Source organism: Amblyomma mixtum, chromosome 10 (genome assembly GCF_055824585.1).
Source record: "Amblyomma mixtum isolate Tamu chromosome 10, ASM5582458v1, whole genome shotgun sequence".
Taxonomy (NCBI): domain Eukaryota; kingdom Metazoa; phylum Arthropoda; class Arachnida; order Ixodida; family Ixodidae; genus Amblyomma; species Amblyomma mixtum.
The window spans coordinates 143,630,314-143,702,402 of NC_143021.1; the positions used below are offsets into that span (position 1 = coordinate 143,630,314).

General features: G+C 46.4%; 1 protein-coding gene and 1 pseudogene across 1 annotated transcript; both read left to right on the forward strand.

The window, feature by feature from the left end:
• Nucleotides 1–1,666: 1,666 nt before the first annotated feature.
• LOC149327173 (venom metalloproteinase antarease-like TpachMP_A) lies at nucleotides 1,667–54,129 on the forward strand. The gene is made up of 10 exons (XM_089563441.1): nucleotides 1,667–1,712; nucleotides 9,227–9,399; nucleotides 11,090–11,182; nucleotides 11,895–12,033; nucleotides 20,679–20,839; nucleotides 34,502–34,573; nucleotides 34,680–34,816; nucleotides 34,896–34,942; nucleotides 41,232–41,340; nucleotides 53,964–54,129. The coding sequence occupies exons 1-10, from the start codon at nucleotides 1,667–1,669 to the stop codon at nucleotides 54,127–54,129; spliced, it is 1,143 nt and encodes a 380-aa protein (XP_089419567.1).
• A 971-nt stretch (nucleotides 54,130–55,100) lies between these two features.
• Nucleotides 55,101–58,558, forward strand: LOC149327174 (uncharacterized; annotated as a pseudogene).
• The last annotated feature ends 13,531 nt before the right edge of the window (nucleotides 58,559–72,089 follow it).

Consider the following 72,089-nt stretch of genomic DNA (forward strand, 5'->3'; position numbering starts at 1 on the left):
CTTAACTAGTTAATTAACTAAGATGAATTATGCAAATTTTCAAATATTCATTTTATTGCCAAGAGCGTTACATTAGGTTGTAGAGCAGGTTTAGAAACAACCGATCTTGTTTATTCTATCGTCGTATCTCCTACGGGGTCCTTTTTCCGGCGTCTAAAGAAAGCCCGCGAAATATGAAAAAATACGACGTGACTGCGGTCGTGCGCTACCATATCGCAGCGCTCCCAACGGCGTTTCGATCAAACGGAGCGTGCTCGCTGGCCGTGGCGAAGTGAACGGCCGCCGCTCTTGTCAGCGGCCTGACAGCCCTGTCAGGCCCTGTCAGCAGCCACAAGTCATCACGGCACCCTCGTTATAATGCTGCTCATCAGTCACGTTGGCATTGGTGAAACTGCATTCAGGTTAATCCTAACCATTTTTCAGGTTGTCCTAACCAACAACGATTTGTCATACATTTGGAGATTTTCTTAGCCTTATAAAGGCACATTACAGAGAAGAAAACTTAAAGAGGACCAGCCGCCGTAAAGGTGCCCACGACCACCTGATCAAAACAGCACGGTGATCACGCTCATTTAGCCTACAACTAGAAAGCGAATGCATTTTACGTTTCGTATGGAAAACAAATTCTTCCACTTTCAATTCAACAGCTTCTCAAACCCCACCGAAGCTGATAAGCGCGCCGTGTTCATAATAGTGCTGATCTAGGCGGCGAAAGGCTTCCAGTTTCTGTTGTATATGAATGAAAAGTGCAATGCATTAATGCCCTGATGCAAATTTCCTCCTGTCAAAAAATTTGAATGTGTGTTGTCGGTGATCCAAATGTATGAGGCAGTGTTTTTTTTTTTCACTACCATTTTAGTTTACATGGCTGAAAGAATGATATCATTAACCCGCGCTTGTTCTGTCCCCCAGACAGAACAAACGCGGGTTAATGATATCATTGTCGGACTCAAAAGGAAGACATCGGCTTGTGCAGGGCATGTAATGCGAAGGGAAAATGAACGCCTCTTTTTAAGGGAAGTGTAGTGGATTCCAAGAGAATGGTATTCTAAAGATGGGTATGATTATAAAAGTGCTTTAGCTGCGAACGTTAGTATCCAGGTCATTTCAGCGTGCCTAACGAAAATTTACATGTTTAAAAATATTTCTTCCTCTGAAAAACATTGCGACTTGCGGTAACAATGTTGTAGCGGCTTACGGGTATAATTTCTGTGGCGAAGGTCATTTTACCAAGGTTGGAAGCGCGAATGTTTACTTTAGGGGCTGCCATGATCAATGCTGTATTAAACTCTCGGTTGGCGTACTAGACGCACTACCGGCACATATGCTCACAAACAAATTTTTTCAACCAGGCGTCTGATCACAAGTAGGGCAGGACCACATTTGCTCTTAAATTTAGTGGATATGATTTATTTTCATACTGTGTTCGTACTGATATCCATATCTTTTCATTTGCGGTGATCAAGAAGACTGCCACTATCGTATTTCTTTATAAAATGGTAGGTCCAGCTGGAGAGTCACAGACAATCGTCGACCTTCTTCAGTCCAGCGCAGATGGTATTAAGTCAAGAGCGACATTCACGCGTACTACAGTCTACCGCTCCAGCTCACCCTCATAATTATATAGGTCGCAAACGCTCTCCAGAGGTACGCGAATCTACCGACCATGAAATTCGTCTCCTTGCTTCTCTTCTTCATGACGTATGTGAAAGGTAAGTTTTCCGTCATTCTTAGCTATTTTTAACCTGGTACTTTAACGGGCTGCTTCACGTTTACAAAACATCGCCGAATTAAAGACTTCGACAGGCTAGCCAATGTAGGCACATTTTATCTCCTCCGGGGCATCATCCTGCCATCGCATGGCGGCTTGGTAGCTTAGCATGATATCGCGAAGAGTAAATATTCAGTAAAAGAGTTTGCAGTACGTAATCACCTTGCCTACTTACCTTTAAGAACTGCATTTATAACTCCATCGAAACGAGAACACGCCGTTGTGGTAGATGCGACATAGTGTTTGTCTCGAGCACGCAGGTGCAGACAGACTGCGCGCGAGTTTCAAGTGACCTAAATCGAAGACAATTACCTTCCCAGCCATGAGGATTGGGACTTGAAAGTGATGAATTCGCAGCAGTTGGTCGAAGCGACATGGACGCCTTTCCTGGTGGCGTTCGTGGTGGTGGCATTCCGTTGAATCGCTGGCAGCGCTACAACACGCTGTCGCGTTCCACTCCTAAAGGCGAAGCTTAAGCGCCATTAACGAGTAGTTAATTAGTATGTAGTAATTAACAAGTAATCAGCCATCAATTAGTAATTTGTCAGTTTTAGTAATTAGTCATTATTATGTGTGATGTCATCCAGTTGCGACGTCACAAGTGCCACAGAGGCAGTCACCGTGGTGCGGAAAACACTTTCGCCTCTACGCACTTTAGACAGTGAAAGTGCCCCCTGAGTTTTGTTGACAAATGTACAAGCCTGGTATTTGAATTTTATTATTACACTTGGTATAAATGGATCAGTTCACATGTATTTGTGCGCGAAATTTGAAAACGTGAAGTAGAAGTTGTGGTTTCTTGCGATGATCTTTTGCTGAAGTTCCGACCAGCGTCTGTTTCTCTCAGCCGCCTTTACAGATTTATACCTTTTTTCACGTGGGCTTTGAATATAACCTAGCTGCTGCCGTGCAGTTAAAAAGATTCTAAAGGGGCGCTATCGTATTCGCCAACCACAGCCTACTGTCGTGGATGCGTTGTTTATAGAAACGTGCCCGAGACATTTACCGATAAGTGCCCAGACTTAGTCAAATATCAAAATCCCATCCCAAGATCGGGCTGATCCCAGCCCAAAGAATCTTATCAGGGCAGATTTCTCGGGCTAGTCTTCACTCGAGCACAGTTCCGTCGCTTGTGCTGCATATTCGGGGAAGGCTTCCAAGCTTGCCGATTTTTACCAATGTACACTTAGGAGCTAGTAGGTGAGACAATTGGGAGTTTTACTGTAGGAGGCCTCAAATCTTTCAGCCGCAAGGAATGAGCATAACTTAAGGCACGCCTTGCGTTATTGGTTAATCACAGCAGCAAGTGCCATTTCGACCAAATACCGTGCACCCTAACACCCATTCACGTTCAGGCAATATGGCGGCGCCCGCCGAAGCGGGGCCTCTTGCTTTACCACCGATTCGTTGCTGTCGCTACATAGCGTCTTAGACTGACGGTAAATGAAAGAGGCATGAGCTTTGGCTTTGTCTAAGTATGCCTGCCCCATAACATTTTATCCACAAAACACAAAAAATTCGAAATTGCTCCTGTGTTTACGGAGCTGCTAGCCTAGCATCTGCCAGGCTAGGCTAGGGTGGCTCACGGCAGAATTTCACACGACACTGACAGCTGACGGTAAAATTGCTCTTTTATTTTGTTCGCGTAGGTAACTGACTAATCTTGTCTAAAACGTGTCATCTCTCAGCACACCGCCCAAGGATATAAACTGCGCACCAAGAGCTGGTACCAACATTCGCCGTCCCTCAGTAGTTGTGTCGTTGAAACTAAATTGTGCTTTTTGTAGAGATGCTGTGAAAACTCTGCCCGGTCAGTCGTCTCCGCTGGCTTTACGTAACTTTTATTCATGTGTCGTACTGAAAGATTTCTCAAAAGATTGGTATGGAACAGAACTCAGTAATAAATAACAGTTTCGCGTAATATTTTAGACCGAAAAGAGAGAGTTTGAACTTGGATAATAATTTTTATAGGGTCTCTCAGCGAGTATAAAATCATGTGCATTTGTGGAACTTTCATTATAAAATGCCTATAATGCGAGAATTGCTGATAACTCACAGAGCGCTTTAAAAGTTCTTTTAGCAAAGAAGTACCGCAAGTGTGAATCAAGACCGAAGCCCTTAAAAACTTCTGTTGCCCTTTTATAACCTTTCATTCCGCGACAGCACGATGGGGCTTAAGACGTTGCAGTTTTCCACAGCGACACTAGGCCTGCTAGATTCTTCTGTGCTGGCCAGTATCGGTAGTAAAGACCGATGACGACGAGTCTTTTGGGACTATCACATTGCGGTGAGTCCTGAACGCAGGGTTCTAAGTGTCATGGTTTTTGTTACTACTGCTGAGCAGATGCTTTGCCGCTGGTGAGCGTGTCTGCCATGCCCTATTGCTAAAACAAGCAGAACGATGACTCCAAATGGGAAGCCCATTATAGCACAGATTTTTAAGATATTATGGTTTTTCAGGCGGAACAGTTGTACAGCAGAGACAGCGTCGTGCCAACGCAGGACAACTGCCCGTGGTCTTTAGATGTGTGGGCTGACATTCTCAGACTTTTTCAACCGGCATTTGAAGCAAAATGGGCCCCGTGGACCTTTTGGCTTCAGCATTAGAAAGGTTGAATGTGAATCACTCGTTCGCACATTAAACAAGTGTCATGAATCTGCGAGTTTACATCATATCACTGTCTCTCTTTAGGCACAATGCATTTGTCAGCAAATAAAAATACATTTGTAAATATGTTAGGCTTTCAGTTTCATACACTAGCTTTTACCGTAACTATTGCCTTAATGTGAACCTTCCTGAACTGCCAGGCACGACTGTAAAAGGCACACGGCTCGCAGCGCAGAATCAAGTAACACTGAAATACAATAACAAAAGAAAATATATGTCTCCTTCGAAAAACGTAGCGCGAAACACAAGACACAGGTAAGGTGAAGACAGGACACGAGCGCTTCTCACGACTAAATTTTTATTAGGAAGGATAACAGAATATATACCACAGATATGGAGGCGAAGAGAAAGAAGGAAACAACAAAATAACAACTCAAAAAAACAAGAACAAGACGAGAAGATAAGAGGTCGGCGATGGACGCAGGTACATAGCATTGCAATATAAAACACGTGCACAGTTACTTGACAACCGATTGGAGGTACACAATCTCACTTTTTGTTAAGGCGATCGATGCGTCACTAATACACTCCCCCCCCCCTTTCGCGATATAGAACGCTTCAATAATCTCCCTTGTACGTTGGTGATATGCCCTGTCAAGAACAGCAGTCTTATCGAAAAGGGGGTGACATTTACAATCCCTGCAATGCTTCGGTAAATTTTCAAGAGCTGTTGGCGTCAAAGAATTTCTGTGTTCAAACAGCCGGACATTTAGACACCGCCCGGTCTGCCCTACATAGAATTTTCCACACGAAAGAGGAATCTTATAAATCACCTCTTTTTTACATGGCACGAACCTTGATTTGTGATTAACATGGCAACGATGATCACTTTTCAATCCCTCTGCTTTCGCTCTGACCACCGCACACAATCCAGATAACTTCACGGGAGCTGAGATTACTGTGCCCACCTCGTAACGATTGGCAACATTTCGTAACCCATGTGAAAAACGATGTACATAGGGCAAAACGACAGGTTTCTTTTTCGCGTCGAATAACATAGCCTTCTTGGCATCCTTGCCCTTGAGCCACAACAGGAGTTTTTCGCAACTAGTGCTAATCAACGAAAGCGGATAACCGGACTTAGTCAATCTATTAACTTGTTCATGAAAACTTGTGGCTATTTTATCATGGCAAGACTTAAGTAAAGCAGAGCGTAAGCATGAGGAGACAATTGCATTTTTTACTACTTTAGAATGCCCGGAGTGAAAATGGAGTAAAGGTTTAGAAGACCTAGGGTGGTAGCCCCAGCAAAGATGCTTATTGCCAGAATGAAGAGATAAGTCAAGAAATTGAAGAGAGTTTTCATTAGGCAATTCGAAAGTGAAACTCAAACCTTGACCACATGTCTTAAATACCTTTAAAACGTCAACGACCGAGTGATTGAAACGATCAGAGGGAAGAAGAACCAAATAGTCATCAACATACCGAAAAATGTTCAATGATAGGCCGTCCAGATTCCTCTCAATTGTTTTGTCGATTTGGCTAAGGAAAATGTTTGACAGAACCGGAGCTACCCGTGAGCCGATACAGATCCCCGATTTTTGCAGGAAAAACGACCCTTTCCAACCCACAAATGTGGACTTCAGGTAGAATGATACCAATTCCAAAAAGGAATCCACGGGCATGCCACTATGATTGATGAACCGCGCCTCATCATTGCAGTCGCAGATGCACGTCCGAACACTTTGCAAAAGAGCATCGTGGGGTATATCATAGTAAAGATTCTCCACATCAATGCTGAAAGCCCGGAGCCCCCTCGTGTCGGACGTCTGTAGGTGCTGGACGATCTTCTCCGAATTAGGTACTAGGAACGGGTCATCAATTTCTAAGGCCGAAAGGCTCCTAAGCAAGAAGCCTGAGATGGCATGTTGCCATGAGCCCGCTTCAGACACGATCGCCCTGAATGGAAAGTCAGGCTTATGTGTTTTGACTGAGAAAAAAATGTCCAAATGCGACACTTTTGCGCCCTTGACAGCTTTCGCTAGGCGATCCATCGACATCTCTTCAAGCAGAGATATCGCCCTCTGCTTGACCTGGGCTGCTTTTTTGGTGACCTGGTGAAAATTCTTTTCCATTGCACCGTTGGCTTTTTCCAGATACATATCATTGGGCATGACGACAAAGAAGCCCTCCTTATCCGAAACCAGCACCCTTAATTTTGAAGAGACCAAGAAATCAGCCAAACTTTTGATTGGGGACTTACATTGCTCGACGTCACATGTCCTAGTCACAGCATCTACACACTCTTCCACACAGCGAGCCCGCACATCGTCCCGTGTCCGAGCAGAAATGGACCTCACCAATGCCAGTTTGTCGAAGGGGTTCAAAGCTGGTTGGAAGGCGTATTTCGGCCCAAGTTGTAGTGTCCTCAGGTGTTTCTCAGGGAGGCGCTGATTTCCTAGTACGATCACCTTTTCTTCCGGGGGTCGTTTTTTCTTCTTGCCAGGAAGACGGATCCGCACCGACGCCCACAGAAATTCCGTGGCCTGCTCCGCAGTCCGGCACCAGTCACGGTAGGTAGGAAGGTAGTTCGGACCGTTGAGTTCGCACACCAGACGAAGGCAGTCCTTGTAGTGTCTGACTTGTCGCCACCACTCAGACCGGGCAGACCGGGCGGTGTCTAAATGTCCGGCTGTTTGAACACAGAAATTCTTTGACGCCAACAGCTCTTGAAAATTTACCGAAGCATTGCAGGGATTGTAAATGTCACCCCTTTTCGATAAGACTGCTGTTCTTGACAGGGCATATCACCAACGTACAAGGGAGATTATTGAAGCGTTCTATATCGCGAAAGGGGGGGGGGAGTGTATTAGTGACGCATCGATCGCCTTAACAAAAAGTGAGATTGTGTACCTCCAATCGGTTGTCAAGTAACTGTGCACGTGTTTTATATTGCAATGCTATGTACCTGCGTCCATCGCCGACCTCTTATCTTCTCGTCTTGTTCTTGTTTTTTTGAGTTGTTATTTTGTTGTTTCCTTCTTTCTCTTCGCCTCCATATCTGTGGTATATATTCTGTTATCCTTCCTAATAAAAATTTAGTCGTGAGAAGCGCTCGTGTCCTGTCTTCACCTTACCTGTGTCTTGTGTTTCGCGCTACGTTTTTCGAAGATGCAATTGCTCCGACTAGCCCAGTTCAGCTTACTTGTGCATATGTCTCCTTTGCAGCTGCCCTTCGTAAAAGTTCTTCGTTATACAAGGAGCTCAGTTTTATTTGAGCGTATTTTTTGTATTTTTATATACGAAATGTAGCAAAGGTTTCAACGTCCGCACAAATATGAACCAAACGTTTACTGCGACTGGTGTTCTGAGAGAAGTAAAAAAGGTGCGTATGTATTTCAGGGAACAAGAAGTGACAGGTGGCACAGCTCTGAAATCAGACACCTAAGGACGGGTCTTCATAGGAACCAAGATTGGTTCAGTGCCCTCAATCTTTTTTACCTTTTTCCATTTCATAGTCCGAATGTACTCCAATGCTGCCAAGGATTCAATTCTTCAGTTACACAATAGTCCTACCACAATTTTATGTTTACAAGCCGGTGAGAAAATGCTGTAAATTCTTTTTCCGTTGCCAAAGCTATAACGCTGTGACACTGTGGTCGCATCTTTTGTGTTCGGTTATTTCTATTGTATCATGTACTCCACACGCTCCTCCTGCAATAATAATTCTTTCGGGTAATGTGCCAATCCTGACGAAATGCAGAGGTAAGGAAACTTCATAATAAGTAATAGAAAAGGGACCAACCCTTACTTTCACGGCATAGAACACCCTATTTCAGCAAAATGCTCCGTAAATGCCTGAATTTCACATCACGTCAATTGCCTGTTCGCCTGCACCGTCTAAGTCGACGTCCAAAAATGTTTCAACAGGTCTGCGCTCAGCGGTGATGTTGTAGCAATAGCAAAACGTCTTGTCGCTCAGGACGACCAACCAGTGTTTAAGATCACGCAAGCCACACCGGGGATGCAGGCTGTCCCTGCGGTCATTCGGGACTTTTCATCTGCGTTAAGCGAGTGGTCCGTCTCGATATTGCCGCCAACATGCTCTCACGTCGGAGTCAACGATCATCGAATATCCACGCAAATGAATAAAACGGCCTCCCGGAGAACATGCAGCATTCTATCCGTCCATTCAATATGAGAAATAGGGAGGTTTTGGTTCCGTGACTTTAAACCTGCCATGGCACTTTGCGTTCCAGGCATCGTCTTATATGACGAATGGCGCGATAAAAACGAGCACGACTGGCCTAACCTTAGGTACTGGCTATAGTTCTTCGGCTTTTTACGATTCAGTGTAGACATCACGCCAGAAAACACACTTCATGACCTTTTTCCCGGCCGAGCCGCCTATAGAGCTTTAATGTTGCTTTTCTGTACCAAGATGACGTACTAGCTAGGCCACACGCCAAGGGACTTATGTAGCCCTCAAGCGATGTACCCAATTGCAACTGCCGCCTGCTGCCACTACCTCTTCTCGTCTGAGACGCCAGCTGTGCACAGCGAACAGTGCAGCTTTGGCATGCATATTTTCTCTTGTAACAGAGTTTCGCTGTAATAAACTCTTACAGGTACCGCGCTGACTTCCACATCTCCTGCACAAAAGCCATAAGTCTGAATTTACAATGCTTCTGCGTATTAAATAACCGCGAGCCCAACCATCAGGTCCCCCAAAACGAAGATCGGACACTATGCAGCGCTGCGTTTCAGCTGCCAACCGTCTTACACTGCAACGCTCTCCTAACTCCTCAGTTTTGTGATTTGTTACCGAGGCAAACTGCGGCTTGCAGGGTCGCCGAAACCACGGATTGTTTACCCCAGGCTTCTCAATGAGAGAGCCTCTGACGGGAGGACTGTCATTCACGTCCACGATAATCTGACGCTCTCCCTCAGAAAAGCGTCGGTTGCATCACCCACGATGCGAGTGCTGACGGAAGAAGACGGGCAGCCATTCACGCTATTCGTAAGTAAAAAGTAAAGTAATTCCATTTGTATCCGTAGGTTATCAATGAAACCCGGTAATATATTCTAGCTTTAGGTATTTTCAGCATTAACTCAAGAACAGTAGACACAGATTGCTTCTAAGAGGTATGTACGGGCAGTTTCCACATAATCATTTCTGAGTGCAGCTGACGCACGCAATCAGCAATACCAGGTGTTTTTTTAATGTTTACACAATTTCATTTTAAGACTTTCGGAGACATATCACTGCGGCTTTTGCAGGGGAGGTTTAATGCAAGGCGGATATTAAGCACGTAGAGAATATTGATGATTAGACAAAAAAATAACTTAATAGAAGAATAAACTTTTCGCAGTTCATCTTTGGGGCACGAATACATTGCAAAACTGACCGTCGTCAACATCGAATCTGAAACCAGTCTACATTTTCTTATTCGCAAAGCAGTTATAAATATCGAACGTCAAAAATCGCATTTCAAACTTACTTGAGTTGGTTTTCCCGCACTGCATATATCTGACGGAGCCGCTGCTCGTGGTATTGTCGTAGAAATTAAGTAAACTTCTGCGACATCATCAACTGCAGAAACGTCATCTGTGTATAATGAACACGAAAAACGAAAGCCAACTAAAAGAGTTTCAGTGGGTATTTTGATGGTCGATGTTTAGACAGGCCTTACCTAAGAGAAAATGTAAGACCACTGATGTCAGCATTCAAATTCTAGTGTAATAAAAAAGGTAAATACATTATTTTACGTAATTAATCGCCTTATTATTCAGCTCTGTCACGCACCTAAAGTTCGCCTTCCTGTATAATCCACCGACGCAGACCTGACCAGTGGATATCTCAGAGTTTTTAAAATAACAACCGGAAAGCGTTAAAACAACCTCCCCACATACTGAATAATAACCACTTGGATTTTCAAACGCGTGCATGTTGCTTTGTAGCACCACCAAGTACCTGCTGCGGTCACTTCCTCAAACTGCTTAATGAATTCAGATGTATTTAGGGCGCCAAGACAGGTTGTAGGCAGAAAAACACCAGGTGAGGCGCCTCTTCCTGTGTTTTTCTACCTTCGTCCTTTCATTGCGCCTTAAATAATTGATAATGAACCAAAACCAACTCGCCCCGCAAAATGTACTATTAATGCTTATTGCATGCGGAGGGAAATCGCAATAGCATGCAGTAGCACGTGGGACTCGGCGATTCGCATTTTGCGTGACCTCCTTTGTTCCCCCAGCGCGGTTCATTGCTTCATAATTCTCGGAACACAAAAAGTCACCTGTCTTGTGGGGCGTAACCTTACATATGAAGGTCGTAATGGCTCGGCGGTTTTCTCTTGAAGCATAGGAAGCACTAGATGTCTGTATGCAGCACCGAGGAAAAAAAACCTTCTTTTTTGACCTATATAAAATGACATGGCTATCACTTGCCGGCAGCTACGAACCTCTAATTATTACCAGCGGGCTGTTAGTCGCAAAGTTCACTATTAGAAGTTAGCCAGGAAGTTCAACAGTGCTCACCTGTCACTGCCTCCTCGCGTCCTTCACTAACAGCATTGCAATGTAAAAAAAAAAAGATACCTGGACTTCTGAAAAAGCCTCTTTTCATGTACTGCTGCGGGGCTTTGTTTTAATGCCTTGCATTAAACTGTTGCAACTAAACCATGTGTTGAAATCACTCGGATCTTTCGCAGTACAGCGGTGAAGATATTGACAGAGATCTGTACGAAGACGAAGATAAGTTGGCCTCACTTGCGGTAACGAGCAAAGAAAACGGCGTGCATATGGTACGTAGTACGGAACAATAGAATGAATGGTAACAATAGATTCTAAGCATCGTTCTGTGAAGGGCCCTAATGCTATTTATGCATTTCGCCTTCATGCACTCGATTGCTGTAAGCCTGGGAACACACTCCTTAAAGCTGCAGACAACCGTGTGGTACCTTCGCTATGGTAGGTACGACACTGTTGCACCGAAACTGCCAAACGCTTCAATAATGCCACTTCAACCAAAGCGTTAAACCACTGCTAGCTCATAGCTAGGTTGGTATTCTGGGATAGATTCAGTAGAAGTTATTTTCAATGATTTGCAGGATTTTTACAGTTAGGTAACGCAGATAACCACAGAAATAAGTGGACACAATAACCATGGCTCGCTTAATGAAGAAAACAGCTTGTGAAGAGTTAGCAAAATATGTTTTGAGAATTGACCAAACGTCACTTTTAATAAAACCGATCAGGTCTCAGTCGTTAAGTGGTTTGCGTTCTTGGAGTGTTGAATTTGCTTGTGTCCTGTGTTCAAAGGTAGCTTAATTCGAATAGACGGATGCATCATAATATCGGACGTGAACCGCAATTTCTTACACAAAACAGGAATGTGCCTGCCTCACTCGAACATTCCTGGCTGAACATTATCAGTGAGTAAAATGAAACAAATGCACAGTAGCAGCCGTGCCTTCTTTTCTGCGTAGTGTGTGTTATCCCTTTAATGATTTCCAGAAAGGGCTAGTCGGTCCTCAGCACAGAATTGAGCCGATCCCTGTATCTGGGCGAGTACAGAATGGCGTCATTCCTCACGCCTTGTACGAGATCGAGCAAGACGAGAGGCTGAATGAAGTTATCTTCAACAGAGACAAATGTAAGTAGAATTTTTGCTCTCTTTAGGACAGTGCGAAAAAAATGAGAATACCCTGCATACTGATTGGACATTCACGGGCAACGTATTTTAAGGCGAAAGCCTTTAATGGGTCATACTGTCGTGACCAAGACGGGTTAGCAAATGTGTCCGCGTTTCAGATTGGTCAAAATGGCCATGACGTTACTAAGCTCGAATTTTGACGGGTGTCCACCGAAATATGTGAGAAAGTTACTGCGCAATTTCCTTTCCTCAAATGCAATTTTCGACTGGTGTCCACCGAGATATGTGAGACAGTTACTGAGCAATTTCCTTTCCTCGAATACAATTTTCATTTTCTTCATTACGGCCCCTCTTTCTCTTTCTTCTTTCGCTCCACTTCCTCCCTTTCTATACGGTGCGGTTCAGGTGTCCACCGAGATGACAGGAAATTACAGCGCCATTTCCTTTCGTGAAAAAGCGTTGCGTTCAAAAAGCAACGCATCGCGCCGAACGGATGGTGCCGTTCCGTGTACCCCAGGGCAGCGCTACAAGTCCACGCCTAAAGGCAAAGATTAAGTGTCATTAATTGGCAGTTAATGCAATAACAGAACGCGAAATGAACAATCGCGTAGCAGAATGCCGCACATAGGCTTTCGCCTTTCACCACTTTAGCCGCTAAAGTTCCTCGTAACTTTTTTTTTCCTACTGCTGAGCAGCGTTTAAACTTGATTTAAACTCGACAGCTTTGGTGTCATCCCAGATGCCATCAGTACGGTCCCCAAGTCCCTAAGCCGTGTTGCTTCAATACGGCAATTACAGCGGCTTTCTTAAGGCCGCATATTTTAAAGTAGCCTTCATTCCTATGTTTCCCCTAAAACTGTTTTTTTTCTACATGTTTGGCAGCATTGTAGAATTTCTATCCTGTGGAAATTGGTTTTAAATTTTTTCATCCGTCAGTATGATTTCAAATGGTAAGTGAAAAATAATGAGAAAGCAATCGTTTCCTCCATATTGATACCCACACGTCGCTTGCTGACAGGAATTTTAAGGCATTTTAAGGATAGCTATGGCCTTGAATTTTACGATCTTAGTTATTGCTTGAATATGCTAGTATGGGCATTTGAACTACACAGCGGTATTCGTTTCACTAATCTGTGGCCAGTCAGCGCTGGGTCAATGTAGAAATAATCCTGTCCATGCAAGAGATTTCGATTTTGGCGTGCTAACAGTAATTTAATAACGAGAGGCGCAAAGAAATCGGCGAGTTGGTGACGCTAGTTAGGCGAAGAATACCGCAGTAGATAGACAAGCTTGTGTGTATGCGTGATACCTCTCGTCCTAGTCATTTTTTTTTTGCCGCGCCATTCTTGGCTTAACATTGATAAAGGACTTACAGTAATAAAAACAATTAGTTATACACAACAAAGGGGACATCAGCAATTTAACTGCAATAAAGAACTCGAAATGCTCAGGACACCCAACAGAAGCACTTTCAGGAGCAAAAGAACTCACTTTTTGTCGGAAAAGTTGAAGGGACAGCTAACATAGAAAACTCTGGTGTACAAATCGTAGAAACATCACAATATACGATACTCCTTCGGCCAGACGGTGCGTGCTTCAAAGCACGTGTGAAGCAGAGCACGCTGATGTATCCGTCGTACTTTTTATCCGATCTGGTCTTCGCAACAGAAATTCATTCTTGATCAGTTAGCAAACAAAATTTTTCTGTTTGTTTTCTAATATATGGCCGAATGGGTGATAATTCGTACTTCTGTGGCAGCTATGACCTGAACAGTTATTGGCTGCGTGGCATAAACGTTGGGGCACTCACCAAGTCAGAAACGTTAGTTGACTTTCCGGAACATGTACGGGTTGCTTCTTCACAACCAACCGAGAAACCTGCACCTTGAGCATCTAAGACTGCTCGCCGTAATGTTTTTGCAGAAGCCAGGTGAAGATTCTTTTTTCTTCTCTTGATAGTGTTCGGATTCGTCTGTATTATCAGACATTCTAGGTTCAGTCACGCTGACAAATTTCTAGCGGTAACAGCAATTTCTACGTCATCCCAAGAGATATCATGGAGTTCTTTTTTCGCATGTTCTGATACAGCGCTTGAGGCCGTCCGATTCTTGACGACATCGTTGCGGTGCTCTATTAGCCGCAGAGGCAGATTTCCATTGGAGTGCATAGTGCAACCGCGCGAAACGACGAGGGACGAAGAGAGGAAAGCACAGAACAAGACGCGGAACTTCAACTAAGGTTTACTACAAGGAAAACCACATTTATACAGGATTCGTAATCACACCTGATAAACAGCATTAACATCACATTATCCGGGCACGTGGCGCGCATGCCCGTATAATGTGATGGTGTGTGCTGTTTATCAGGTGTGTTTACAAATCCTGTATAAAAGTGGTTTTCCTTGTAGCAAACCTTAGCTGAAGTTCCGCGTCTTGTCCTGTGCTTTCCTCTCTTCGTCCCTCGTCGTTTTGCGCGGTTGCACTATGCAGTCCAATGTCAACCATGCACCAACTAGCCCGCCTTCACTTGTTGCAGATTCCCATTCCCGCCGATGTAAGCGGAGTCACAGTCATGATATGGTATCTTATGTACGATAGCCATGAACTTTAAGCGGGACAGAGCATCTTTGACACTCAAGAGATTCCCGCCCAATTTGGTAGTTGACATATATGCATAATGCACATTGTGCTTCTTGAAGGCTCGTGTCAGGGCTTCGCTTACGCCTGGGAAGTAAGGAACCTCCAGCCGTTTTCGTCGAGATGACGATATTTCATTTTGTGTGAGCTGCGGCTGCGAATGCTTGTCGATCTGGCGTTTGGACGCACTTTTAATAACCTTTTGTGGGTATCGGCTCTTTGCCAAGTCCTTTTTTATTGTTTCGAATTTCAAGTCCTTTGTTATTGCTCCAGGTGCTCCTTGGAATACGTGCCAGCCGCACGGTTCACAAGTGACGCCCACTGTGTGCACAGGTTGTCAGCTTTAAAGCTTTTCATGGCGCCGTATTCTTTAACGCTTTACGGTTATCATCTGCATAGTTGCGTTCCTAATTTGTTGCATCGAAATACAGCAGTTCAATGTAAATTTGCGACTGCCCATTTTTACTCTCTTCATATTCTCTTTTCCGTCTTTCGGACACCTGCGGTAACGAATACGCCGATACGCCGTACGTTGTGAGTCCGGCGCACAGTTAATGCGATATATTTTAACGTCATGGTCCCTGGAAATCGAACAATAGACTGAAAATAGCTGTGGAGGAAGAAAAAAACAGGCTATACCTGCTTTAGTCTCAGTAGACATCTCGCTTTCGCCTCGAGGGAAAGGTAGAAGGAGGCACTGCAAGAAAGAAGGGAGAAAAGGACGTGATGCTTGAGGGCTCCAGAGTAATTCCCACAATTATGGTTTTGGAAAGCTCACAGATTTTGGACACAACGTGCATATTCTTTTCGTTTCACCTACATTGATAGGCTGGCACCACGGCCGGAATTTTAACCCACGTGCAAGGAGAGCTTAACGAAGCCCCTCGCACCTCAATCTACCGTTGTCTTCTTCGCGTGCGGCGCAAGGCCACACTCCTTGTCAAGAATACACTGTACGTGTGGAATTTGCCTCTTGTCTAATGCTACCTGCGTTGTGGTCAACTGACCACGCGTCCGAAAAGGACGTCGTCATGCTTGTTGAAACACCTTCTGGACATTTATTAAATTCTCCATTGTGGGCTTCGATCGCACATTCGTTAATCGTCCTCCCGTGCAATTTCGCCATCGACATTATGACTTGCAACAATACGCCGTCGAACTGGCAGATTTGTATTTTGCTCTGGAAGCTAATCCAATCGAATCAGCAATACCATAAAAGACCTGTCTAAATATTAACGTCACGCAGCAGCGGACCATAAAAACTTTTGCTCGCAAAGGTCCAATTTATTTTTAACACAAAACAGCCGTAATGAATACAGAAGAAACAGCGCTTATGAGAAACGTGATTAATGTACTTTTAACTACGGAAGATAAACACGAATCCACAAAAGAAAGTAATCTTTCAAAGAATGAGTGTTAGTGTCAGAAGAAAGTTTATCGATATCCTCATCGCCAATTATAACGCCTGATATTAGGCCCGCAGACGTACAAGCACATAGTTTGTGTTCCACGCATTCAACTTGTAAATGGCTGCTCAGAGTTGAGCCTTTCGGGACGCATTTTGGATCTGAGAGATTCATGCAAGTGAACTGAAGTTAACTGCCGGTCTTACGCAACGAATGTACGATAACGCCTCCGTTCCTGTCTGGCGTAGCTGTGCTAAAACACCGCGCACGATATTCTTTTATAAAGAAGGCGACTGTAACGCTATATCGCGAACGGAGTGTGTTTCTGCCTGAGTTCCAGTCACATAGCTTACCCATTTAAGCTAATACATTATGGGGCATATTCAAAACTGTTACCGCGGACGGAGAGCTACATGCCATCACGACTAATTTCTGCCAAACGTCATAATGGCAAACCCTAGATAAAAACATACTAATTTATAATAAATGAATATTACCGTTTGTTTTGTAGTTACTGTCAGTCCCACGATCGTGACGTATGCATGAAAATGAAAAAAAAGTTAGCAAAGCCAGAAAGAAAGAGAGTCGTTAAGCTCAAAATGCATATTTGCTTAATCTAGGAAGAAAATTAAGGATAGCCTGAAGGAAGTCTGGAAGCATCTAAAATGAAACACAAAAATACAGACGCCACTCCTGATAATTCGTATGCCATCAACTACGCGGCTGATAATGAAACCAAAGCAGCAATTTTTAATATTTACTTTCAGTCCACATTTTTGCAACTGGTTCCTGCCATTTGCAACTGGTTTCAAGAGCGACAATAGGCTTACTCAAATGACAGGTGTCTAATTTATAGAGCATGGGATCAGTTTGCTTTTAAAGAATGTTAAAGTCCACTGAGCCTCTGGTCGAGATGATATCTCAAACTTGATCCGTAAGAAATGCGCTATTTTTATCGTCTCTTTCTTATCTACAATATTTACAACGTCCTTTAACAAGGCGCGTTGCCTTCTGATTGGAAGTGCACAAATGCTATACCCATCTACAAGAGTGGTAAAAACAACCTCTAACTACAGACCCATTTATATTACTAGCGTGCGTTGTAATATGTTAGAGCATATCATTTACCAACCTGATGAGCAATTTTAAAAGCTACAACGTTTTCTCCCCAAGGTATCATTGACAGCACCGGTTTTTCATATGGCACACAGCTAATAGGATTTACGCATGAAATTGCTTCTTCAGTTAACTGTAATAAGCGAGCAGTGCTAAAACGGGGGCTAGTTGGTTTTGCATGATTGCTAAGTGCGATACTTTAGAACACAATCACGAGAAGTGTAAGGTCTCATAAGCAAGCAGATTGTATATTTTTATATGTCCGCAGGGCGTTTGATTCTTCCTCACATACATTGCTGTTACAAAAGCTCTCCATTCTTAACCGACCTGCCAAACGTATGATCTAGATTGAAGCTTATCCAGTTGAGAGAAGACACCAAGTAGTTGTCGATGGCGTATCGTGATCTTAGGTGAATGACTTATTTGGCGTACCGCAGGGTTCTGTTTTGGCCCTGCTTCTTATACTGCTGTTTATTAATGAGCTTACCGAAACTGATTCCAGCCGCGTCAAACTATACGCTGATAATTGCTGCATCTATAATAATGTTGGCTGTTAAAATGACCACAACTGAAGAAGTAAGAACCAGCGCAGCGACGACGGACAAGTAAGAAGAAAGGAGAAGGACAAGCGCTGACTAACAACTGAGGTTATTAGAAAAAACACATGTATTAATACCCACAAAAAAAAAAGGACGCATGCTACTCCGCGCCCCGCCGCGGTGGCTCAGTGGTTACGGCGCTCGGCTGCTAGCCCGAAAAACGCGGGTTCGATCCCGGCCACGGCGGCTGAATTTCTATGGAGGCGAAATTCTAGAGGTCCGTGTACTCTGCGATGTCAGTGCACGTTAAAGAACCGCAGGTGGTAGAAATTTCCGTAGCCCTTCCCTACGGCCTCGCTCATAGCCTGAGTCGCTTTGGGACGTTAAACCCCTATTCAATCAATTAAAGCATGCCACTCCGCAAACACTTCTAATCATAGGAATCAAGATACTTAATCTCAGAGTCATGAAGAAGCGCCGAGGCAGTGCTTACACACGTGTCACCATTCACGTGGATGTGATGTGCCTCACACAGCTCCCTTGTTAATTTATCCCTATGCGTAGAAACAACATTTGTCTCATAGAAAAGAGGAGTGCCCATTTTCTTATCAGGGGAACCCGTGTTATTATTCATGGGGCAATCTCTGTTATGTAACGCAAGGTTGGACGATGGGATACCTATTAAAGAGGTATTGCTGACATAAACAGAGGATGGCACGAAGTGGCACGAACTTATTTTGGCGTTTTATCTTGCAGGCTCTACTATCGGTTGTTTTTTTTTTTTGTATTTTAGCCTTTGCTTTCCTATCTACTATGGCGCATATTTTTTCAAGTTTTTTTTTTTTCGGGGCTGGGAACAGCACTTAAATGCCATATCTGGCGCCTACACACTTTAATCTATGTGACAAAAGATGTACATATGGTATAACCGCATCCCTTTTTATACCGGTCGGAACAGACGGATGGCAATTCTTAAAAGACTTTAGTTTCCTCGGAATTTTGTTCCTTGCAAGCTAGATTGTCTCTTCCGGGAAGGCTGCCGATTGTAATCTCCTAACCTGCTGACAAAAACTATTTGCCATTCTATGCACACAAGATTTTGAAAGTGTTGATCCTAAACGTGCAACGGCTGTTCCACATTTAACTAACTTAGAATGGGCTGGGCGATAACTTAGCAATGGCCTCACTGAGCGCTGCTGGAACGACCAGCAGACGTGATCACGGCACAGGACCAATCTTAAGTTCAAAAACTGGAGCTCGTTGTTTTCCGGGAGTTCGAACGTAAATTTTAAACTTTGTCCGCAACTATCAAATACCGTGAGAATTTGTTCTCCATGGCGCTTGAGCCTACGCATTTTGATGGCAAAGTGGGCTCGACCCATGTATGTTACAGATTTTGGCCCTTTTACCCTGATGTTGTAGTTAATTAAAATACTAGCGCATAAAACTAAGACAAAGACAGAGAAGGAGACAGGACGAGCGCTAAACATCAACTGAAGGTTTACTACACCAAACATGTACTTAAAAACACTTCAGGGGCACATGCGCACACTGAGTTACAAAAAACTAATCAAGAAGTGTCAAACTGTTTCGAAGATACATGGTTTCTTTCCTGGTCAGGGCAAGTGACGTCGTGCTTACACACTTGTCACCTTTCCTGATAATGTGATAAGCCTCACAAATCTCACGACCTAACCTTGTGCCTCCCCTACCAAGCACACACGTGGCATCAAACGCCGGCACGCACCCGCACCGCTTACAATGCGTAGCCAAATGGCTGCCCCCCGCCAATGAATCCACCAGCGTGCGATGCTCTCGTAGCCGTTCATTTAGGAAGCGTCCAGACTGTCCCACGTAGCATCTACCGCATGAGAGGGGTATGCGGTATACTATGACAAACCAACTAGCCCAGCTTTCCGCCTTGATTACCCTGATGATGGGACCAAACAATGAAGCGGAGTTATTTTGGCCTTTGTAGCTTTTCTTATTTCTTGATGCATTCTTCGAATCAACAGCAAATTGTTAAATTCTTTTCGAGCACACACGTGGCATCAAACGCCGGCACGCACCCGCACCGCTTACAATGCGTAGCCAAATGGCTGCCCCCCGCCAATGAATCCACCAGCGTGCGATGCTCTCGTAGCCGTTCATTTAGGAAGCGTCCAGACTGTCCCACGTAGCATCTACCGCATGAGAGGGGTATGCGGTATACTATGACAAACCAACTAGCCCAGCTTTCCGCCTTGATTACCCTGATGATGGGACCAAACAATGAAACGGAGTTATTTTGGCCTTTGTAGCTTTTCTTAGTTCATGATGCATTCTTCGAATCAACAGCAAATTGTTAAATTCTTTTCGAGCATTCCCATTATTAAGGCTGATTAGAGACTGTTTACAAATTTTGGCCCGTGAAAAGAAGAAAATCATTTTGCTTAGTCTAATCCCTCGCAGGTATTGCTGATGTCTACAGTGCTACTAAATATTCAAACCCAAAATGTTGCACCCGCAACTGAATTTGGTGTGCACAATTGTTGTAAATTTTTGCAGCCTACATATTTGTCATATTCCTTGTGTTGATAGCGAACTTTCTAGTTAAAGGGTGCAAAGTTACCCGAACATCCTGGAACAACGTAGAGCGGACTCCGCGTGGATGCGATCAATCGAATGACGCGTAATAGTGTTTTTTTAAAGATGTTTAATTTATTGATTTATTGGAGGAAAAATATTAAAGTCCAGACTTCAGATAAAATGTTTTGTAGGCATATTACACGCATTTTTGTAACACCTGAAAGCTTTTGTTGTGTACAAATCAGGTTTTGACTATAATAGTGCCTGGGTATCCAAATTAAATTATTCGCCTTTTACAGGGGCATTCAGGCCAACTTCGTCGCTTTATTAGGGGTGGTGAGATCATAGAGTGCGTTTTCTTTTACTTTCACGCAAAATAGCCGTTATCAATGAGAGAGCGTATCAAGGATGGCAAGAAACACCCCAGAGGGTCCCTGAAGACGTAACTGTCGAAATATTCTTCGTCGTGGATGCCCCTCACCACAGCCGTTTTTCTACACACGAAGGGCTGCTGGGCTACCTGTGCGTCATGATCAACTCCGTAAGCTTCCGCCAGCATGCGGCATTCTTCATTCTCTTTTTGCTGGAAGATGAAAGAGCTATAAATGTGTGCTTTACGATCAGGTTCATTGTTTTTGGCGATGGTGCATTATATTCGGTTCAAGATTCGGTTCAAAGGATAGCAGTAGTGCGGCAGTATACACTATGTAGAAATATAGGATAGCCCTTCCATTTTCGCACACGCATACAGTACTCTTCCCTCTTGCTAAAAACAAGGTTTTTAGTTACTGGCGACATTTCATGTTATGCTTCAGCGTATTCTGTCTGTGTGCCGTGTCGTGTGTCGTACAGCCGTTCCCTCATTCGCACACTCGACCAATCAGTACACAGACCGCTCCTCGCTGCCCCAATTTGTCTTCACTGCCAAGGCAGGAACTTAGAAGATGGGAAAAGACACAAACACATAGAACCCACAGAAATTAATGGAGGAGCGCAAACGGGCATTTCAAAGAAATGGCGGAAGGTTCCCGAGTTCGCGTTCCCCCGTGCGTTTCAAACAAAAGCGACTGCCGCCCCTCCAGTCATAAAACGGTGAGGAGGACTCAAAAAAAAACTACGTGCATGAAAAGGACGCCTGTTATCTGGGGATGTTGCTGACAAAAACGAACTGATATATGAAAAAATGCGCTCGCTAACATGTTGAGGTGGTCGAGCCAATCGCGTCTCTCGATCATTCAGTGTGCGAAGTAAATGCAACGACGCTATTTGGTCTTTGGATGCGCACACAGCGACTGGAGTCGAACCACGATCAGACATAGATTGCCATAAGATTATGCCTTGAGTCGTGCCTGGCTCCAACACATCGCCCTACCAGACACAACGGTCAAGAATGTGGTGGCTTGTGGAAGACACTTCACTTCGGATGACTACGACCGCAATCCAATGCTAATTCAGGCGAGGGACAGTCTCCTTCAGTGAGGCTAGGACGAGAATGGACAACTGGGGCGGGGAAGGACAAATAAAAAAAAGCGCGACGAAACACTGCGAGGATACCCAAGGAGCAAAATAGAGAGGATGTTAGGTGATTCCCCCCCCCCCCCCCAATCGGTGAAATATCCCGGGTAGCAGAAAGAACAAAAAAGAATTGTTTTCAAGGCGGGGACGTGACATAGACATGTGACGCACTCCACCAGACGCCACGCCTCCCGCTAACATCGGAGGAGGAAGGGCGAATTTCCCTTGCGGCGACTACTCGACAAGGCGCGAGACAGAAAAATCTCTTGGAGGGGACAGAAGGAGAGGAGCATGGCGAAGTAGCTTGATTGCGATAGGTGTAACTAAGCTAGCAATCAGTCCATTCAAGATACTCGCGGCCGTGCCATCCGGGGACGATGCCTCGCTACCAGAGAGGTGTAATGTTTTCGACGAGAAGGTGGTCAGTGGCCCTTTAAGAACTCCGCTCTAAAATAATACACCAAACACACTTGTAAAAGGCGGCAATAATATAGAGAAGCGTTAAATAAAGCAGAATAAAAGATATCTTAGCCCCGCTCCACATGGTTCGTACTTTACACGTTGGCTGGTTCAGTTTTTTTTAGCGACGCGTCAAAATAAAGGTATTTTTAGCCTGCTCCACAGCAACAGGGGTCTGGCTGCCCCTCTGGCATTTGGTCTGCAGCCACACGTAACAAACCTCTGTCACGTAACTAGCGTGTCTGTAGAGAAGGCATGGCTCAAGTATTAGAGTAGTATTACCAACTGTGTTTCCGTCGGGAACAGCAGAATCGATTTGCCCTCATTGAGCGAACTTGTTCTAGCCAACTCAGATTAGCAGCAATCTTGGCTTGTTTGTGCCATTTCGTTAGCACTAAAATTTGTTTTCCTCGCGGAGAATACCGAATTCACTATTCTATGCAAATCGCGCCTATGAGTCTAGTTCTGTTTTCTGACCGCTTTCGACAGCTAGCTACTAATAGTAAAAGCTTGCTCACTTCTGGGAGTATTGATCAGAAATTAAGATTTCTTCATATCAGCTTTAGCGCTGTGGTTCTATCTCTCCTGTTTATGTGCAGTGACATGCGCTCGTATCCTTCGTGTCCTACAGTTAAAATCAATCACTTATTAAGCATGAAATGCTTTTAGCCCCCGTTGTCGGCAGTGTGGTGACGTCACGCCGAGACCGAGAGCCATCATCCGGGCACTGATGATGGCTCTCGGGGCACTCAGTGCCCGGATGACTCATCCGGGCACTGAAATCCAGTCATCCGGGCACTGAAATCCAGTCATCCGGGCACTGAATTCCAGTCATCCGGGCTCTGAAACGAGAACATCCGGGCACCGTACGAGACTTAACGAGATTTAACGAGACTCTCTAAGCCCTCCTACGCGACCGGCATGCAAGCGCCGGTTGGTCTGCAAACGAGACAAAAAATAACTGCTGCCAGTGCCTTCTCAATGTTTATCAAGATATCAGTGGAGCTGTGGGTTTGATAATGCACGGAATTATAATTTCCGATTTCTAATAACGCGTGCAAAAAGCACATAAATGTCATGTTACACTTCGTCGTCATACGTGATCCGGGGGAGAAGCGCTGCGTTCAAAGGGCAAGGCATCGCGCCGAACGGGTGGTGGCGTTCCTCCCTTCCTTTACAGTGCGGCTTGGGTGTCCACCGAGATGGCAGAGAATTACTGCGCCATTTCCTTTCCTCAAAAAACCTTGCGTTCAAATGGCAAGGCATTGCGCTGAACGGGTGGTGGCGTTCCTCCCTTCCTGTACGGTGCGGTTCGGGTGTCCACCGAGATGCCATTAGGCCCGTAAACATTTCATGCTTACTCTACTCTCACCACGCTCAGACGACTACAAACAGACACCTACCCAAGCAGAGCCATGTATCACAAAATGTGGCCGAACAGATACGCGAAAGAGTGCGTGTGGTGTGGGGGCTACGCCACAACGTACCACGCCACCTGGGGCTGCGAAAAAAGCCCTTTACTACCAAAGGTAAATAGCCCTAGTCTAGAGCAGTGGGAGGCCCTCCTGGCTGACTCCGACCCGAGCACACAGCTTATGCTGGTGACGAGGGCCTAGGCAGCGGCGGAGGCCAACGGGATCCTGGACTAGGGAATACCGACCACGGAAGCTCCACATCTATCTATCCCCATCCCCCTACTCCCTAACTCTTCCTTTAAAAAAAAAAAATAAATGTTTTCACTACTACTACTACTCTACTCTCGTTTACGGGAGAGACAGAGATTTTTTTTCAGCCAGCGTCCGTTCCGGCGGACGCGGTTGTTGCGACGCGCGTCTTTACTCTCTCTTTTACTCCGTCCTCTTATCTTTCAACTCTCCTCTATCTGCACGTGGCAGCAGTGGTGGCTCGGCTTGAGGCAGTTGGCAGGCCCGTGCACTTTTCCTTTTCATCCTTCTCTCAGTCGCAACCCGCCACCAACCTACTCGGGTTCGAACGCGACCGCCTCGGCCAAGGTTCGGTGGAGGCGAAACGAAAAAAAATTGGCTGTGGCTTAGCTAAGGTTAAGCCTGGATATCTCGAAGCGAAAAGCTTCGGCGATGCTCGTGGTTTAGCTTAAGGTTATACTTACGGTTACACTTAAACGGTATAGCTTTGTGGCTTTTCCGAAACGTATTGTCTTAGGCCTACAAAGTTTGTACAGAGGCAAAATTCTAGAGGCCCGTGTAGTGCGATGTCAGTGCACGTTAAAGAACCCTAGGTGGTCGAAATTTCCGGAGCCCTTCACTACGGCGGCTCTCATAGCCTGAGTCGCTTTGCGACGTTCAACCCCATAAACCAAACCGGAGGCAGAGGAGAAAATGCGCGAGTAGTGAATGCGGTGCTGTCTCAGAAGGTTGCTTTAGCGGACAAATGTCCCTGGTGCGACGAAAAACCTACTCCATATCACATCACATGGGCCTCCCAAAACATAGACGTGGTCCCCAAAATACAAAACCCGAGTGCGGAGCAGTGGGAGACTCTGCTGTCCAGCGACCGCTGTGAAGACCAACAAGGTCTGGTACAACGAGCTCAACGGGCGGCAGTGGCCAGCGGAGCCCTGGACTGAGGGCAACCGACCATTGATGAGAGGCGGACGACTTCGACAGAGGAGGCTCCTGGGGGTTGTAATGATCGGAGGCCCAGCCAGCGGAGAACGGCGAGCCAGTCAGGCGCCGTCAGGTATGCGGCCGAAAGCGCTGCTGTTCGGAGGAGACGAAAGAGACACTGCCTGGGGGCGGCTTCTGGCGACGGTGTTGGCGTGGACAAAGGCTCTAATCCCCTTCGCCGGCGATGCTGAATGCGGCTCTGGTGCCGGACTGCGCTCCTGGGGACTGGCAGCGGAAACAGGCGAGCCAATCGGGCGCCATCAGGCCACTTCGGCCGAAGCGCTGCTGCTCAGGGAAGACAAAAGAGAGACTGCGTGGGGCAGCTACTGGCGACGGCGTCGGCGTACACAAAGGCGTCTAATCCCCTTCGCCGGGGAGGCTGAGTGCGGCGCTTCTCCCGGACTGCCGTGGATCGACGGACGAGACCCAGTGGCGACGACGCCGGGGCGACGGTGCCGCGGAGGTGGTGGTGGTGGAAAACATTTATTTACACATGCACTACTGGAGGTATTGCATGAGCTGACCCAGAGGGGGCCAGCCCTTACAAGTACTAGGTGGAGGTCCCTAGTTCGGGACCCCAGTGGCGTCGGCCGCCGCCCGGGCTCGCGCGACCAAGGCCCGTTGGGCCTGCAGGTCAGAGCAGCCGAGCAGGGTCGCCTCCCAGTCCTCCCGGGTTGGGTTGGGGTGAGGGGGGATAGCAGGGTTGGAGGGGCAGGCCCACACCATGTGGTAAATGTCCGAAGACTTCTCCGCACAGTGCGGACAGCTGCCCGAGAAAGAAGGGTCGAAGTGTTTGAGAGCTGCCGGGCACAGCAAAGTATTGGTATACAGGCGAAGCAAAAGCCGCTCCTCCGCCTTTGAGAGACCTTTACACGGGCGGGGATAAAGACCATGGCCAGATTGATAATGCAAAACAATGTCTTTAAAGGAGTAAGCGGGAGTGAATTCGAGTTCCTGATCGTCGGGGTCGGAGGGGAATGTCCGGTGAGAGAGCGCGCGGGCGGCGGCGTCAGCTGCCTCATTTCCCTCAAGGCCCATGTGAGCAGGAGCCCAAACGATACGCCGGTGCGCGGGGTCCCCGGTGTAGACGCTGTTTTGGAGAATGCGGTAGGCTAGATATGGTACCCAGCCCTGCTCGACGTTCCGACATGCCGCTCGCGAGTCGGAAATAATTGTTTTTGAATTGGAATCAGATGCAGCCAACGCAATGGCGACCTCCTCCGCGTGTGTTATGTCACGGGCTCGGAAAGTCACGGGCGGAGGGGCGACACGGCTGATTTGTCCCTTCCACCGAACTGAAGAGGTCACCGGTGTGAGCGGTCAGCGCTCGCGTCCCCATCGATCAGGATCGTCACTCAGCAGCGAACGACCTTTGGGCCTGGTCAAACAGTTCGCGACTCAGAGACGCCAAGTTCCTCCTCGCCCCGTGTGTGTGTGTCTGTGCAGTGTGCGCGATCACGTGGGGAGGGCGGAGCCTAAGAAGACGCTAGCAGCCCATTGGACGCTCAAGCAGAGATCAGATTCCCTAGCTGGGTGCCTGGGGAATGTGAACTGCATTTAAGCAGCAATCTGTGGGGTGCCAAATCCATCCTCCCCCATTTTCTGGCTTCGGTCTCCTTGCTACTGTACAAAATGTAAAATAAATCTTCAAGTTTGATATTCCTCCCGAAGGCTTCCCTCCGTAGTCTGGCTGCTTCACCCTAATGCGGTGAAGCCCACGGTCCCGATCCCCGAGCACATCAGGGTAGAACCAAGACGTCTCTGAAGATGCCCCCAAACGGCAGGAGAAAGCATTAGTGAAAATAAAGTTTTCCCTTCTTTCCTTAAAGACATGTACTGTGGTGTGCATTCCTTTCGGGTGTACACCGAGATATGAGAGACAGGCATTTGCTTTCCTTAAAAGCACTTTTCATTTCATTTAATTTTCCTTAAGGCCCTTACGGCGCGGTTCGGGTATCCAACGAGATACGAGGAGCGCGCTTCCTTTCCTTTTCATTATCCTTCCCTTACGGCGCGGTTCGGGTATCCATCGAGATGTTTTAAGCATGAAATGCTTTTAGCTCCCGTTGTCGGCAGTGTGGTGACGTCACGTCGAGACCGAGAGCCAACATCCGGGAACTGAATTCCACTCATCCGGGCACTGAATTCTACTCATCCGGGCACTGAAACGAGAGCATCCGGGCACCGTACGAGATTTAAAGAGACCCTCTAAGCAATCCTACAGGACCGGCATACATGCGCCGGTAGCTTCGCGCCGAACGGGTGGTGGCGTTCCTCCCTTCCTGTACGGTGTGGTTCGGGTGTCCACCGAGATGACGGAGAATTACTGCGCCATTTGCTTTCCTCAAAAAGCGTTGCGTTCAAAGGGCAAGGCATCGCGCCGAACGGGTGGTGGCGTTCCTCCCTTCCTTCGCGGTGCAGTTCGGGTGTCCACCGAGATGACAGAGAATTACTGCGCCATTTCCTTACCTCAAAAATCCTTGCGTTCAAAGGGCAAGGCATCGCGCCGAACGGGTGGCGGCGTTCCGTGGACTGCCTGGCGGCACTACAATACGCTGTCGCGTTCCACTCCGAAAGGCGAAGCTTAAGCTTCATTAATTAGCAGTTAATTAGTATTTAGTCATTAATCAGTAATTAATCACTAATTAGTAACTTATCATTAATTCGTCATCAATTATGTGTGACGTCACGAGTGTCACATAGGCAAAGTGGAACAAATAACCGAGGAATGAAAACAACAATTACAAAGATGAGCAGTGCACAGTATGTGTGGTGTGGTGTGTTGAACACTAGAGCCATTTCAAGATTTTGACTAGTACCATCTACAACAAATGTGCTATGCCCGTAAACATTTCATGCTTACTCTACACTCGGTTACGGGAGAAGGTAGAGATTTTATTACATGAATTATGCTTATTCATTAAAATCCATGTTAGTCAGTTAAAATTTCGAAAAAAACAGGATTTATTCGAAGCTTGAAACAGCTGCTTTTGAATCGCAAGGCACGCCCCATAGTTTCTATGCCTCGTACTTGAAGCTGACTTTCACACAAAGAGCGCTGAGCCCTGGAGATGTTGATCACATCAAGCGCGAAATTTTATAGTCAATGTTTCTTTTTTCAAGAGCGCCATGATAACGTACAGAGCTGGACACAAAGCAGGCGCTACGAAGCTTAACTTCTGTTGTTCCATTTGTGGCGGGTGGTAGCATATAATGTTGAATATTTGTTTTTGACTGAAATTACGCACAGCGTGGATGCGCGTTACTTTGAAGATGCAATGCTCTAAGCTATACACCGCAGCGAGCTATAAAAATAACTATAAGTTTAACATTAAGGGACAGAGAGACGGCAGCATAAGTCATGTGTAGTTTGCCAACTGTGACTGGTTCCGCTGCCGCCATGCGCCGAAAACTGGGAGTCGAGAGGCGGTGGAGCGAGCGCGGCTTCGGCCGGTTATCTGTTTTTTCAGCCAGCGTCTGCTGCAGCGGACTTGGTTGTTGCGACGCGCGCCTTTTCTTTTCTTTTCTTTCTTCCCTCTTATCTTTGAACTCTCCTCTATCTGCACGTGGCAGCGGTGGTGGCTCGCCAGTCGGCAGGCCCATGCACTTTCCTCTTCATCCTTCTCTCAGTCGCCACAACAACAACAACCGACACTACACTGCGCCTGACGCAGACAATGTTGCCCCGCTCTCTTGGTGCTGGCTACGCCTTTCTACGCTACCAGATCCTACACGGCGGTTGGGACTCTTGAGGATGCCTGATACACGCACTCTACAATTGGAGGAGGTGCTGAGTACATCCTCTACCAACCTGGGATTCCAGAGCCATACGCTGCCACCTGTGTCAACCATGCCAGATGAGACTGCCCCAACACCGGCGGCCAGTTCATCCGCCGTCCTTTGTTCTGGCGTCATCCGGCAGCGTGACCCTTCCCTCTTTACTGCCACTGCCGACCAAGATGATGAGGACTGGCTGTCATCGTATGAGCGAGTGAGCAGCTATAACATGTAGGGTGACACTATCAAGCTCAGTAACGGCATCTTTTAACTTACGGATGTGGCGAACCTCTGGTTCCGCAACAACGAGGGGCACCTGCCCACTTGGCCCGTTTTTAAGAAGAGTTTTCCTGAAGTGTTCGGCCGCCCTGCGGTGCGCAAGTTCTGTGCCGAACAGCGCTTAAGGGATCACGTTCAACACACCGATGAGACCATCACAAGTTACATTGAAGACATCGTTGACCTCTGCAAACGTGTCAACGCCGCCATGCTAGAAGCGGACAAGAACCATCACATCCTCAAAGGCATCGCTGACGACGCATTTCAGATGCTCCTCGAGAAAAATCCTACCACCGTCAGTGAGGTTATTAAGCTTTGCCTGAGCTACGACGAGCCCCTCAAGCAGCGCGCGTCTACACGGCGCGCCGATGTCTGCGACGAGGCCCTCTCCACACTGGGCCTGGGTGGTACCACTTCTTAGGACTCCCCTCTTCTCAACCAAATCAAAGCCTTCGTTCGCGAGGAAGTCGCTCGCAGCTGTTACTTATTTCACATTCTCAAGACCCCGCCCGCCAAGTTCCTGAGTCGACCTCGTTTCAAGCTCCGTTCTCAAGAGTTCGCCCACATCCTACGAACCCCTGGCATACTGCGGACAACCGACCCATTTGTTACGCCTGTGGTCTGCCTGGCCATGTCGCGCGGCCTGGCCGACAGCCCCTTCCGCCTTCGCGACCTGATCTGCGCTTATACCCGTACGATGCCGAACCATCCTCGTCGAGAAGGCCGCCCGGTTCCCCCTTCGTTTCCCCTGATCGACAAATTTACACGACTCGCCGATCGCCTTCCCTTCGACGCCGTTCCCCTTCTCCGATGCGGCGACGTTCTAGCTCCGCACTTGAGGGAAACTAACAGTCGCAGTTCCTGGGGCAAGAACTGCTCTTGTTTCGAACTCCTCAAGTCCTCCGTGTCGTCCCGCTAATGTAATCGTAGTGTTCGTGGAAGGCGCCGAGGTTCTCGTCCTCGTCGACAAGGGCGCTGCAGTATCCGTGATAAGTGAAGCTCTATGCTGCCCACTCCGCAAAGTGCTTACTCCACTTTCTGACTTCACTTCGCACCGCCTCATCACAGCGCATTCACCCCTCAGCCGCATGTATGGTCCGTGTCCCCATTCAAGATGTTTTGTACACCATCGAGTTTATTGCGCTGTCTCACTGCTCGCAAGACATCAACCTGGGATGCGACTTCCTTTCGACTCATCGTGCCGTTATTGACTGCACCCGAGCAGAAATTGCCTTTTCTCCTCTGTGTGACGCTCCACTTTTGCGACGTACTTACCCAGTCTGTCAAACATATCGTCGCGACTTATACCGACATTCCTCCGTTTTCTGCTGCCCTCGTACCTCTCTCCTGTGGAAGCATCACTCATTCAACAGTTTTTTCACGCCTTCCGAAACCGCTTCCCGCCATCCCTGCCTCCTGTTTCCCTTTGCTGCTCTCATGATCAACCATGAACAAAGTGCAATTTACGTCTCGAACACATACATCTTCGTGCCCGTCAACAGTGCTCCGGGGTGAATGCCTCGGGCGTATTGCAGAACTTCATTCCTGCCTTACCTACCCTATTCTTAATACCACCGCTTCCTTTCATATCGATATGCTCAGCTCTTGTGATGTTGAGAACGAACCGCCACCCTCCGACATCTTCCACCATGCCATTGACGCTCATCTACCACCCGCCCACCGTGATCAACTCGTCGCCCTCCTCCAGCGCTTCAGTTCTTCTTTCGATCTTCCTCAGACTGCCTTGGGCAGCACGTGTGTCATTGCGCAAACCATCGACACCGCTACACACGCCCCTCTTCGCCAGCGCCCCTATCGTGTCTCGGCTTCTGAGCGCCACATAAATTTTGATCACGTGGGCGACATGCTCCGCCAGGACGTCATACAGCCCTCCAATAGTACCTTGGCGTCTACGGTTGTGTTGCTAAAAAAGAATGATGGCTCCATCAGGTTTTGTGTTCATTACTGCCGGCTCAATAACATCACGCGCTAGGTCGTCTGTCCTCTACCACGCATCGATGACGCCCCGGGCTGCTTCTAGGAAACTCAGTATTTCTCCTCGCTGGATTTGAGGTCAGACTACTGGCAGGTACCCATGGCTGACGCTGATCGCTCAAAAACTGCCTTCATAACACGGGACGGCTTATATGAGTTCAACGTTATGCCATTTGACAACTTTCGAACGCCTGATGGACACTATCCTTTGTGGACTCAAGTGGGAGAGTTTTCTTTGCTATCTCGATGACATCGTCGTCTTTTCCGCGGACTTTTCTTCTCATCTCCTCCGCCTGAAGCGCGTTCTGACTTGTCTTACTGACGGTGGGCTTCAGATGAATTTGAAAACGTGCCGCTTTGCTGCCAGACAACTCGCCATTTTAGGACATGTAGTCTCTAAGGATGGTATTCTTCCGGACCCTGCCAAACTTCGTTCATATTGAAGGCGCTTCGTGCAGGTGCCGAATTTCCGAAGCCAACGTCACTGAAGAAGCTCCGTAGCTTCATTGGCTTCTGCTCGTACTTCCGTCGCTTCATCTTGAATTTCGCCTCGATCATCGCTCCTCTGATCCAGCTGCTCGCAGGCAGCTCCAACCTCTTCGCTTGGACGCCTACTTGCGATGACGCCTTCGACACCCTGCGCTGCCTTTTGGTTTCGCCCCTTATCCTGCGTCACTTTGACCCGACTACGCCGACTACGATCCAAACTGACACCAGCGGTATTGGACTGGGTGCCGTTCTCCACCAACGCAAACCTGTCTTCCGTGAGTATGTGGTCGCCTGCGCCAGTCGGACTTTGAGCAAAGCGGATGCCAACTTATCTGATACAGAACGAGAATGTTTGGCCATCATCTGGGTCATTGGAAAATTTCGTCCCTATGTCTATGGTCGCCCGTTCTGTATAGTAACCGACCACCATACACTGTGCTGGCTCGCCTCTCTCAAAGACCCGTCAGGCCGCCTAGTTCGCTGGACTCTGGGATTGCAGGAGTATGACATTGATGTCATTCACTGCTCTTGCCTCAAGCACAATGACGCGGACGCTCTTTCCCGCTCGCCGCTACCTAGTGCTTTTGTCTGCCCCTGTGTCTGCTTACGACCTGTCCTCGCTTGCCACTGTCGACATGTCCACCGAGCAGCGGAAATACCCTTGGATCGCCACTCTTATTAACTTCTTCTCGAGCCCTACGACTGATGATTAGTCCGCTTCACTCTTACGTCAAACCCGCCACTTTTCTATTCGGGACGGTCTACTCTATCATCGCAATTACCTGTTCGACGGACGCAAATGGCTCCTACTCATCCGGCGCCAACTGCGCACCGACATTTCCGCCGCTTTCCATGCGGACTCCCAGTGTGCACACAGCGGTGTCTTGAAAACTTACACGCGTCTGCCTCTCCGATTCTACTGGCGTGGCATGCACCGCTTTGTTCGCCACTTTGTGCGATCTTGCCCATCCTGTCAACGTCATAAAAGTCCGCCTCACACCTCGCCTGCTCTATTGCAGCCTTTACCCTGTCCTGCCCGCCCGTTTGACCGCTTTGGCATAGACCTCTACGGCCCCCTCCCCCCACTCCCGCTGGTCACCACTGGATTATCGTGGCCGTGGATCATCTCACACGCTATGCGGAAACGTCTCCATTACCATCTGCTTCCGCCCGTGACGTCGCTTCCTTTCTTCTAAAGAATCTGATTCTTCACCATGGTTCTCCTCAGGAACTGCTCAGCGACCGTGGATGCGTATTCCTGTCTGACGCTCTTGAGGCCCTCCTCAAGGAATGTCGCAGTATCCATCGAACCGCTTCGTCTTACCACCCTCAGACCAACGGTCTGACCAAGCGTTTCAACCGAAGCCTTAGTGACATGCTGGTCATGTACGTCTACGCCAACCACTCCAACTAGCATTAGGTTCTTCCCTTCGTCACCTACGCATATAACACTTCGACGCAAGCCCCAACTCGATTCTCTCCCTTCTTTCTTCTGTACGGCAGCGAGCCGCACTGCACGAGGCACACTCTTCTTCGCTACCGCCCCGACATTTCCGAGTACACGCCACTCTCCGACGCAGCCGGGTACGCCCAAGAATGCGTCAGCTTGCTCGCTCGTTTACCACGCAGACCCAGTGGCAGCAAAAACATGACCGCGACACTTCGGAGGCCTCTACCGCCTAGCTTGCCGTCTCCCTTGTGTAGCTTTGGGTGCCTCTCACAATTTCTTGCCTTTCGCGGAAACTGCTGGATTGGTATCATGGTCCCTACCGGGTTCTCAAGCAAACCTCTCCGGTCAGTTATATTGTTGAGCCCGTTGCACACCCTGAGGACTTGCGTCGCCATGGCCGCGAAACCGTCCACGTCAACTGACTGAAGCCGTACTGCGACCCCTTTGTTCTTCCTTCCCCTTAAGACGCCAGGCTGGCTCCTTGTCACCTGGGGGAAACTGCAGTGTGCCAATTGTGACGGGTTCCGCTACCGCGATGCGCCGACACTACGCTGCGCCTGACGTCGACGAAGCTGCCCCGCTCTCTTTGTGCTGGCTACGATTGTCTAGGCTGCCAGATTCTACACGGCGGTTCGGTCTCTTGAGGACGCCTAATAAACGCACCCCTGCAAATGAAACAAATGCGGGTTCCCGACATCCTAGTGGAACTCAAGAGGAAGAAGTGGGCTTCTGCAGGGCATGTAATGCGAAGGCAATATAACCGGTGGTCCTCAAGGGTAACGGACTATATTCCAATAGAAGGCAAGCATAGCTCGAGGCGGCAGAAGGGTGAGAGGATGAGGTTACGAAGTTTGCGAGGATACAGTTCCCGCAGGTGGCACATGACAGGGTTAATTGGAGAGGTATGGGAGAGCCCTTAGCCCTGCAGTGAGCGTAGGGAGGATTATGGTAATAACGATGACACTTAGCCTAACCATCAAACTTGTTCAAGTGTACACGAGACCGTTCTCGAAGGTCAGGTGTATTCACCAGTAGCCTCATGGCTAGATACATAGCTTTTCTGATGCTGCTTAACCACTAAAAGCTATTACCCCTTACTGGCGTTTGGAACGCTGTGCGCATATGTTCATGAGCTGTGTGATCTCGTTGTCCTCTTCCTTGATCACTCAATTTTTCAGTGTACCCGATAACCGGGAGAAATATGTCAAACCGCCCCATAAGGTACGCAAACTTTCCTTCCTTCAACTTGCTCCCGTCAACATGCTCACCACCACTACAGGCTTGAACACAAACGCGTTCCTTTGCCATTTAAATACCACTAACACTGCTGGTTTGTTTTTGTCAGAAGTTATAAACTAATAGGTTCGGTTCAGTTATCGCTGTTTGCTGTTTTATTTTTCCTGTAAGTTTTCACCTAAGTCTCTGAAATGAAGTAAAAATCTGTTTTTTGTCACTTTAGTCCTTTGGAAGTGGTTCTGTATTTCATATGGCTCCCGTAATTTTAGTACTTTAAGAAGAGATGGAGTGTATAAACCTATTGACGTTTGTCGCGTTTAATCAACCATTGTTACAAAGCGATATCTCCTGTCTCCAGGTAAACTTGAGATTCAGCGCAATGAGAGCTCCAAGGATAAAGTTTTTGGTCACTGGGGTGGACATAAGCAAGGTATTTATGGGCGCCACGTATTTCACTGAAGCCAGTTTTGGCGTCCTGCTCGTGCTATGCATAATCAATCCCTATGTTTCTTGTTTTTTTTTTTTTGCTTCTTCAGAATGAATCATATGCTGATCTATACCCGTTTAACAAGGAATACATATATGACCTAAAGACGCTGAGAAATTTAATGGGGTATGCGTACGAAAATAACAGAAAATTTGGCGATCCGGATGTTGTGTACCTAATGACAGGGTATGTTATATTTCATCCATAATTTAGGGCATAATTTGAGGAGGTATCGCAATTTTTGTAACTATGCTTCTTTCTTTAGCCGAGAGGTGTACACCATAATCAACGGAAGCTTTGCAGAAGGTCAAGGTGAGTTTGTCTTGTACAGATGTTAAAATCCCGTATACAGGCATAAGAAGTATGGTTGCGAGCCATTTAGACACATTATGAGATTTTTCTATTATCTATAAGAATAAAACACTAGGCAAGTTCTAATCAATAAGCTGAGCAACAGGCCGCTAACAAAAAAAAGTGCCAGCTCGATGTTTTCGACATATTGTGCCTCAATGATAAAATAAAATTGCCCCTAGCCCTCATCGATTAAGGGACCGCATTTGACTCAGTGCAAGCCTGAGCAGTAATGGAGACATTGCGCAATCAGGGCGTAGAAAAGTCTTATATGAAAATACTGGAAGATGTGTATAACGACTGCACAGCTACCATAGTTCTTCTTAAAGTCAGGGATGAAATTACAATAAGGAAGGGTGTCAGTCAGGGAGACACGAGCTCGCCAATTCCATTTCACCGCTTGTTTACTGGAGGTGTTCGGAGGCCCGGATTGCGAAAAGTTGGGGGTAAGAGTTAATGGAGAGTACCAGAGTAATATGCGACTCGCTGGTGATATTGCCTTGCTAAGTCAATAAGGAGACCAACTGCAAAGCATGATCAATGAGTTAGAAGGGCAGAGAAGAAGAGTAGCTCTTAAAATAAAGATGCAGAATACCAAAATAATGTTCGAAAGTCTCAGACAGGAAAAGACATCGCAATTGGTAGTGAGGTCCTGGATGTGGTAAGGGAATACGTGTACTCATGGCAGGTAGTGACCGCAATATCCGAATCATGAGAGGGAAATAAGTGGAAAAATACGAATGGGGTACAGCGCATATGGCATGTTCTGTCAGATCATGAATGACAGTTTACCGATATCCCTCATAGAAAAGTATAAAGCAGCTGCATCAAACAGGTACTCACCTATGGGGCAGAAACCTGGAGGCTAACGAAGAGGGTTCAGCTTAAGGTAAGGACAACACAGTGAGCTACGGGAAGAAAAATGGTAGGCGTGACGTTAAAAGATTGGAAGCGGCCGGAGTGGGTGCGGCTACAAACGGTGTTTAATGGCACCCTAGTCTAAATGAAGAGCAAGAAATTGGCTTCGGCAGAGCATGTAATGCGAGGGCAGTATACCGCGCTTCTTAAAGGTAACTGAGTGGATTCCAACGGAAGGCAAGCGTGGCAGGGGCCGCCGAATGTTAGGTGGGGGGGATGAGTTTCAGAAGTTTGCGGACACACGACGGCACGACTGGCAAAGGACACCGTTAACTGGAAAGAGATGGGAGACGCCTTCACCCTGCAGTGCGAGTAGTTAGGATAATGACGATGATAATGCATAGCAATTCCAAATATTTACAGGTTATTTCTGAAAGAGTGTTCTCTTTCTTCTTGTTAATTTTATTATCCACAAAGGCTACAAAAGATGGAACTATGGTATTTACACGATTTTGTTACTTCGCTGATGCAAAATCGAACGCTTTCCTTGAACGAAATGCTGTAGCAGCTGGATAGTGCCCATGTGCCCTGAGCTTTGAACACGCGAGCAATTCAACGTTATAGGTAATTCGATGCGTTCTTTTGTTGTGCCGTTTTAATCCAGATATGTATTCCTTCCTTTACTTTCATGGTAGACTCTTTCCCACCTTTAAGCTCGTCTGGTTGAACCCAGTGGTTTTTCTAAGCGATAAGTTTATTGGCTATGAAGCGAAGGCAACGAGCACGAATCAACTGTGTCGTTTCTTTAAATAGGTTGGTCTGCGAAGCGTAAAGTTTTCGTCTGATTTCGCTCCGTGTGGCATTTCGGGGTGAAGCGGTAAATGACTCTCGCAGCGTTTTCTTCGAAGATGAACTGCTTCAAGTAGTCCTGGTAGTGGCTTCATTCTTCCCAGCGCAAACGATATTGAAAGCAATTGAAACGGCGAGAGCAGTAATATAACAAACCACCTCCGCTCACAGCTCCAATTCAGGTGAACGTGTGGCGAGACCCAAGAGAGAGCGAGACCTGGGTAACAGCCTCAAGTGCATAGGTGGAAACGCTACAGGATCCATCTGAGTGCCGTTAAGGAATGGAGCTCTTAGGCATACATCGTGTGTCTCGCCTTCATATACATGTATTAACCGTTTGGGCTGAGAAATTTCGAAAGACTATGTTTATTTAAGAAATATACAGACATTAGGTCTACCGCACAGTTCCCCGTCCTCTGTGTGCCATGCTGCGCCTTCTCGCTGTTCTCCTCTTTCGTTTCATTTAAGTTGCGACTCGCGTACATCTGCAGTTCGTTCGACGGTTCGCTTCAACGCTGCGAAGTGCCCCGACCGCCTCACCGTTGTAACGTGAAACCGAAACGCAGTGCAGAGGGCATGCTCCACTGCGAGGTTAGCTTCTCTCGTTTGAAATTAAAATGGTCTGTGGAATTTTACCCGCAATACGAGAGCAGGCCTCAAAACAAAATATGGCAGCCTTTGCTTGTTCTTGCAAAGCACATTGCATGGTGAAGCTAAAGTGTGCGATCTGATAAGCAACGAATAATAGCATGGCCTTATTCTATCATGTGCCGATTGCTCGTAACCCCTGCCTACGGCTGCACTGATTGTGAACACTGTTCTTGTCTTGTTTGTCTCACTTGGGTTATTTTGTAAAGACAATTTACAGAATAATCAGAGCGCTAACCATTTTTTTCTGTCAGGCCTTGACGTGCTGAAAGCCTGCGACGGGCGTAACCGTGAAAAGTCCCATGCATTCAAAGAAACTCAATTTTCAATAACGCTAGTAGGTCGCCGTTATATATATATAGATATACCGGGTGTCCCAGCTAAATGTAACCAATCTGTTAAAAAAGGCGAAGTGTCCTAGTCCAGTGAAACCAACTCAGGGTTGTTCATAGTCGCGTTGCGTAGTCTTCAGAATATTTTCGCTCTTCAAAGTTAATAATTAGTTAAGTTTAATTAGCTAACTTTTTAATTATTAACTTCAGGAAGAAAGGGTCAATGCAAAAGTTTTATATTACCTCGAAAAACTGCTAGTAGTGCTGTTTCCGTCAAGTTACGATTTAAGTGGCTTCATGTATTGGCCTGAAAAGAAAGTTGTCACGTGACCAGCTGCTCACTCACTTCTCTGCCCAGTGTGCACCCAAAGTCTCATCGAGGAGAGGACTTCAGAAAAAACGGATTTTATTCTTTAAGGTGCGTCTCCGGATGTTGAAGTGGAACAGTTGTCATGTGGAAGCTTTTTATTATCGTCCTGGCTCTGGTTAAAGACCGGTAAAAAACTACTTTACGTAAACATTACTTTGCTGCAAATGTCTCAGTAAGCTGTTTCTCAAAGTGATCTACAACTTCTCCATTGACACTTTGTTCCTCAAGTCAATAAATAAAAGTTCGTTAATTAATCTTAACTAATTAGTCACCCTTGAAGAACGAAAAAAATACTGCAGACTAGGTCACGCGACTCTAAACAAACCTCATTTGGTTTCAGATGGCTAGGACAGCCTGTGTTTTTTAAAAGCTTGGTTACATTTAGCTGGGACACCTGGTATATGAGAGAAGCCAACAGCCAGAAAAACCAAGGGACACAGGGGATTTTAATTAATGTATTTATTTTGTGGTGTTGATCAATTTAGAATATTACTGAATATGTTATCGCTTAAAGGTAATATATTATAAAAGCAGAAGGAAAAACAACCACATGCCGCCGGTCGGAGCCGAACCCACGACCTTTTTCTTCTGCTTTTGTAATCAATTAGCTTTAAGCGATAACACAATCAGTAATATTCTAAATTGATCAGCACCACAAAATAAATAAACTGATTAAAATCCCCTGTGTCCCTTGGTTTTTGAGGCTGTTGGCTTCTCTCATATTTATAACGAGCCCCTAATTCCCCTTCCCTTGTTTGCTTAATTGCTTAGCGAGGGCCTCGGTTCTGGCAGCCTTGACGCCATAGGAAGCGTGAGAGGGTTCTCACACAGCTTCCACCCTCGTCGTTCGATGACGTTCCACGACACACGAGCGGTAGCTCAGGACGTACTACCTCCGCCGCTTACGAACGTGGGTGGCGCTGATGAACACACTCAGTTAGGTCACTTGTAAACATAAACACCCCCGAAAGCAGAAGCCGTAGCGCACTTGGTAGAGCAGCGGACGCGTAATTCGGAGGTCGTGGGTTCGGTTCCCACCGGTGGCATGTGGTTGTCTTTTCTACTGCTCTTCAAAACTGTTAGCTTTAAGCGATAACATACTCAGCAAAATCCTAAATTGATCAACACCACAATATACATGATTAAAATCCCTTTGTCCCTTGGTTTCCGTGACTGTTGGCTTCTCTCATACTTATAACGAGCCCCTCATCCCCTTCCCTTCTATGCTTATATATATATATATATATATATATATATATATATATATATATATATATATATATATATATATATATATATATATATATATATATATATATATATATATATATATATATAAATTCCCACGTAGTGGTCACTGCAGTCCGGCGAAGAGGACCACAGCGAGGATGGCTGCTAGACGAAACTCTGTCTGGGCTGACTTGCGCCCGCAGAGAACTGAATTACTCGGCGGCGGCGTGGCAACAAGCGTGCTCGGCGCTCGTCGAACAGAATGCCCGGCGCTCGCGGCATCGCTCAATTCATAGCCGGCAAGTAAACTTCGAGATAACAGGTCAAGATCATTTGAGCAATCTGGAGAAACGTAGACGCAGCTCTTCATAGCTGTGATCAATCGAGATTAGTCCGGTCGCTTCTCGCCTCACGAACAAAGATGATAACACTTTTCCTGCCGGCATGAGCGCGAACGAACGGACAGTACAATATATATATACCGGGTGTTTTTTTTAGAAGCTCCAAAATTTTTAAAGAAAGGTAAATTCCTTTAGATTTATTTTAACCCTGGGGCTATACTGAGGGTTACGGCGGACACCAGGTAAGAGGCAAACTACTTTAATTAGTTCGCTGATTAACTGAATACCTTAATTAACTTTTATAATTTTAATTTTAGGGGATATGTTGTATTAGCAGAATTGCAGATCGTCTTTCAAACAGTCCAGCCAAGAAAAAAAAATTTCATGAAATATTTTTTTGCGCGCGTTACGCAGCGAGAAAGAGTCACCCTGGTAGGCAGCTTCTCACTGTAATAGAGAGTCTGTTAGCGCCTGTGACGTAGCTAGCTCCGCTCTGCGCTTTGTGTCAATGCATTTTTGTTCCAACGCGGCATTCCGTGAGGCCGCGGAGCGAAGCGAAACAAGCAGCAATAGCGCAGGCCGCCCGTCCGGGCTTCAGGTGATATCAGCCGTGTGACGCAAAGCGCAGGGCGGAGCGAACTACGTCAGAGGCGCTCACCGCCGCTGAGTTACGGTGTGAAAATGCCTACCAGGGTGACTTTTTCTAGCCTCGTAACATGCGTGAAAAATTTTTAATTAAATTTGTTTTTTCATGGTTGGACTGTTTGCAGGACGATCTCCAATTCTGCGAATACAACATAACCCTTAAAATAAAAATTAGAAAAGTTTGTTAACATATTTAGTTAATCATTGAACTAATTAAAGCAGTTTTCCTCTTGCCTGGTGCCGGCCGTGCCTTCTGTATAGCCCCAGTGCTAGAATAAATCTAAAGAAATTTACCTTTTTTTAAAAATTTTGGACCTTCTAAAAAAAACACCCGGTATATACGATATATATATATATATATAATAAAAAAAAAGAAGGAATCTCGGCACGGTATGTAGTAGTAAGACCGTAGACCAACGTTTGAAACGCTTGAAACACTTTATTGGGCCGTTCCACGGTCGAAACGTCAATAAAGTGTTTCAAGTGTTCAAACGTTGGTCTATGTTCTTACTATATATATATATATATATATATATATATATATATATATATATATTGGAGAGCAAATACCGGAGGGTCATTCGGTACGAGGTTTTGTGTGGCCTAGCGATATAACAATTACCTTATGCGCGCCTTAGCGCTAGTTCCTTTAACGAACAACGTTAATTTATCTTGACTTTGCTGTGTGTGCGCTTTCACAGGGAGGTTTACGAAGCTGGTAAGAGTGCATATATGTGCGATTAATTTACCTGCTGGAGTACTTCAACCTGTGGCGAAACATTACGCTGACCGCTACCAGCATTCTTTTTGTTTTCTTCAGGAATCTTGAGGACAGGATTATCCTCCGAAGCGTAGAATGAGTTTTTGAAAGGAAGTGCAGAAAAGTGAGAAGTGCCTTTAATGCCAGAAGAGAGAGTTTATTGTGCTATTTGAAGAAAACCGCTCGCACACTTATGCAAGCCGTATCCCATTTCTAGGAGTCGGGTACGTCGCGGGAATTTGCACCTACCAGAAAGTGGCTCTTGGAGAGGACAAGCCAGGACTGTACTCGGGCACTTACACCCTCGCGCATGAGTTGGGGCACGTGTAAGTCAGTTATTGTCTGGCTATGCTCCGCTATCCTCTCTCGGCACTATTCGCGTGCACTTCGCGCACCCTTAGAGTGTGTGGGGGTAGCTGTTCCATTCTCGATAAAGACGTCCTCGACTCAGCATGGCAAGCTCTGCGAGGAAGAAGCTACCAAGTGGCGCGCCGAGCGAGAGGGCGACAAAGAAATTGTACACGTGATGTGTGTATGTGCGCCAGCTTTGGGCGAAAAAATGAATAGACGTTTAGCGCCCTCTGTCAGCTCCTGCAGCAGTTTAAGCTTCCAGGAAGCACTCCCGCACGACTCCCGGCTCAACAACACTCGCCAAACCGTGGACTTCGCTAGCGGCAGCACGCACCGACACACGGGAGGGCCTCGGGACATCGGTCTGCAGCAGTGCTAAGTGAACAAACTCTGTTTTCTTTATTGTTCTCTCTCCTGTGTTCGTGCACTTTAAGTGTAATTTCTCTCTAGTATTACTTTGCACGTGTTGCATCGTATTGTAGATCTCCTTGTATGTGCTGTTGCGAGTGATTGGAAATTTCTCCATATCGTCTCTGTGATAAATACAAGAGCACAGACCTTTGGGCTAGTTGGTTTATAGCAGACAAGTACAAGTTGAAAAACCTCCAACTGAAGGTTTATTGACACACAAGCACAATCATATACACCTTGCTGCATCATCCATCCTTCGTCATCTATCCTGCGTCAGCGCACCATCTGTCACACTGACTAAAAAGGAAATAATGTTTTTTATAGCGGCCACGTGGTGTCGGCTGGGCTATCAGTTTGACGACATGCAGCAAGGTGTATATAATTGTGCTTGTGTGCCAATAATTCTTCAGTTGGAAGTTTTTCCTCTTGTACGTGTCTGATAAATAATTTTTTTTTGAACATCTGGCTCAAACTCGTTCTCTGGCTTGCGACCTGCGGTAATAGTGGCTAATGCCATTTACCAGAATGTTAGTGAGCATACTTGATGTGGTCCTAACAGCTGTTTAGATCGAGACCTGCCTTTTTTGTCAGACAGGGTGTCTCTTGTGTCTGACAAGGCTGACATTCAGGTTATTAGTGACCACGATTTGAATGTTGCCATTTTCTAATCGCCGCATTTATTTGCCCATGCGGTCACACAAGCAAAGTTTACTTTTTGTGATGAGGCTCGATATACTTTGCAATGTGAAGAGCTTGCGAATTATTTTTATTTGTTTGAATGCGAGCTTTTAAAACAGTAATTAGGTTTTAATAGCCTATGGGAGACACTTAGTTGCGGCCTAAAAAACAAAGTGACATAAATGTTTTTTTCAAACTTTTGTAAACAAAAACACGCAGTGATAAATGCTGGATTGCTCAGCAGGTGAACCGGCTGATTAAAAATGGACGTCGTCTCCTAAAAGTAAAAATAAATACTAACAGGAAGCATCATAATCCTATAATACTCGAAATGTTACTGTGTCCTTGGAGCCATTCTCCCTGTTTTTCTCTTCACCGGACTGCAGTCACAACTGCCTGACAATATAAAGAAGTAATCAGTGCTGCTGAAGAAAGATACATCTTAGCACTAGGCCCCAAGTTAAAGAGCAACCCTAAAGAATAGTCGAGGGCCCTAGAAACAAACGCCAGAAACAACCAGAATTCGTACTCTAAAGAATGACAACGTAATCCTCACAAGTTACAACGATTAGGCCTGCTGCTTATTTCCAGTCTGCTTTAACAACTTCCACTCATCATGACCATCCGGTCACCAGGGACGTGTTGTTGTGTCTATTCCTGAACTTATTGTGATGTACAGTGGTCCAGTTAAATTGCTAGAAACTTCTCCTCTGCCAATGAACCAGTTGGTACACCTTGCTATGCGTTAATAACTTGTTCCGACATGATTTCCCACTACTTTATTATGTAATTTGAAAAATCGTTGACTTCGTATATTCGTCATGAATGGGAAGTTGCGAACGTAGCACCATCCATAAAAGTGGTCCACCGAATATTCTGTCCAATTACAGGCCAATTTCTTTAAAAATGGTGCATAGAAATATCATGGAGCACGTGATGTACAGAATTATAATAACACGTTCAGAAAAGAACTTTTTTGTTACAAATTTCCAGCACGTTTTTAGACCTAGCCGTTCATATTATACACAACTCTTGGAATACAGTCGCGATAACTTTTTTATACGCAAAACAGAAATATGCTGGCACAGACCGCCAGCATATTTCTGGTTTTTACGAAGCTTTCCATTATGTTCGGCCGCCTTTACTTATTCATTGCATGAAGTGCTTTCTGCAGGCTCGCATGCAATGTGTTGCAATCATAGCCTCAAAATATTGCGATCTTCCTGCTACTTCGGGAGTACCTCAAGGGTCGGTTGAAAAGAATTTGCTATTTCCGGTGTACATAAATGACATTCTCTTAACAAAACACCTTGCGGGCCTAGTTGTTTATACATCTTTTCTTTAAAAAGTAAGACAGCGCTGAATTTCAGACGAGGACACAGGGAAAAGCAGGCAAATGTCACATTTATAAAGAACGGAGGTGCTGAGCGCATGCGCATTCATGACACAAAAAAACAGTATTTTAAGAGGAACGTGCTGCATATCCACTATTTAATACTCTCATTTCACTCGCTCACAGGAAGACTGATGAGGTGCTCATGCAATTGTCACCTTTTTCCCTCACAAAAAAAAAATACGCTTTTGACAGGTCTCGGGCTCATTTGTCCTTATTTCTACTTAGAACTTTGATTCCTTCATGTAATGGCTCACAGTTATCGTAGATTTCATTTTCTCAAGAGCAGAAATGAGCGGGTAGATCTTGGAACGAGTCTGAAACGTTTAGTTTGCTTCCATGTTATCTGACACTTTCGTGATCCAGACTTGTTCCAGAACAAACCCATATATTTCCGCTCTTGCAAAAATTAAAACAATCATAACTATGAGCAACGACTTGAAGGAATCCAAAATATGAGTAGAAGGACCAATTAGCTTGAGAATAGACAGAACAATTTTTTATAAAGGAAAGAGGCGTCACGCGCGTCAATACCGCCTCAGTCTCCCTATGAGCTTGTGAATTCAAGTAACTAAATTGGCAATATTATGCACCCAGCACTTCTTCATATACTAGTCTTTTCCTTGTATTTTTTCCTACAGTCATGACTGCGCATGCCCTGCTGTACCTTTGTTGTTTATAAACGAAACCTGAGTCTGTTTCAATAAAAATGGAGGCCGTGTCCGTCCCGTCAAATTTTTTCTGTGTCCTCGTCGAAATGCAGCGCATAATTACTTTTCAAAGAACGATGAATTTTAATGGAAGGGTGTCTAACCCAAAATACGTCTGTATGCTGAAGCTTGCGTCATTTAATCACTGCATTAAGTGTTCATATCACTGTAATTGCCTACAACGCATAATGGGCAGTATGTGCGGCACTATGTGTCAAATGGGAAATGTCTTTGAACCCCTCTAAGTGACAATTCGCTTCCTTCACACGTAAACGCAATTCTCTCCTGTATGATTACACATAAGAAGAATCATGATCTCAGGATCATGAGAGGGATTAAATATTAGGTGGAGTGCTTATGGCAGGTTCTGTCAGATCATGAACGGCAGTTTACCAGTATCCCTCAAGAGAAAAGGTGAAAAACATACCCCAGATGTATCTTACCGCTGCTCACCTAGGAGGCAGAAACATGGAGGTTAACAAAGAGGGTTCAGCTTAAGTTAGGACAACGCCGCGAGCTACGGAAAGAAACATCATAGATGTAACGTTAAGAGAATTGAAGCGGGCGTAGTGGGTGAGGGAACAAACGCGGCTTATTGACATCTTAGTCGAAATCAAGAGGAAGAACTGGGCTTGGGCAGGGGATATAATGCGAAGGCAAGATAACCGCTGGTCCTTAAGGGTAACGGAGTGATTTCCAAGAGAGGGCAAGCATAGCGCGGGAGGGGGGGGGGGATGACATTAAGAAGAGTGATAGCTTCCATAGCTTCCATAGCTTCCACGGCTTCCATAGCGGAAAGGTTGGTGGGCAGATGAGATTAGGAAGTTTACGTGGATAGGGTGACCGCTCCTGACACATGACAGGTTTAACTAGAGAGATAGGGGAGAGGCCTTTGTCCTGCAGTGGTCGCCGTCAGAGTGATGATGATGATGATGATGGCTCCTGGCAGCTTCACACTATTTTCATCATCATCAGCGTGACTACGCCTCTCCCATATCTCTCCAGTTAACCCTGTCATTTGTCTGCAGCGGGCCCCCTATCACCGCGGTTTTCCTAATTTTATCCGCACACCAAACTTTCTGCCGCGCTTGTGCGCTTTCTTTCTGTTGGAACCTAATCTGCTGCGTTTTAGTACCATCGGTTATCTTGCTTTTGATATTACTTGCCCTTCCATGCCTATTCCTTCCTCTTCATCATAAATACCTTGGAGTTCATTTTATACATAATCTAACTTCGAATAGCATGTTGAGTACATACAAGCAAGAGATTGCAAAACGTTGCGTTTCATCACACATAAGTTCAGGTCACCATTTAACCAGTGAAATATTCAAGAATTGTTTATTTCTCCAGAAATTGCATCCTCCCTAAGCGGAGAGCAAAATTTAAGCCTACAATATTATTGAGATAAGACATGTTGGAAAGAAGAGTTCGATATAACCCAACATTTATTATTTGCGCAAAATGCGCAATAGGACGGTTTAGAGGGCTGGCAAAGCGGCGCTGTGAAAACGTAGAGACCATGGTTCTAAAATTCTGCTTGCAGAAGCGAAATGTATTCAGAAGACGAATAAGTGAAAACCAAGAAATACCTAAAATAAATATAGCCAAGATTGTGACAAATGCAGAGCTTTGAAATTCTCAACTTTACTGTTTACAACAGTCCATGGTTAGGGCGTGTTCGTTTGAAAGACGTACGACAGTTTTGAATGGATATTTAAAAGAAGTTTGCAAATTCAAGAAAGAAGGAAAAACGAACTCCTGTAGCGATCTCAGTGTCGCCAACTTCATTTTCAGCAGCATCTACATCCGAGATTTTCTTTTACCATTCAGCTCAGTAGGGATTCCGCTGAGTTTCTCATAGCTGATGTGCGCTTTCCAGCAATGAACTAAATAGCCGATCATTGTTAGAAATAAAAACTGATGTGTTAAAATGAAGGCCGCGGAAAAGGAACGTATGTGTCTTCCCGAAAGGTTTAACGTACAGAAGTGACACAAGGGCACCACTTTATGAAGAACTCCAGATTTATTCCGCTTATTTAAGGTGCGCTGGCATTGCACAGCGCATGGGCGTTTCCGCATTTCGTCCTCATTGAAATACAGCCGTCACTGCCGAGGTCGCCAGCTTGTACTCAGCAGCCGAACTCCAAAGCCATTAAGGCCCTGCGGCAGGTAAGCAAAACGGGCCGCGTTGCAGGATGCATGCCTTCTTTACTACGTGCACAAGTGAAGCTAGATCGGGTATAAGATTTGTGAGCATGGCATAAGCGATTTATGAATGCGCAAGGTTACTGCAGAGAGTAGTTCCGCGTAATGTAGGGTTACTAAAAAAAACGCTTTGTTTTTTCGTAGCTTAGTTCATTTTCTCGTGCTGTTTTTTTTTATTCGTTCTCGCAAGAGCCTTGAAATTCATCAGTGGTTTCTGCATTTCCTTCTTTCTCCTCTGGAACGTCGAATACGCATTTTCACGACAGAGTTTCGCCCTACGCAAGTGGTTGCCTGGTGGTCTGAGCATCCGCCTTCTAAGTGGTAGGTGCGGTCGATCCCCATTGCTAACGCTGAGCACCAGCCGATGTTACAATGTGTACAAGCTTTACCCTGGCCTCCGGCTCGGTCTTTGATTCCGTGCACCCACAATAGAGGGAAATACATTTATCCATGGCCATCTTTTGCAACTAATGCCCTTGCGCCATAACAATTGTTCGCCATAAAAACTTCCGCCGTGGCTCTTATTGGAAGTGCACCGAAAAGAACCGATTCCAACTGTTATTTTCAGTAAACAGCTATTCTCTACCATTTTATGGTTGTGTTCAACTTCGCTTGGCAGGAAATTCGAACTTATTGATAATTTATTTAAATATAGAACACTGTTTCACGCCAGTCAGTTATAAATATTCGGAACAAGGCCGGTATGTGCGCGTAATGTCCATGGTCAAAGGCAAAAATTTTCGGTCAGTCATTGCGTCGTATTTTCTGAAACTGGAAGTGAGGGTGCAGCGGCACCAGTTTCTTTGTCGACCACAGTGCTTGCGCATGAGAAGCGAACGCCAAGGAAGCCGAAGACTCGCACCGTGCCGGGCCACAGGCACCTCGCAAATGGGTGACGAAGAAAACAATCCTAGAGAGAAAAGTGGCGCTAGGATTGTTCGCTCACTGTAAAGAGGCACCGGAATACTGAGAAAACAAGCCTTTGGATACTGTTGGGCATATAACGTCGATTCAGCCGTAATAATACGACTCTGCTCGAGGCTAACCTCGAATAAATGCTGTAAAAGCTACCAGAGCCGCGTAACACCGAACCTAGGCTTGCGTTAAGTTGAATAGGGTAGTGATAAGCGCTGCATTCAAGTAATATTGTCATAGCGGCGTCATTGCGTTCTGCGGCGTCCTAGCCGAGAATTCGGCTGGGGAAGTTGAGTTCGTGAAATGGCAGAAGCTGGTGCGTCGTAACGTTGGTTCGGCTGGGACGCAATGAAGTGTGACGGCGGCGTAGCTGAGATTGGCTGACTGTGGCTGCACAGGGCCGGGGACAGGTAGTGGTGCATTCGTACTAAGAGGTTGCTGCCCCTCCTCACGAACAACGTCAGCAAGTGTGGTAACCTTAGGCTGTACCTTGACCGGCAAGAGCTTCGCCAGTTCTTCTCGCACGATGCATCGAATAATCTCACGTAGAGAGTCTGCCGAATTCACAGTGGCTCCCTCCATAGTGGTCGTGAGCATCGTTTCTGTTGTACGGTCGTAGTGCCGGGCCCTCATGTCAAGCGATTTTGTGATGGAGCTCGTCTCCTTTATTAAGTCAGCTACAGTCACTGGAGGACTTCGAACCATGCCGGCGAGCAGCTGCTTCTTGACCCTTTTCAGTAGGAAGCTCACCTTCCTCTCCTTCGACATGCTTGGGTCCGCACGTCGTAAGAGTCTCGTCATTTCTTCAGCATACACTGTCACACTCTCGTTGGGGAGTTGGTTTCGGGCCTTCAAAAGCAAGTCAGCCTTCTCCTTGCGTCGCGTGCTGTCCTTGAACACTTGCAGGAACTCGGTTTTGAACGTATCTTACGTTCGAAGGCCATATTCATTGTTTATGAACCACGTCCTTGCGTAGCCTTCGAGGGCGAAATAAACATGACGCATCTTGCAGTCAGCGCGCAAACCACTGTAGATGGCCACCCGGCCGCTCATACTGGTCCAGCCATTCTTCCACGTCCTCGTGTGGTTGACCGTGGAAATGGGGTGGCTCTCGCTGGTGGTGGAGCAGGACCAGCGGGACTGTAGCTGAAGCGTTCATTGTGGTAGCATTTGCCCTTCGGGAAGAATCACAAACAGGGAGCAGTCCAAATTCGGGAGGTAGACCTTGCAATCCGCGACTGCCCTAGTAGACTGGTGTGTCTACCTTCGGTATTTGTGCGGGGCTTCAATTGCGGCTTGAAGGGGGCGTACTGTACATTAACTATGTACCCAGCACCTCCACCAGATTATACGTTGTTATTAAGCGGCCAGGGGTCAGTAGCGGCGTAACCCAGGAAGAGCGCTTGATTATGATGATGATGATGTCCTCAGCGCTTCCCGAACACTTCCACCACTTCTTACTCTTCTTGATTGGCGTTTGCGTCTACTCAAGCGCTGGCGTCAATATTATTGTAGAATTTACTGCACACATTTTAGATTAAAAGTTTTAATCTGCGCCTCCAAAGCAATTTTGCTTTTATGTGCATCCGTGCAGTTATGTTATAATGGAAAACAGAAACATCACATACAGCACACACCAGCATCTGTCAGTCTCCCTTACTTAGCTCTCATAATCATGTCCTCAGTGAATGCACACACGCAAAACTCTGGCTTTATGCACCGTCCTAAAAGACATCTGCTCCAAGAGCCTGTCTAATTACGATCGATTTACACCTATCAGGCATACTTGTCACTAAGAACTAACCGAACACCAACAGTCAGTTTATACATCATTCTTAGCATGTTTTACTTCTACACTCGTGTTATACTATGCACCCACATTCAGAATGATATAGGCGCGAATCTTTGTAGTGTTTATTCATTCTTCAAAGGTGCCGGCGCGCAGCTTTATCACAGTGTGCGTGGTGCACAAAGCGAGCAGATTTATCTCGATAGATCTCCACCGTAGGACAACTGCATACCACCTGCAGACCAACGGACTTACTGAGCTCTTGAATATAACCATCGCCGATATGCTCGCTATCTTTGCCGATGCCGTACACAACGCCTGCGACATCATCCTGTCTTACATCGCCTTCGCCTACAACGCCGCAGTGCAGGAGGCTACCCTGATGACGCCTCTTAGGCTCGTCCATGGCAGGCAGCCGTGACCATGCTAGATGCCATGCTTCCCAACGTTACCGAAGTAGATACCGTCGATGTCACCGCCTCCCTTTAGCTCTACGTTCCAAAATTATCAAAGTATTCCAGTCCTTCTACATGTATGCGTTTATCCGCTATGCACCCTGGCCAATCCCCCGCCTTGTATATGTGCCATTAAGCCTAAGGACATTATCATCATCATCATCAATGCGCATAAGAAGGTCGAACGGATCAAAGACCAGCAGTGGACCGACGTTAGACGCTAGAACCTACGAAGACGCAACGCGGTATACAAGCCGGGAGACAAAGTTTGGGTTTAGACACGCATTCGACGATGCGGCTTGAGTAAAAATAATACCCTTCAAAGTCAAATAGAGCAGTTAACTAACGCACTCTCAGAGCTTTCCTTCAGAAATGACAGTTTAGAAAACCGGTCGCGTAAAAACAATATCATTCTGCATGGTCTTGCCGAATACCCTGAGGCGAACTACGAGCATTTGACTTGAAAACTTGCTAAACGGTTTGAAGATAACCTTCAAATCGCTTGCCCGCGCACTAAGAGGTGTCAGAGACTTGGCGGGAACATGAGCGGTGAACCACTTCCTATAATTATGAAGCTGCTGAACTTCCCTGATAAGGTGCTAGTGTTTAAAAATTGTTGTAAACAGGAAAATTAACGCTTCCGTTTTAGCGAAAACCACTCTGTTTACGAACGCAACATTTGCAGCAAGCTCTGCGAAGTTTCTGCCTCTTACAGGAATAAGGGCTGCACTGTTCGTTTTCAATAGATAAGGTCAGTAAAACTGGAACAGTACATCCAACACGCTCATCAGGCCATCTTCCTCCTCACTGAACTCCATTGGCACGTCACCTCGGGCTGATTCCCCTTGACTACACAGTTTCTGCATTATACTTTCTAATTTGAACACTAATAAACAAGCTTTGTTCCCAAATTTGAGGATTATCTTTCTCTAATGTGTTACCCAACGCATATTATCGATGTCACAGAAACATGGTTACAAAATGGTGTGCAAGAATCAAAAAAGACCCCCCCCCCTCCCTTTGGCTTCAAGCTTGTTAAAGGAGACAGGAGATTCGGCAGTGGTGGTGGTGTGACCCTCTTGTTTTTTTGCAACCTTCGGTTTCTGTGCTCCCAAGCTCACTAGATATCAACTCTTTGTGGTTGCAAGGCTCACTTACGCAACTCACCTTTGATAATCGGGGTTGTTTACCGTCCCTCTGGTTTTTGTATTGATCAGTTGCATAGTCTGAGCAGGCTATTACACGATTGCAATACTACTTCTTCACAGGTTATTTGTAAGGGCGATTTCAAAGCACCTGGCATCGCCTGCTCACATATAAAAGTGAGCAGACATAGAGTGTCTGGTGGAAGAGAACTTGTACTGTTTTCTTAGTCTCCTGGCTTAAGTCGTTAGAGAATGCACTCGGCAGGCGGCAATTCTAGACGCAGTCTTTTTTGCCCCATCTGTAATAAACAAAGGTTATGAGCGCAACGTGGTTCAAGGGTATCCAATCTCAAAGCTGTGTTAGTTTTAGCTCCTTGCACCGTTTTTAAATCTCGTTTTGTGTAGTGCACATTACGCAGATAATCTTGCGCAGATGACCTCGCAATTACTGACAATCTGTGTGATTCCTTTGACGACTTTCAGCAAATAAGTTCCACTGGTGACGTCAGTACTTGAACAACTTTCTTTGAAAATCTTGTGAAAATATGCGTCTGTTCTTTCACTCCTTTAAAGACAAAGAATTCCTTGGATGAGAAGGGACATGAATGTATCACGTCATACCGCTCGATTACGCCGATCATAACGTTCTGGCGCTCCTTATTAAACTGAATTCCGCAAAATATTTTTATTACAAGGTTACTCTGCCGATATTAATGAAAACTAATCCCCGTTAATTCCGGAAGTCAACCACCTGGGTCTACTTCAAGTACATTGATAATAAAAGATATCGCAGTTTCTGAACCATACATAACTGGTTCTGCTTTTAACGACTACTTCCATTCTGTTTTCAGTGCAGCCAATTCGCTAATTTCAGCTTTTGATTCTGAATCGCATTCTTCAATTTGGGTTGTGTCAGTGTCCACTAAAGGTGTGCTCAAAGTTAAACTAAATTTAGATACCAAAAAATCGCGTAACCTTGACGACTTTCCTGCGGCATTTCTCGCTGGCTACTCTCTTTGGTCCAGCAGGTATACCTTGCAGTTATCTTTAGGAAATCCCTAACAACAGGCCCCCCAAACTTCCTCGTGGAAACTTGCTAAGGTTCTCCGTCTATTGAAATCTGGTGATATGCAATCACTGTACATCTAGAGGGCAATTTCTCTAACAGCGCATTTATGTGAAATACTGGAGCACGTTGTCTTTAAACATATCATGGAATTTATTGAAATTACTAATATACTAAGTGTTTTCCAGCATGGTTTTCGTCGTGCCTTCAGCAGTGTACCACAACTGACGTTATTCGTACATGACATCAGAAGTTCTGCCTAAGTAGGTGACCAGGCTTATGTACTTTTTATAGAATTCGCAAAAGCCTTTCATACAGTTTCACACCCTAAACCAAGTGCTCAAGCTGTGCGCTGTACCAAAAAAAAACTCGTGCCTGGTGATCTAGATACCGGTCTTTCTTTCCCACCGCTCCCAGTATATTTGCTTGAACTCCACCAACTCATCTTCAGTCAATGTTTTATCTGGGGTTACTCAAGGTTCTCTACTAGTTTAATTTAGTGGAGTTTAGTTTATTGGGTTTAACGTCCCAAAGCGACTCAGGCTATGAGAGACGCCGTAGTGAAGGACTCCGGAAATTTCGACCACCTGGGGTTCTTTAACGGGCACTGACATCAAACAGTACACGGGCCTCCAGAATTTCGCCTCTATAGAAATTCAACCACCGCGGCCGGGATCGAACCCGCGTCTTTCGGGTCAGTAGCCGAGCACCATAACCACTGAGCCACCGCGGCGGCAAGGATCTCTAGTGGGTCCTCGTTGATTCCTCCTGTACAGTAATGATCTGCCATTTCACACTTCAGTAAGAAGACGCCTTTATGCCGGTGACTGAGTTTTATATCAACAATTAAATAATCAGCTAATCATGTTATCCGTAAAAATTCATTCGCTGATTTGTACAACCAGTCGAAGACGTGGAAACTGAATGTTAACTTTTCGAAGACAGTCTGTACATCATCTTCACGATGTTCGTGGCCTTCCTTTTCACATATTCATATAACAGTCAACTTACACAGCGTGTACGAATACAAATATCGCGGTCTTCTGCAAACAAACATGTCACTGTCAAAACATATTGACGTCATCTGCAATGAGGCCCATAAAAGACTACGATACTTAAACCGCACCTTGCGCGCTCCTTTTAACATATAAAACACTTATTCACCGTCCTGGAATGTGCAAGTGCAGTTCGGAACCCCTTTAAGCAACGCGAGATCAACCAGCAGGAATCTGGGCCAGCGAAGGCCGTGCGCTTGATTCGCAGGAGATTTGACATAGATTTTTGCAGTGTACTTTTCTTCACCAACTACGCCTCACTACTCTTGCCGCACGTTGTCTGGAATGCCACAAATTCATGTGCACTTCAGTCAGTCCACTTTCTTCGCTAGATAATTATCTGATATTTTGAAAATCTTCATCTAAAAGCAGCAACCCCGTCCTAAATAAGTTGTCATTTTACGCCAGCACTAACTTCTTTAAGCACAGCTGTTTCCCTGGTACCATTGAAGTTTTGAATTCCTTAGCAGGCAACATCGGTACATTGTCTTTAGAAGAATTGTTACTATCCTGTTCCTAATTTTGTACGATTGCTTTTTTACTTTTTTGTAACGTTATTTATAATGTTGTTTCTTTGAATTCAACACGACTGCTCCAATAGCCTCCCTGAGACTGTATTATGTACAAATGAATAAGCAAAAAAAACAAAGCGGCGGGATTTTCAACATTTTTCTAATGCAGTGCTGTCATTGCTCCGCAGAGGGTTCGGAAATCTGAGCGGCGAAAGAAGCAGTGGTTCCTGTTGGTGTAATCTTTTCGCACACGCCTCCTTATAGCTTGGGCGCGGAGCATGACGGGCAAGCACCTGCGACCATAGGACATCCAGGTGCCCTGAGCTGCCCATGGGACGACGGGTACATTATGAGCTACGTGAACAAAGGCCCAAGCCACCACCACTTTTCGTCCTGCAGTCTGAAACAGATACAGTACGTCGTCAGGTGAGCGTGATTCCAGGAGACTGTATAACGGCTGTTGCGTTGGATAAATGCTCTGTTAGGTGTCTGTTTCTATTTACAGGCATAAAAATAATTGCCGAATAGAAAGCTCTCAGAAAAAAATATAAGAAAAGTGATCTTTTGGAAAGGAAAGGTCGCAGTAACTGCATTCATTCTCCGTGGCTACCTTATCCCCGCTCTGGGGATAAACATCACGGAAGGAGGGAAAAGAGAAACCAAGGAATAGATGTCGCTGTGGAGGTCTGTGGGATTATTACAGCTCCCAATCTGCAACCTTCAATAACACGGCCCAGCACACGGACGCCGTTTGCGTTTCGCCTCCATCGAAAAACAGCCGCAGCGGTTTGAATTCAGAGTAGAGAGATGAAGATTTAGTTGGTTGGGTTAGTTTATTGAGGTTTAACGTCCCAAATCGACTAAGGCCATGAGGGACAACGTAGTGAGGGGCTCCGGAAAATTCGGACACCTGGGGTTGTTTAACGTGCACTGACATCGAACAATACACGAGCCTCCAAAATTTCCCCTTACATTGAAATTCGACCGCCGCTGCCGGGATCGAAAGGGTTGAACGGGGCAGAGGAGATAGACGCCAGGAGCGACAAACTTGGCATATACATACCATGCTAATTCTCTTCATAAAAAGAAAAAATTACTGAAAAGCACGTTTCAAGTGAGCCTAGGGAGCGCATTAATTCTACAATCGTTTCTTTCTTTGTTGCAGTCGGGCTGGTGAGGCATGCTGGGCGGTTAAGAGTAGAGGGTACGTCAACGGCCATTATGCTGGAACACTCGTGCCGTCCGTCGCTTTCTGCAAGGGAGAGGTTGCGGATAGGGACGCTGCCATCGACAACGTCACAGTAAGAAGAGTGTTATTGGAATATAATTCACGTATTCTCACTTGCCCCTACGAAGTGTTTGGTACCCACAACAGTCTTTTTAATTCCAGATTCTTTCAATATGGCGCTTGTACCTTTCGCACTCACGGTTGCAGGTCAGTGCGGCCACTTGCAAGGTTCGGTGTGTATATTACAAGCCATACCAGTGGAACACCGGCCGCGGCTACAGCGTAACCAGGAGGCATTATTACCACCGGGATTTGGACGCACTTGACTACATGAGTTGCCAGGGAGCGAAGGTAAACTGAACTCAGACCTTTGTTTACGTAATCACACCTGTGATGCTTTCTGTTGACTCATAATAGTGGTATACGGAATTGAAGGTGGTTTCAATACAGTTGGCCGGTTTCCCTCTGGTCAGGAACATATTATTGATAGACGCGATGACAGCATGATTGCTTTACCCCTTTTCGTAAGTCGACTTCCTAGGTTTTCGGAAAGGCAGTGATCGCAGTCAAATGTCATATTGGCCTATCCGGTTCTTGCATTCAGCAGATATGCTCTGTGTGCGTCTTTGTTTCTCTTCTCGTCCCGTAGTCTCCGCGCAGTCTACTAATTGCTTAATGTTCGTCATATAATAAAAATTTCGATTGTAAATTATCACGTGACGCCATTACTAGTTGCAAAGACTAGTTACAAAGAAAATAGTTGTAGTTCTTTGCAAATTTCAAAGAAAGTTTGTTTTTGTGCACTGCTGTTTCACGAAGGTGCAGGGAATATATGAAGTTACCGGTTTCTTTTCTTTCCGAACAAGAAAGAGGGAGCCGAGACACAAAGTCAACTTGCCTGACGAGGTGCCTGCACCCATAACAGGTGCAGCGGTGCACAACAGGTGCAGAAAGTTTAAAAGGGGTGATGAGATTAATAACAGAAGAGCAAGCAATCAAGCACTCAATATAAATATTAAGAACTACACACAATACTCACAAAACTAATGAAGTGATGGCAGTATTTATATAAAATGTATGGGGAACAATCGCATTTGAAACAAAAAAACAAATACTGGATAATCAGCTACCGTCCAGAGTAGCTGAAAAGATTAAAAACATAGTAAAATGAAAATAATAATGCCCAATGTATAACATAGGACAAAAAAACGCTAACAACTGGGAATAGTAGATTAAGACCAGTATCAGACAAATACCTCTTGATTATTTCTTTCAAAAATTCTCAGAAAGGCTATACTGACTTTCAAAACTAAATACATTTAGAGTGACTGGCACCTACACTCCAAGCTCGGTTGACCGTAGTTTTTGCGACATTATTGGCCTTCTTTTTTTTTTCAACGCTGTTATTGGGCACTTTTCGCTTTACGCATCACTCGGCGGAAGCAGCGTTCCTCAAGTGCATATACACATATTTGTGCCATCTAGTCAAAAAAAAAAAAAATCAAAGCACATGGGAGCTTTGTTAGACAAATGTTTGTCCGTAATTGTTTATGAAAAATTTTGAAGCACTGCGAGAATTTTTAAAAAGAAAACGATCCAAATAGACGAAAATGTTAAACCTGAACAAAAGCTGGAGAACAGGTTGACCAATTGTCGTTGCTCTGACGAAAATGTACAGGCATATAGTTAGGCCTCCAGGCTTGAAAGTCGTCAAAAAAAGAAAGGCTCCATTTTATTTGTAAATTGGCATGTGGGCAAGAATGCGCTTAATAAAAGCGAGCGCCGCCATATAAAGGGCGCCATAGACTAGTTTCAAACTGCATCCGTAGCAGCGCCACCTATGCAAAGCTACACAAAGCTCGTTGCCGCTTCCATCGTGCAGGAACGGGCCGAGTGGGCCTAGGTCTGCCTCGATCGCTTGCCTCTGTTTTGTGGAGTTTGTTGTTTGTTTTGGATCAACTGGCCGCGTTTAATGACCTGAAACCATGTCAGTAAACAGCTGCGTGTCGCTTTGTAAGCAGTACGGACGCTTCGACTAATGTGGACAAATTAAGTGCCCCCCTTTCCTTTGATCCCCATTCCAGGTGCACGCACTTGAACGATGCGAGCTCAGATTATCTGTCGTATTCAAAGTTCATGAGTACGCCTCACCGCAATTGTCGTTGACGCTGGTCAAACATGCGCGAGGCTAAAAATAAGCGCTGATTGCAACTGGATGCGGGAAGGCAAGGAAAGCAAATCTTATTAAGGTGATTTTCCGCTTGCTAGGTATAGGGTACGCCTTATGTGTACTTTATTTAGTTGCATCAGCCATTGTAGCTGAAACAACATGATCTTCATATGAAGATGGTGCAGTGCATGACTTGAGACAGATTTGAAGAAAAGGCGGTAGTGGAAAGTATTTATTATTGTGCAAATAGCTACATTCGTTAACGCTGGGAAAAACATTGGGTTTAAAAGGTGGAGTGCGTTGTAAAGAGATTAGAGAGGAGGGGGGGGGGTGGCAACAAAAATGATGCGATGTCGCTTTGCTCCACAAACAACGAAACCGCTCCTATATCTAGGGGCCCCAGAGCTCGACGTATTCAAGTGGCATGCTCATGTCCGTGATGTCGAGCTCAAAGCTTCTGGGAAGGAATCAGTTGCACTAGGCTGTTGGATTGCCAGTAGTCCAAATGTAAGGGAGACGACGGGCATACGCGCGAGCCGCATTGCCGTCGACTGGTGCACGCTCCTGTCGACCAGCTGACCTCGGACGGCTGTTAGCCCTGCTCCCGTTGTGAAGCTTCGGTGAACAAATCCCACCTTACATTTGGTGCAGGTGCTGGGGTATATCCTCTCACCCTGGAACTCAGCAGCCGAACGCTACCCCCTACCGCGGTGCCTTCGACCCACCAAGCCGTACAAGTGAGCCCCGCCTCCGCCGTCTGTGCTGGTTCTCTCCGCCAGCGGGACCCCGCTATCTTCAGCGGCACGGACAACCATGATGTTGAAGATTGGCTCACATCGTATGAGCGGGTGAGCGCATACAATAAGTTGGACGTGGAAACCAAGCTGAGCAATGTGATATTCTATCTGACGGGCGTGGCAAATCTGTGGTATCGGACCCACGAGGCGGACATTACATCATGGTCCGTTTCCAAAACGAACTTCTCAGAGGTATTCGGCCGCCCGGCTGTCCGAAAACTCCGTGCCGAACAGCGCTTGCGTGCGCGGTCGCAGCAGGTAGGAGAGAACTTCACGAGTTACATCGAGGATGTCGTGGACCTGTGCAAGAGGGTGAACGCACAGATGACCGAAGCCGACAAGGCCTATACTCATGGGCGTTGATGACGATGGCTTTGAGATGTTGTTGGCGCGAGACCTGCGCACCGTCGCCGAAGTCGTCACCCTATGTCAGAGCTTCGACAAACTACGCAAGCAGAGGGCTCTGACACGCGAACACATCACGACAATCGACTCGCTTGCTGGCTTGAACGATGTAAGAGACCAGTCATCGCTCCGGCCGCAAATCAAGAGCTTCATACGTGAAGAAGTTGCTCGGCAGCTCTCGCTTATTTCAAGCCATCATAGAGCCATCACCACACATAACTCCGAACCTGAGGCACGTCATTTAAGAACAGGTCGCTGAGGCTCTCCCGCAAGCCCCTCAGCCCACACCTCTCGCGGCCTCGCTGACCTATGCGGAGGTTGTTGCGCGACCTCGATCACCTTCCTATGCTCCACCTTCTAGTCATTTTCGAGAGGGTGCTGTTTTTATACCACCGCCTGCTCATCTGCAAACCTCCTGGGGCACGCCTGATAACATTGGACCGCCAGCTCAACTGGGCAACTCCTGGCGCACGCCTGACGACCGCCCGATCTGCAACTTCTGCGGCTTGACAGGTCATGTGGCGCGGCTTTGCCGTCGACGCATGAACGCCTCACGACCACGTCCAGAAGTTTCCGGTTATTGGTCCCAGCGACAGTATTCGCCTCCTGCTGAGCCGTCCCTAAGCCGTTCTCTGTCTCCTGAGCGCACCGCCTTCTCTGGACGCCGTTCGCCTTCTCCACGTCGGCGCTCCATCTCTCCGATGCGACGGCGTCCCTCGACCCCTCGAGAGGAAAACTACGTGCCGCAGTTATGGAGGCGAGAACTGCGCAGTCGTCGAAATTTCAAAGGCCTCGTTTGTCTGCCACCAATTTAATTGAAGTTATTGTAGAGGGCGTATCTGTCATGGCGCTTGTCGTCACCGGTGCTGCGGTTTCTTTCATGGATGCAGCGCTTTGCCGCTCTTTGAGGAAAGTGAAGACGCCCCTTTCTGGCGCGTCGTTACGAACTGCAAGTGCGCACCTCATCCAGCCGTTAGCGGCGTGTACTGATCGAGTAGTCATAGAAGACATATATTTGGTCGTGTTCATCATTCAGCCGTCCTGTTCGCATTCGATCATCTTGGGCTGGGAATTAATATCGCTCCACGACACGGTCATCCATTGTGCTCGGGCTCAAGTAGAGCTCTCTACGCTGCCGAATCCCGTGCCAGAGACTGCAATTTGTGGTGCCCCTGTTTCTGCCAAAGCTTTTGTCGCCGACAGTACCGATATTCCTGCGTGCTCTTCCGTGATTGTGACTCTCTCCTGTGACTGCGTTCGCGAGGCCAGTGTCATCTTCACGCCGTCTCCTACTTTTCTACGCCGCCATTGTCTGCCTCTGCCTTATGCCCTGCTCACTTTATCCGCCGGCCTCACCGCACTGTGGGTCTTAAACTCGTTTTCCAGCCCCTTCGCATTGCGCCGCCGGGAGTGCGTCCGAACCGTGCATCTCTTTGATTATGTTTTCAACCACCCCGACGCTGCCGCAGAATCACCGCCGGTCGCCATGCACGCCCTCAGCTCACCTATTCCTGCGCCCGCCACGTTGTCGACCGACTTATTCCTTCGCTCTATTGACACCAGTCTTCCGCCAACTCAGCGAACCCAGCTTCTTGCGCTTCTTGAGGAGTTTCACTCCTCCTTCGATTGCTACCAACGTGTTTTTGGGACGCACGACGACTGTCGAGCACTGCATTGACACCGGCGCCCATGCCGCTCTGCGCCAGCACCCATATCGTGTTTCCGCCACTGAACGACGAGTTATTGAAGAACAGGTAGACACCATGCTTCAGAGCGGCGTTATTCAGCCTTCCACCAGCCCCTCGGCCTCACCGGTTGTCCTTGTTTATTTATTTATTTATTTATTTACTTATATATTTATTTATTTATTTATTTATTTATTCAAAATACCTTACAGGGCCCAGAAGGTCATTGAGTAAGGGGGGGGGCAAAAACAATAGATTAAGCAAATAGGAACAATGAGTTAAAAACAACGCGTGATACAAGGCAAAAAGTAAACACAATTATAAATATACAGGGCAAAACGTAACTACAAGACATACATCACCGCGAGCAACAAAAATTAAAATAGTTGCCAGAATGCATCGCATGTGCCCAATACACATCGAAAGAAAAAGCAGTAGCCATAAAAAATATACTAATGTTTGAATTTGCACAAGAAACCAAAACTTAATACAATACCATCGAGAAGAAAAGGAAACCAAGAACACAGAACAACCTGAAACAAGACACAATGTCTTCAAAGACAATGTTTGCGCAGCAGGTCTTGAAACGGTTGGTGGTTGCCGATAGATGCGATAGAGTTGAGAAGATCATTCGAAAGAATAATGGCACGTGGAAGTGCAGATGAATTGAAGGCTAGGGTTCTTCAGTAAATGCGTTTAATGCTGTACTGATTATGTAGGCGGCGTGAAATGCGTGAAGGCTCTTCAAGGGGCAAGGGATATGGCCTGGTGCTGTGACGATATTTATGTAGTAAGCATAAAAGAGCGATGGAACGGCTAATATGTAAGGGTTCGAGGGAGATATCAAGTTTGATCTTAGTGATGCTGGACTGGGGGTGGTACTTTTGTGTGATGAAACGAGCGGCTCTATTTTGTACGGATTCAAGCATGTTGATTAGGTAATTTTGATAAGGGGACCACGTAGGTGAAGCAAATTCTAGTTGAGGACGGACGATTGTTAAGTAAGCGTCTTTTCTCACGTTATTAGGGGCGTTTCGCAAGTTCCGGCGCAGGTACCCAAGTGATCTTGAAGCTTTGGCACAGATGGATTTAATGTGCGTGGCCCATGAAAGATTATCCGTGAGGTGAAAACCTAAATACTTATAAGATGATGCCCGAGACACTACAGTACCTTCAATGAAATACGAGAAATTAGAATTAGTACGCTTGCGGGTGAAAGAGATAACCTTGCATTTAGATGAGTTTAGCATCATTTGCCGTTTACTACACCAATTTGAAATTAATTTCAGGTCAGTTTGGAGAGCAAGGTGATCATCCATAGAATTAATGGGCCGGTAAATGATGCAGTCGTCAGCAAAGAGTCGTATAGAAGAAGATATGTCTGTGGGCAAGTCGTTAATGTATATTAGAAACAATAAGGGGCCAACAACACTGCCTTGGGGTACACAAGACTCTACATCAGGGGGTAAGACGAGAAATCTTACTTTCAGAAGGCTTGGAACACTGGGGCTGTGTTACGCTTGGGCTCTATACTTTAGACAATGGCTCTACAAATATTTGCACTGCTTATCTTAATCCAGAAATTACACACAGAGTTCAAATGTCCATGCATTTTGACAGAAAGCGTAGTGTTACATTGTGAGATGCTTTTTTATGTATATTCTTGCTTTGAATACAAAACACTCATTGAAATAAAAAGGAGGTGGTTATTGCATTGCATAAAAGTTGGTGCTTTTGTGGCTGTACTTTATGCAGTAATATTCCAAGAGAGCGGCTTGTACTCAAAGCGGAAAAGAGTCGTTGCAAATGAACGCCTGGTGATTTACGGTGACCCAGCTTATCCGCTCCGGCCTCTGCAAAAGAAGCCTTATGGTGGCTGTCGTCGGATCCCAACCCAAGATGCTTTCAACTGCGGGATGAGCAAAGTCCACCAGGCAGTTGAGTGGGGTTTTCGAAACGTTGTGGCAGAATTCGCCTTTCTTGACTTTAAAAAAAGCAGAAACTTCTGATGTACAAAGTGGCAACAATATTTGCCAACTGCCACATTGCTATGTACGGCAGTCAGGTGTCGGACTATTTTCACCTGGTAACACCCAGCCTACGGGAATAACTAAAGCCGCAGCAAGTGTAATGAACTGTTTGTGCACAATTTTTTTTCTTCGTGTTTTAATCGTGTTTGTCTGAAATTGATTTCTTTTCCTTGATTTTTTCTTGCATTTATCATGCGTCTGTATTTAGTTCCTTATTATCTTGTTTATCATATGCTTGTATTTTGTTCCTTATTACCTTGTATTTTTTTTTTGCTTTTGTGCTTTCACTTTTTGTGCTCGTGCTACTATTTGCGCTTTCACTGCACATGTGCCCCTTTACACAGTGCTCCACCTTTGGAGCCTGTATGTCAGACTGAATGAATAAATAAATAAATAAATAAATAAATAAATAAATAAATAAATAAATCATTTTCCACGCAGAGCTAATGATTTATTTTTGACAGCAGTCCCTCAATGAGAGCTGTGAATGCCTGCCTTTCCTGTGCACGGGCTTCGCGCTCGACTTCTCTTTCCCTCGCGCGTGCCTGCCGCTCTTCCTCTCTCTCATTGAGTTCCATAAGCGTTCGCTCCTTCTCCTAAGCCAGCTGGCTTTCCTCCAGAGCAAGCCGGCGTAATTCAACCTGAGAGGTCTTTTCTTTCATTATCATTTCATGCCTCATCCTCTTCAGCATGAACTCTTCATCGGCTTGTTCCTGTTTCCGTTTCCCTGAAAAATGGCAACAATATTCCCAACATGAGCAAAGCATGCAAAATATGCCATTATTTAGGTAGAGTAAAAGATAGTTGTGCCATTTCCAATCATGGCTTACATGATATTTGATGTGCACTGCAAAAAAAAGATATGAGAGGACAGAAAATGTGGGACACAGTGCTAACAAGTAGTCTTCGTTATGATGAACGCATGCACAAAAGAGCAACGCCAAGCTCTCTGCAATACAGCCCAGGATGACATAAGAGAACTGGTGGTGTTGGAATTGTAGTCCACAAGCCCAGCGTTCAGGCATGACGAATATGACCCACAAAGCATGTGCCGCACGTCGAAGAATAAAATGCACCAGATTTGACTAACATAATGCAAAGCTCTGCAAGTGCAAACTCGAAGGGATAGAGAGATACGCCTGAGTCAGCTACGCAACGTCAACTAGAGGGCTTTTGTCGGTCCCATTCCTGAAACTTTTGGTCAGTAGGCTGATGCTGTCCTTCATCCTTTGTTTGAGTCAGTACTTTGAGAACCATGAACTTGCCACTTTTGTACGTTTAACCGCTTTAAGTTGTTCTTGGTGCACTGTTTTCACTTTTCAGAAAACATACGAACAGAATGGCACATCCCCAGCAAGTGACACAGCTTTACACTAGGGGTACTCATAATCTTGTTTTGGTGATGATTTATACTTAAGGTTGTACTCATTAGCCAACACTGCGCCTAATCTGTGTTCCGTGCTCTGGTCCCTTTTCTGTTTGTGTGCTGTATGCACAAAGATACCAAACCAAGCAGCATGATAAAACGCTTCCTCCTGACTTTTTTTGTTGCCACGATTAAAATTGTAGAGGCAGCAGCAAGTAATTCAGGGCTGATATTTAATTATAATTCTGAACTACTTTTTATGATACTGTTCATGTGTACCGTACTGCTCAAGTACAACGGCTAGGTATTCAGGCACTTAATACAACCCGTGAGTATTGGATTTGCAAACTTACCTCGCATTAGATACCTTCGAGCTTCTCCACTGCTCGATTCGTCCACTCTCGACTGCGCTGTGGGGGTGCTGTCTTGCGATATTGAATGCACAGGCTGGTCTTCATCACGTGTGCTGCATGGCGTGCTTGAACCCTGGTCCGACGTAACAGCAGCCCCCGACAGCATTGAAGCGGACAGTTGCTCGGTAATGGGCGTCATACTAGTGCCTGAAAAGAGGTTATGCAACTGCAATCAGGATGGAAAAAAGTATCATAGTTTTAACTTGGTTAAAATGATTATAGTGCAAAAAGCATGGACACGTCTTCGACTTCATCATAGTCAACCGATTTTGCCCAGGTCAAAAAGAGTACAATGACCGACGCATAGGCAAAACAACTTCAATAAGGTCTCTGGAAAGCTGTTTTTTTTGTAACACTATTTTCCATTATGAATCAGGTACGTTAGAAATTGGATGTTTGGTCAATTTCACGGAAACAACCATATGTTCCACCAGTGATACGAGAAACAGTCGGTGCAACAAACATCAGCAAACCTCTTGCCAAGCATACCTGACAAACTGTGCGTAGAAACTGATCCTCCACATCTCGCAAGAAGATGAACCAGTTAGCTACTTAATGCAAGAATGAGTGCAATACAGAAAGGGCACCAGAGAGTTGTGTATCTGACTGGATGAATATGGTGGAGAAAATGACAAATTTTAATTGTTTTAGTGTTATCAGTTCTCTGTAAACCACATAACCTGTCTGATTAGACCAGGGTGTATTTGTTTAGTGAAATAAAGGTATTGAATTAAAAAACTGCGGCGATAGCCTAGTGCTTCCGCGCAGCGTCTTGCGACGCTGCTTGGTTCGCGTCGCCGCGGGTTCCGCTTCCATACGTCGATATTATTTTTTTTTCGCTGTTGCTAGTCAACAACACCAGATCCAAAGATAAGATTCTTGGCGTCGCTGTTGCTACGCAACCGCACAAGATGCATAAGTGACAAACTTCGTCGGTGGTGTTGGCGTCGGTGTTGAATGGCACAAGATCCAAAGATGACATAATTCTTGGTCGCTTTTGGTGAGCGTATGAGTGTCTTTGCACTAAAACACTTATGTGTTGCATAACGACCATACGTCGCAAGTACGGCGTACTTACACTGATCTCCGAAGTCCGCACCAGCACTGTCACCACTTGGCTCTGTCGGAGCATAGTGTGCAGCATGGCCATCTCTCTCAGAGTTAGCGGCTCTGCGCTCTGCTGCGGCACCAATTGGCACTGGGCACGTAGCCGGGCTGTTCAAACTTTCCTTGCGCCCATTCAGAGCACGTATTTTGTATGCCGTGCCCTGCATCAAGACGATTACATCCTGCAAGTGCCGGACCTGTAAGGAAGCATTTCAGCGAGTTAGCTTTTCCACGACAATGCAGGCAACAAAACAAACTTACTTTTGCAGGTTCCTGCGGTCGTTCGCCGCATATCGCGACACCAGCAAATCGAGGCGTTCGCGCACCCCACGCGAGCTGCAATTGATGCCCAGCGTTTCCCTCAGCCGTAGGGGTATCATATCCCACTGCTCCCGGTTGTGGAACGGGTCACTCGCCTGAACTTCGAGCAAAACCGCAATGTCCATTTGCAGAGTGTAAAACAAGCGGCCGCTGTTTCCGCTGGCACCAGCATCTTTTTTCTTGCGGCTAGCCATGTTAGCGGCCATAGTGAAAGACGTTCTGGCCTGACGCGAGATCTCGCGAGACCCTCCCACAAGAGGTCAAAGCACATCAACGCTGGGTTGCAGAAATTTTCATCCGTAATTACTGGTAACGAAGCAGGCTGCATCGCGAGTCTTTTTTTTTTGTTCCAAGAAAAACTATGCAAGCAGAAGAAAATGAAATTATTGACTAATAGCCAGAGAAGTGCTCCGCCAGGTGTCCTTGCTACGAGGTAAACACGGTTAGGCCTAAAGCTTGAAAATCGCCAAGTTATCTGAAACACAGGGGCTAGTTATCGCTTATACTTCTGCGTGTGGACGAGAGTGTGGAAAATAAAAGCGAACCGCTACCATTTGAGCGAACTATCCCGTCGGAGATTGCAGCGGCAACATGTATTTATTTCGAAGCGGGCGAGCTGGGCTCCGCCATCTTGTCAACGCAACCCGTAACGTGCCCGTAGCGCACGCACTCATCAACACGATGCGTGCGTACGTACGCAAGTGGCCCAGCGGTACGGAACGTTCTGCGCATGCTCACTCGCGACCCGCAACGTTCCTGCGTACGTAACGCCGTTCCGTACAGCCAACAAAAAGTGTATATTGTGAAGTATGCGGCAGCAGCGGTCCGTCCAGTTTCAGCACCGCGCATATAGCTGGTTTCCCGTTCATCGCCCACAAGCATAACGGACGCATAACTCACTGAAGAGTCGATGGCCTGGAGGTGGGACCTCAGTGCGAGACAACAAGTCTCTCTCAGGTGCAGAGCGAGAGGAAGCAGCCTCAGTGTCAGGTTTTGAAATGGTGTACTGTGAAGTTAGCATTGCGAACACCGGTGGCGGATTATTTTTTGATAAAGGGCGCGCAGTTACTGTAAATCGCGCCATGAAGTCGAGAAACTGCTCAGTGATGCCGGCTCCTACAAAAAAACATCAAAAAAGGACTATTCTGAGACGCCAGAGCTGTTTCTCAATCTACCGCCACCATTAACATCTGCAATGCTCTCCCGACGCTCCTGGAGAGCGCATTACGGCGTTACGGAGCAGAGAAGGAAAGAGAACCTAAATGTCGCTACTCACTGCCCCGGATCCATTTTCGATACGCTCTTTTATTTACTTCATCATCCAATGAATATTAGGCATGAAAAAAGTCACGCGACTGTCGCCCAGTGCATCGTGCCCTCTTGCACACCGTCTCGCCGGTGTTCTGAACACACAGTCTACGCAGCCGGGCGCAGCACGGTCTTTCGCGTATTCTAATTGGCAATATGGAGCTGCTCCTCGTTTCCGTCACGGCATAAGTTATCCATCGGGTTTCTCTCTGAACTTAGGACCTGAACAGCATCACTCGTTCGAAGTACTCTTCGGTTTCGCGCAGCAGGAATAATTGCTCCGGATAGCGGATTGGAATACGCTGCCACGCTACCAAGTTCAGAGAGCGAGCCACCGGCGTCAAAACTCAAGTCAAACAAAATCTCGCCGCGCCGTCGCTGGAGGGATATAGTTTTGCGCACTGAAAATGGCTGTGCTGCCGACGGTTCCGACTTGAACTGTCCGAGAAAGATGAACGAGGAAAGAATAGCTAACAATCTGAACCCGCACTGTTACAGTTGACAAGATCTTTTAAAATCCCTGGAAATTTGCTGACAGTTTTGACACAAACACCAATTTTCAACCTGCTAGCCTCCCTTTCCACCGTCTCGCCAGGCCGTGGGCGAGAGAGGAGTGAATCATCGCTGTTTATGGGCGTAGGCTTATTTCTCTCAGATATTCAGGAGCCGTGAGGCGGTATTGAGGAAAACGGTAGCTACGAGCAGACAGAAACGAATCTTTGTTTTATTTAATGCTGACCTGAACATGGGAGGATCATAAACCTCTGGAAACATTTAAGTTCACCTAAAGAGTATGAAGCGATCCCGTTAAAGTATCCCTACGCCATCTTGGCGGTTCCCGGCTGCACTGCTTCGCAGACATCGACACGCTTGTTGTCCTCATATGCTCCTTGATTTCACAGATGGTTCCATGTTATTGGTGGCGCTGATCAGGGACGCTAAATAACTTAGTGTTCCTGCAGTGTAAGTCATCAAGCGTGCGATGTGATGTGCTCGTAAAAGGTCTCTATTTATGCCGCTGAGTGAACGTTCCCAACTGCTGCACAGGTGGCGAGTTGGGCTCCTCTCCCAAAGGACCGCGGTTCAATTCCGCTTGACCACCTCTTTTGTTCCCAGCAAAGCTTATCTTCTACATGAGTACCTTCATGACCATTCAAGATTTTATAGCTACAACAGGCGAACAGCCGCCCATCATGTCCTTTAATGATATCGATTCCAAGACGAAAGATATTATTTTATGTTGCCTGACAAATTCTCATCCCTGATTAGGAACAACGACAGAAGCGCCGTAAGCAATTCAAACACGCTGTCGAAAGACAATGTTCGATTTATACAATCGTTCATATTTTGACGTGACGGCAAGCCGATGATTACAGCACGATGTGACACATGGCAATGATATTATTTTATAATGGACGGCCTAGCATGAGTGCTCTATCCCGCACCACAGCTCACATCGTCGTCTTCTAGTCAGTGACTCTACTCCGGGCCATCGAGTGATCGTCCTGCTCGCGCGGACTAGAAGAGCGCAGGCCGTCGCAAAAAGGATGAACAGAGCAGAGGAGGAGATGAAGGGCTTCCCGTCACGGCCGATAAGAGGATGAATTCACTACTTTTCCTTTTCCGCATTTTTTATTTTGCACAAATTCTAGCTCTAAGTCCAAAAATTCTCAAAATACTCCATTCCTTGTACATATGTGGATTTGTATACGCTATGCACCCCGACCAATCCCCCGCCGTGGGTATGTGCCTTTAAGCCTGTGGACATCATCACCATTATCTTCATCAAGATGATCGGATGAGCCCTGGTACATGAAGCTTTCGGGCCACAGGACACCGCAAGCTGACGGCCGTGGTCAATAGAAAAACCAAATGATATGCGCAGGGGGCTGTGTGCTTAGTTGTTTCATATCTTTGGGCTAATGTTATCACGTAGTAGTGATTCCAGTCTAGTAAGCTTGAAAACAAATTGCTTCCAAACCAACCTCGCTGCTTGGACTGACTTGCTCCCGCAAAGAACTGAATGACTCAGCGGCGGTGTAGCAACAGGCGTGCTCTGTGGTCGTCCAGCAGAATACGCGCCGCTCTCGGCCCCACTGAATTTCAAGCTGGTACCGAACTTACGAGATAAAAAGTGAAATTTACTAAAACATTGTGGAACAGCGTATAATTTGTCATATGTGCTCCATCCCATTCTTCTCCTCCAAGTTATTTCCCTTTCATGATACAGATCAACGGTCACTACCTGCCCTAATTAAGTAGACATATTCCCATACTATTTCCCTCCCCTCACTGCCAAGTGCGAATTGCTGTTCTCTTCTAGACTGTCATTACTTTGGTTTTCTGAAAGTTATATTTTAGACCCACCATTCTCATCTGCCTGTATAACTCGTTGATCATGTTTTCAAGTTCATGTCCTGAGTGACTTAGCAAGACAATGACATTAGCGAATTGTAGATTTCTTAGTTACTCTCCATTAACTCTTATCCCCAACTCTTCCCAATTCAGACCTCCGAATACCTCCTGTAAACAGGCGGCGAATGGAATTAGCGAGATCGTGTCTCCCTGCCTGACGCCTTTCCTTATTGGAATTTTATTGCTGATTTATGGAGGATTATGATAGCTGTGCAGTTGTTATAGACATTTAGAAATATTCCAATATTAGCACATAACACTCTTCTACACCCTAATTCCGGAGTGCCTGCATTGCAGCTGAGGTTTCCACTGCGTCAAAGGCTTTCTTGTTATCAATGAATGCTATATATAGGGGCTGGTTATATTCTACTTCCTGATGGCCCTCCGCTTGACGGCTGCTTTCCTCTGGTCTTTCAGAAACTCACGATCTACCAACAGCCTGACAGTTTTGTGTCTCCTGTACTTATGCTCGGATACGGCGCCGTTTCTTTTGGCCAGGTTCATGTTGCTTCGTCAAGAATTACGTTGCCGCTTATGCATATATGTCAACACAGAAAGAAGCCTCCCATATTGCCTGTTGGTCTTCTAAAACCCACTGATTTCCCGCTGGAACCTTTTAACCGTGTTGGCCTCGACATTCTCGGCTCTTTTCCTACTTTTCTCTCCGGCAACAAGTGGATTGCTGTCGCAACGGACTATGCGACTCGGTACGCCATCACACGTGCCTAGCCTACGACCTGCGCTACCGATGTCGCGGACTTTCTCTTGAAAAATGTCATTCTGCAGCATGGCGCTCCTTGCCAACTACTCGCCTATTGCGGCCATACTTTTCTGACCACAGCCTTCGAGGACATCCTCTCTTCATAATCCACGCAGCACAAGCTCGCCCCAGCGTATCACTCACAAACCTATGAGCTTACTAAGCGGCTTAACCGAGCTTTGACCGGCGTCTTAGGTACGTATATCTCCCCCGACCACCGTGGCTGGGACAGCGCCTTGCCTTATGTGGTTTGGTTTAATGGGGTTTAATGTCCCGAAGCAACTCAGGCTATGAGGGACGCCGTAGTGAAGGGCTCTTGAAATTTCGACCACCTGGGGTTCTTTAACGTGCACTGACATCGCACAGTCCATGGGCCTCTAGAATTTCGTCTTCATCGAAATTCAGCCGCCGCGGCCGGGATCGAACCCGCGTCTTTTGGGTCAGCAGCCGAGCGCCGTAACCACTCAGCCACCGCGGCGGGGTTGCCTTATGTGACCTTCGCATATAATTCTTCACAGCATGACACCACGGGCTATTCCCCTTTCTAGATTTTGTCTGGTAGGCACCCCACTTTGCCCTTGGACCCTTCATGCCACCTTCTCCTGTCTCCCCCGCCACCTACGTCCGTGATGCGATCGATCAAGCCACCCAGGCGCGCCAAATAGCCCGCCATCGGGTCCAAGCATCTGAAATGTCCAAGAAGTCTGCCTTCGACCACCGACTCTGTGAAGCTAACTGCGACCCTGGTTCACTCGTCCTTCTGTGGTCGCCGTCTCGTCACGTTGGACTCACCGAGAAACATCTTTCCCACAATAGTGGCCCTTACCGCGGGGTGAGCAGAGTGACCGAAGTCAGCTATAAAATCGCTGCCCATGCGTCCTCAACGTCGTCCTCTCGCCCTGTCGCCGACATCCTTCACGTCCGCCGCCTTAAACCCTACCATGCCGCTGACGCCTCGCCCCCCTAACGCCGGGGCGGCGGTTCTGCAGCACGAGGTATTGTAGCGGGCTGACGTCGACGATGAAGAGCTGCACTATGCCACGAGTTGACGAGGAAAGAGAACGAGAAAGATCTCTCGCTTGGTCCGGTCGGCGCTGCTCGCATCTATCCCGGCTGCTGGTATATGTCCCTGTAATTACCTGTAAATATATTCTTCTCTGCTACAATATTGTACTGCAACGTCATCTAGGCAGCATAGAATGTCGTATCCGTGTACTTTATCATGAAACGGAAATTAGTAGGAAAAAGGAAAACAACACCATGGAAGCGAGTCAGTTGCCTTGCACAAATGACTGCCCCAAAAGTTCTCTCGCATTGCTGCATTACAAGTAGTACTTGTGCAACATGCCGGCCCCACATACGACTATTTCCTTTTATTTTCTCCATCTCATTCAATAGTGGCAGTGTGATTCTTGGCGCACATCACCGTCGAGCGCCGTTCATCGGAAGTAGCTACCCATGACTGCGCTAGGAAACTGGGATGTGAGCATTGACCTTTGCCGCCATGAGGTGCCCAGTTAAAATCATGGTTTCTTGCGCCTGAAGCGCCCGTCCTGAGCACACGTGACTTTCTCAGCCACTAATCGCCTCGAGGGAGAAGGAAAAGCTGGAAAGTTATTTTCGTGCCGGGAAAAAAATGTTGTCTCATGGCACAGCACGTCTCTTCCGGCAGTGTAACTTGCACATGGCAGCAACACGCAAAGAACCATTTTTCAGATGTGATATGCTTTTGACAAATCGAATAGAGCTGTTCGTCATGCTTGATAACTTTACCGTCCGTTTTCATTCTATTGTATTTTGCCCCTTAGCAAACGCTTTTTCTGCGATAAGTGCGTCGGTATTGTTAAGGACCGAAAACTTGAGAGCCACACGTTGCAAAAAGATCGAGTGCCGCTGCATAATTTCGTTAGAACACTGTGCAGTGAAAAATTTTCTAGCCTTTCATTGAAACATACCAATGCTAAATACGCTGCAATTACAATAGGATGCTCTGAACCACCGTTGCCACCTATATTACTTCTGAAGCTACCGGAGCCTCCCGCTGAGTTGCCTGAAAAAGAAACAACGGTGCTAGTGAACGCCTCAGCAATAGGGCTGCGCATTTCCACGCATCGTCACGATGTCATTTCAGCAACGCCGCTTGTCCATGAACCCTACAGCGGTTCACAAACAGCTTTTAAATCTGCACGTTTTACTGACAGGTTTCAATCCAGCGCAACTGAACTGTCTCGACGACGAGAACGCGCTGTGGCTACCGCGGCTGCGGGAACTTCCGCCGTCCGACGTCCTCCGTGCCATCTGTCAGGCTGCTCAATCCGATGTGGACGACGATTACTGTCTCCGGCGCATAGCGTGGCTGCACTGCTGCCTGGTACCACAGCAGTG

Coding starts and splice junctions, on each gene's coding strand:
- LOC149327173 (XM_089563441.1), top strand. CDS start 1,667: ATGAAATTCGTCTCCTTGCTTCTCTTCTTCATGACGTATGTGAAAG. Junction 1,713..9,226: donor CTTCATGACGTATGTGAAAG/GTAAGTTTTCCG, acceptor TGCGGCTTGCAG/GGTCGCCGAAACCACGGATT. Junction 9,400..11,089: donor GGCAGCCATTCACGCTATTC/GTAAGTAAAAAG, acceptor GATCTTTCGCAG/TACAGCGGTGAAGATATTGA.